At 35.3% G+C, this 72,089-nt stretch overlaps 2 protein-coding genes and 1 long non-coding RNA gene across 4 annotated transcripts; 1 reads left to right on the top strand and 2 right to left on the bottom strand.

The window, feature by feature from the left end:
* Nucleotides 1–16,394: 16,394 nt before the first annotated feature.
* LOC104648736 (uncharacterized) lies at nucleotides 16,395–22,016 on the top strand. The gene is made up of 5 exons (XR_003247717.2): nucleotides 16,395–16,454; nucleotides 17,527–17,587; nucleotides 20,311–20,514; nucleotides 20,774–20,809; nucleotides 21,780–22,016. It is a non-coding gene; the product is annotated as an uncharacterized lncRNA (long non-coding RNA).
* A 686-nt stretch (nucleotides 22,017–22,702) lies between these two features.
* On the bottom strand, nucleotides 22,703–43,103 carry LOC101264844 (PX domain-containing protein EREL2). Of its 2 annotated transcripts, none has more exons than XM_004244903.5 (10): nucleotides 42,740–43,103; nucleotides 40,632–40,742; nucleotides 31,994–32,092; nucleotides 31,754–31,840; nucleotides 31,279–31,387; nucleotides 30,326–31,134; nucleotides 27,140–27,304; nucleotides 26,802–27,041; nucleotides 26,191–26,409; nucleotides 22,703–23,110 (listed from the first exon to the last, which is right to left on the bottom strand). In XM_004244903.5, exons 1-10 carry the CDS (start codon nucleotides 42,827–42,829, stop codon nucleotides 22,874–22,876), a joined length of 2,166 nt encoding a protein of 721 aa, XP_004244951.1. In that variant the 5' UTR covers nucleotides 42,830–43,103; the 3' UTR covers nucleotides 22,703–22,873. The 2 variants fall into 2 exon arrangements, with proteins under 2 accessions (XP_004244951.1, XP_025888149.1); XM_026032364.2 differs by having other exon boundaries at nucleotides 31,994–32,084; nucleotides 42,740–43,089.
* Nucleotides 43,104–52,534: 9,431 nt separating this feature from the next.
* Nucleotides 52,535–53,348, bottom strand: LOC138337875 (uncharacterized). The gene is made up of 3 exons (XM_069288312.1): nucleotides 53,138–53,348; nucleotides 52,886–53,035; nucleotides 52,535–52,785 (listed from the first exon to the last, which is right to left on the bottom strand). Exons 1-3 carry the CDS (start codon nucleotides 53,346–53,348, stop codon nucleotides 52,535–52,537), a joined length of 612 nt encoding a protein of 203 aa, XP_069144413.1.
* Between the last annotated feature and the right edge of the window lie 18,741 nt (nucleotides 53,349–72,089).

The raw sequence follows: 72,089 nt of genomic DNA, 5'->3' as shown, positions 1-72,089 counted from the left end.
ATATATATTATAATTTTATCGTACTTATTTTTTTTTCAAGTATATTCTTTGAGCCAAAATGAATATGGAAATAATTAATTCATGATAATTTTTATATAAAAGGTAGACATTTTTTATAAGCATAATGAATAGAAAAATTATTAATAATTAAATTAAAATAGTAGTAAAATAGTGCAATAATAATTAGACATCGCAATAACTCACAAAAGAAAAGAAGGTGAAGTAATAACAAAATAAGTTAATGGTAATAACAATAACATAAGATGTTTCTAGAACTTTTAATTTTTTTTGTTATCATTCTTGATAGATTTTTGTTAGCATGAAATTACATTTTTGCCCTTGATCATTATTCACTTCATATATAGAAAGATGTTTCCAGAATTATTAGTTATCTTCTTAATAGATTTTTGTTAGTGTGAAATTATATTTTTGTCCTTGGTCGTCCTCCCATTTCACTCTTCTATATAATAGAAATTTTTGTTTGTTTCCATTTGTTGTTCCATTTTTATTATTGAATTACTGCTTCCACTTTGTTATTCCATTTCTATTGTTGAATTACTGCTTCCAATTTGTTTCTACCCTTATAGTTATTAGTTGTTGTTCTGGGTTACGTTGGCTTACCTACTGGAGGGTTATATAGGTGTTACCATTACTCGAGAAATAGGGTCATTACAAATATAGTAGTGATAATCTATCCCAAAATAATTTCAAATTAAAATGATAATTTTTATTTTTTTCGATTAGCTTAGTTTTCATTTTCTTTTTATTGGGGGTTTACAGAGCTTGTAGCAGATCATATATAGATAGACAAGAACATATGTAATTTTATAGTGGAATAAATTTTGATTATAAATGATAAAGGGTACTTTTTTGTTAAGAAGATAATATTATTATTTCTTATTTTGTTGTACATGAGTTACAAGTTGTACTTTATATAATTCATGTCAAATAAAAAACATCACCTAAATTGAGAGGAAAAAAATATTTTATTTTGTCATTGTTATAAGTTTCATAAATTCATACAAACACTAGGGGAAAAAAAATCAAGGGTTCATGCTTCAAATCATCCTTGTCCCTTAAAAGCTAAGGAATTTTTTTTAAAAGTCATAAACTGCATATCATACTTATCCAATTTAAACTATGAAGATTGTTCTATTTATGCTATCTGAAAGTGATAATAAATACATAGTTTTTTCCAATTTACATATGAAAGGAAAATCTTATTTACATTTGTAGAAAAAAGTTGATGTGCTACATATTCTCTCTCATTTCTCATTTATCTTCAATAAGAAAAAAACACACCTCCTCTTAATCACTTTGTTTCATTCTATATTTGTGTATGAACTTTTTATCAATTTTTATTATTGCAACGACCTGATCCGTCGTTATTAAAAAGGAGCCTTATTTGGTTTGGAGTCTCAAAAATTCTTGAAATTTAGTGCATATATAAAAATTGGGTTATATAATGAAAATTAAAGAATTTGAAATGATATAGGCTGGCATTAGTGTGCCATAATGGAAAGTCTCCTGCTATGGCAACATCACAATACAGTCACATGGATTCTATAGTAGGGCTGATAATACCAGACCCTAGAAAATACTATGTATATTATATTTCCTCCCACTTCTCATTGAGAAAATAGAAAAGGGTTTCTCCAATAATTCTCCTAAGCTAGTCTAAGCTCAGGCACAATGGAGGGGAGGGACTTCAGCGAAAAGAAGGTTAAAACCGATGGATTCTAGATCGATATCCATTAAGGTTTACCCCATTAAGCTAGTAGTTCATGTTTAGAATTATTTAGTAGTTGATAATGATGAATTACACCTCATACAATAATAGGTGTAGACTATCTTAATCTGGTATAATTCCAACAAAAAGTTGGGGTCGATCCCACAGGGAGTGATACAAAATGGAATTTTATTAAGAAGTAAGGAGTGTTATAATCGGTTATAGAAGAAGACATTATTGAAACAAAGTAAAGTAAATTGTAAGGTTTGACAATGAATGTTATATGGGGGTTTTAAGAGTGTCAATTAACAACTACAAAAGTTACGAAAATATTGGAGTAGATAAGTAGAGAGGGATTCTGGGGGATTTGATCGATTAAAGGCTAATTTTGCTATTATGGGCAGTTCAAGTTTACTAAAAATTGTTGAATATCCATGGGTAGGCTAGAGTATGGATGCAATATCTTTTTCTCAAACAACTATTAATATTCAAGAGTGTTTTCTCGAACCTGGACAAGCATAACACTATAAACAACCCAAAAATATCAGACGTCAAGGCCGTCACATAATCAGAAGCACCCTGAATCTACTCACAAGCCTCTACCATCATACTAAGAGCATCTATAGCAAATCTGTGGGCATCTATATATCCTGCGTGCTCTCTCAACTCAGCCTAATTGGGGCTAAGGCAGTAGTAATCGCCAACTCAATCAACCTAGGCACAACGACCTCTACTAGGAAGGCACAAACAACATGTGACTAAGACAAATAGACCATCTTGTACAACACGACCTGGTTGATAATGGGTCGGGAAGAAAAAGCAACAACACTAGCACTAGAAGGGGAACAACAGTCGAACTATGAGGGGCAGAAGTAGAAATTCCAGGAATACATGTAGGCTCACAAGCCTAAGGGGGAAGTATTACCTCTATCGGCAACCTCTCAACATAAAATACCAAGGACATCTCCATTATTGAATCTCTCCTTTGATTAGCCTCATACCTCATATATCCGCTGGATATCAGCAGAGGAAGTAGGAGTCACTTGCACATCCATCTTTGTAATTAGTGGAAAACGAGACTACCTCCACAACTCAGTAATCAACACGGGGAAGGAGACAGATTTCTAACTCTGTTTGTCCCTCATGGCCATCTCTTGCTTAAAGATCATCCCATGATTAAGATCGTTCATGTCAATGATGCAGCCCAACGGTGCAACTTTTTGGATGCCTTAGTATTGATTCGTTTTCTGATGGCATCAATGCGTTACTGATAAATCCGAACAAATATTTGACAACCACATTCATGTCCTTCTTTTTTGTTGGATCTCCTGCCTCAATCCACCATGGTGTGATGTCGGATAACAAATGTTCTAACCAACCCTTAAAGTCATCAAGGGTCTTCTTCTATATTTGGTCCACTAAGTAGTGGAATGTATTATTCATGCACCCCAGAACCTCATTGATATTAGTGCTTCCACATTTGACCTTCTTTCCCCGAACTACCACATAGTCAACTGGCTTAAAAGCCCTGGCCTTTTTCTTTCCCTTAGGCACCATCTACCCGTATGCTGAGTATAACTCCCAGACCCAAGTAGGAATATAAGATACTCGGGAATAGTAAATATGTCAAACTTGTTGAACTTAATTGTGTTCCACACTTCTAGTTACTGGTCTACCACACCTTCAATAGATAAACAGTTCTTTTTAAGAATGGTCCTCAAACCCTTAACCCTTAATCTATTTAGTGACGGGGTGGAAGAGCCTGTACTAGTGAAGGATCCTTCTCTACTATCTGAGATGAAATGCAAAAGGCATATCTAGGATGCACCGACATATAATAGTCTTGGAGCATAGCTCCTCTCTCCTATCCTAAAGAAGTTGATCGTCCTCCAACTCAAATACGTAGACCGGAAAACTGTCCCTTAAATAGCCCTAAATTTCACAGGGTTTGATGTCTATGGAGTAAATTCCCTCACTATCGAAGTTCACCTCCGCATGTGTTGGCACTACGGGTTTCCCTTGCACTTTCTCCCTTTTGGAGGAAGTTTGGATACTGTAGCCCGAGAGCTTAAGCCCTCCTTGTTGATGACTATGCATCTTGCCCGCTTTCGGGGTAGTTGATTCCTATTGGAAACTTTTGGTATATCCATTCTTGACAAAGCAAAACCACACACGTTAGATGAATTTAAGAAAATTTTCAAAGTAACTGTGCAGGGAAGACTCACCAAACCGATCAACGATTCATTGAACCCATTCAACGAACTAAGTCGGGCTCACCAAATGTTCCAGAATAAAATTTTCCAAAAATTAGCACAGGTAAGCGATGTACAGGGTATTTTGTCAAATCACCTACACCATTCGGAAACTAGAAGTAGCTCACCAAAAGTAACTTTAAATAATTTCAGATAATTTAGGGGTCAAAAGGGCAATCAAAAGAGATTTTCAGCGAGTCACCGAGTGACTTAGAGAGCTTATGCATATTTTCGAATGTTACAAAAGTCAGATCACAAAAATGCTGGATAAAAGGGAGATCAAAGGGTCTTTAGGCAAACCGATTATCCACTCAGGGGTCTCAACCTAGCTCTCTGAATAGTCCAACCTTACATATTTTTACCCCACCTTCAAAATCTGCCCCGCATCCCATGCAAAAAAAATTAACCGACTATTCTATGCAACTGAGCCCAAACCCATATTACCCTTGGCCTCAGAGGTACTAAAACTTCCCTCTATTTGGACAAAATTGGCAATCGACCCTTAAGAATGACATCATTCTCTCTATCATTGGGTAAAATTAGATGATCATCGCAATTGAGGTTACTCATATTTCACCCTAGTAGACCCACAAAATCAACACAACCCAACAAATTTCATCAACCTACCTCACGAGATTTAACAATTTAAGGCCAATTAACACAAAATAAAACAATATACGATCATAATTATCAATGAACAATTAAACAATTAATAGTTTGCAATAAAAACAACTAATAAATTATCAGCATATAAATTTACCAAAATATAATGACTAGGTTCAAATAGCCAACCTTAGAAGTAGATGATTGAAAAGCTTGGCTGGAAGAGTATCTTAAACTCCTAGCCCTAGTAGTCAATCCACACAAAAAGAACGAAAAATTAGTGTGGGAATATAATAATATGCGGTTGTGAAAGTATATAAGTCAAAAAGTATAAAATCAAGGAAATCTATGAATTTAAACATGGTTTGGCCTTTTCGACCCTTTAGTTTGCAAGCTAGTCGGTGGCGTTTACTAATTTTTCCGACCCACTCGGTGATGGAGCGAGTAGAACTTTAGCCCCACCAGGTTTATATAACCTATAGCAAGCTAGTTGGTTCAAATGATGACCGAAGTCGGGCTAGCTCGACCTGTTAGGCGAGTCACTGACTAGACAATTGGCTCACCTAATTTCTCTTCTTCTCAAAATTTCAAATTTTCAACCTGCACATTCAACACTCATTATTCAAACAACAACATTGAAAACACCAAAAAATTCGTTACCTCCCATGAAGCGCCGTATTTAATGTTGGGTCACGACAAAGATACCCATTCAAGATTCATTCTTGGGATTGTCCATGGTGTCACTCGGTAATCCTCTTTTTGGACTTGAATTAAAATGAGTCGAGATCAGACCCATTTGTGTCTCCTGCTTCTTAATGGTTACCGACTGAGAAGTGATTGTCTAATTGAGAATTGAAACATCATATTTCATTTCTTTTAGCACCTTGTCTGACCCATCCACTTTATTGAGAATGTTTGAAAGGAAATTCTCCGGGTGAACCCTTTGCTCCTTATGATTTTGACACTTATGGGGAGGTACATATCTATATTTGTCCCCATGCCTCTTAATTTAGTTAGTTCCACGATCACACCATTCCCTATCATTGTCTCTTCAACCTTCATTAAGCTCTCTATTCTAACCTTGATTGCTGCCCAACCTTGGATAGTTTGAAAGGAAACCTCCTACTTGATTTGCAAGAAAACTCACTTACTTATTATATAGAGCCTCAAAGTGTGAATCATCGGGGTTCAACCTGCTACCACCACCAACATTTACAACTGTACGACCACTATCGTGACATGTTTTGACAACAAATTGATTTAGGTCATCATATTGGCCATATTTTTACCTTATTGTTGGTCATTTTAAATTTATTCCTTTGTCATCCTAGGTTAAATAAGAAACTTGATTGTTTCTCATATTTCAAGGACGATTGATATTGGTCATGCCATCAAGCAAAGTGGATGCAATTTAAAATGGTTGCTGCATAATACCCCCTCAGGCGAGTTGGTCAGCCACGCCTTTGTTTACCAAATCTAGACACTGATAGAAATGTTGTAATAAGACATTGTTTAGGAGTCTATATGTCTAACATTGGAGTAGCTATTTTTGGAACCGTAGCCAAGTCTCGTGGATTGTCTCACCATCAAAGAATTTAAAACCTTTAATATTATCTCTCAATAATATCATCCTTGAAAAGGGAAAGAACCTAAAGTAGAAAACCTCAGTAAGTTCATCCCAAGTGGTAGTGGATTCCCTTGGTATCTAGGTTAACCACTCAATTGTCTCCCCCATCAGTGAAACAGGGAATAATCAAAGTCCGACAGATTCTTGGGAGATGTTCCTGAAATAAAATAGACCACAAATGTTCACAAAATTCTGGATATGGTCATGGAGATCCTCATGAGCCAAGACTTTGAATAACACTTTCATTTGCCATAGTTGCAACATCATGCTTGTCACGTGGAAAACCGAATTTCCCTCGACCGGAGGCAACCATATAGCACTTACACCGCCCAAATTTACATCCTTCACATCATTCAAGTTTCTGATGTCATCATTTTGTCCCAGCTGGTTGGCATTGCTTCCGTTGACACTCATTTCGTCACTTTCTCAAAGGCAACAAACAACAAATATAGGTAAATAGGTTCAACAACAACACAATAAGTTCACACAAAAACATTCAATAAGATAATTCTAAACAACACTCCCCGGCGCCATTATTGATAACACTCAACTACACCTCATCCAATACTAGGTGTAGGCAATCGTAATTTAGTATAAAACCAACAAAGAGTTGGGGTCGATTCCAAAGGGAGTGATATAAAATGGAATTTAATTAAGAAATAAAGAGTGTGTTCTAATCGGTTATAAAATTAGACATTATCAAAACCAAGTAAAGTAAATTGTAAGGTTTTACAAAAATTGTTAGATGGGGGGCTTAGAAGTGTCAATTAACAACTACAACAGTTACAAAAATAGGTGAGTAGATAAGTATAAAGGGATTCTAGGGGATGTGATCGATTAAAGAATAATTTTGCTATATGGGTAATTGTAATTTTCTAAGAATTGTTGAATCTCAGTGGGTAGGCTAGATTATAGATGCAATTTCATTCTCTGGAACAACTATTATAATTCAAGCGAGTTCTCTTGAACCTTGACAAGTATAACACTATAAACATCTCAACACCTCAATTTATCTACTCTCTTGAGCTAGATAGGTAGGATTAGATTAAGATTCACTCTCTCGAGCTTAACCCAAAACAATTCAATAACTACAATCATCAATTGATAACCTTAATTTTAAAACCTCTTTCTCAAGCAAGCCAGAACACTAAGTTAGAATTGCATTTACAAATACAATTCATGAGTTAATACACAATTATCAATCAAAACCTCTTCAAAACATCATTTAATCACTAAAAAACTATACCTATAAGCTAATTAGAAAAAATAATCACATGATCACACTCAAAGAATGGGATTTTTAGCCACACATCATAAAAGAAAGAAACAATTACCAATTATATCATCCATGAACATGGTAATGATTTCCAAGCCTTTCAATTAAACAAAAATTCAAAAACCACTTGAAAACTCTACTAAAAAACTTCAAAACTTGTTAGGAATCAATAACTCAAGGTAAGAGCTCTCACAACACTTGTTTAGAAACTAGGAATTTCGAAACTCGTCAATAACTTTTGAAATTGTGCATTTATACTCTTTGAAATCTTCAGCTTGTGGAAAGTTTTGCAAAATAAGTTGAGCATTGCTGACCAGGTTGGTGATGCGCCAAGTGTCGCTATCCATTGTCGTCTTGCATTGGCTCTTAGACCTTCGGCTTCTATAAATTTAGGTGATTAGAAGCTGAGTCGCTGATCAATTCGGCAGTTTGGTGACTGTCCATTACCATCACCAAGTTGTCTTTTCCCAAGGGCTGGAACACCAGAACATTGGGGAGCTGAGGAACCACTCTTCGGTTCGCCGAGTAGTTCTGACAATCACTAGGATTGCCTTTCTTCCACTTCTTCAGTGTTTTATCTACTTTTTGCCCTGTATTGTCCTTGCCTTGCTCATGTATCTTCATTGCTGCAAATCAACACTTTAACATTAGTTTAGAGAATAAATTACGCATTGAGGACAAAAAATCTATGAAACCTAAGATCAAATGAGTCGAAATCTCAGACTCATTAGTAGTTTCTTGGTGTCTAGATTGGCTAGGTTTTCATCATACTTAAGTAGTTTGACCTCTCTTTATTGATATAATATCTTGTAATGTATAGGCCTTCCGACACAGTATATATGGTGGAATTTGTGTGTTGTTGTTGTTTAGGTTAATGATTTACTTACTTGGTTTATATTGACCTTATGATGAATGATGGGTGTTATCCTATAATAGGTGACTGTGGTTAATTAGATCATGAAAGGATAATCATTCGGGAAATGGTCTTTTTGGGTAGGTGATGGTTGTTTATTTTTTTGTTTATATGAGATATGCTTGTCAAATAATTCATTAGTATTGCGAGCATGGTATATGATTTTAAAAAATGAATGAACATAATATGATCGATAAACTTTATCAAACGCATAAAATGAATATGATTAATTTTGTGTACAAGTGACTTTTTTTATTCATTGTGATTGTGATGTATGATTGATGACTGGCTCGAGTACCACTCCTGGTACAGAATATTCCCACAGTTCACTTAGATACTATGCTTTATATCTACTAACAGTTGGCTCCGGTACCATCAAAATTATGGGATATCCATATGTTATTGGCTTCAGTACCACGTTGGTACATACCTGTGACATGGGTGTCACGCCTGGTGAACTAATAGTATGTGGGAAAGAACCAAGTATAATTCTTAATTGTGTTATTGATAAACGTTGGGTTTGTGATTGGAACAAGTTTACTTAATTATGTTATATTTATCGTATGTTTGTCCTTTAGTGGTTGGGTGGGTGTATATAATGCTTTGGTAGTTATTTTATAGACTGAGGTGATAATGATGTTTGAGGGATCTTTGGAGGTTTGGATTATTTGAAGGGTGTGATGATTCACATACCACTCTTTGTAGATTTTTGGATTATGTGAATGGCGAATGTTAAGTCTTGGTGACGAGTAGGAGTCATGGTTATGGTTCTAATAGTGATTATAATTGTATGTTGTCTGTTTGATTAAATTTTTTAAGGGACTAGGTGCTGGCATGATATCTTAAGGGAGAATAGTAGTCCAGTTGACAACATTAGTAGGGACCTTATGTTGAGGAAATTTCTATTTTATAGAAGGGGTTATGTTATAATTTAATACGATGGTGGAATGACCTAGATGATGGAGTTGGAAGTGGAAGGAGTTGGATGACTCGAGATAGAGTGCTTCCATTTCAAGCTAATGCTACTTGTAGTGAGAATGGTGATTGATTGGGTCGGCGACAATCTATACTTAGAATTATCCCATGGAGCAAAACCTAGAAAAAGTAGATTGTAGTCTACCTCGTAGTCGATCACATGCTCTCTCAATAGACAGAACTTAAGCTTTTCCTCCTTAAGGAAATTATTTCCCTTAAGTACCTGAGGTTAATGGTAAACATCCTCCATGAATAGAATGGTCTTAATCATTGATGTATTGGTACCTAAAAACACAGTGTGAGCTAAGAAGACAACAACTGTAAAGAAAACTAGAATTTATTTATCAAGAAGAAGAAGTAGTTCTGAAGTTCTGAAAATTCAATTTGAAAAATGTTAGAAATCTCTTTATTTATATATACAAAATCTAGTATGTACAAATATATATTGTAACTAATCGTATCCCTTTGGGCCTGACACATATTAAAAAAAGAAATAGTCAATTGTATGATGAGAATACATTTAACTTGTGATAGATCTAAATGTAGTAGCACTTTTAACAATTTCTGTAAATTGAGAAGTATTAAAATTGATTTTCCCCTAAATTCTTAATGTGTTTAGAAAGAAATATAAAATTACTATGAATTTTGTTTAGCACTAATCAAATGAATCTTCAGAGATGCATGATCACATATCGAAACACATCATTTTTGTACAGATCTAAGCTTTTATATTTTCTCTTTGTCTAATGATTTGTTTTAATACTTTAAGAATGAAAATTCTAATAAAGGAGATTAATCATCTTAGGTCCGACCACTAAAAGAGAAATAATTTTAGCTATGGGTGAAAATTTAATATAATTTGTGATAAAGTTAAAACTTTTATCACTTATCTAATGAATTTAGTGAATCATCTGAGATGCCTAACCACACCAATAATTGATTTTGTTACATAATACATACGATTGATGGAGAAGGATCTTTAACTTTGACTTTATTTTTCGTATTCTAATTTCTAGAAATTTGATGAAGGTTTTAAGATGTTACATCACACATGAATAATAATAACTAGCGAGCTAGCAATTTTCATCTTTTTTGGAAACCTTCTCTATTTCTTCACAAAATATTTCTGTCTTTCAAAATATTTAACAAAGTATTTCTTCTTTTCTACTAGAATATGGATAACCAACACAAAGTTCATGGTGATGAAGATGCACATTTAATGGATGTGCCCATATCTTTTGTCACACCTCAAAAAGCAAATGTTGAGGATTCCATGGTAAGCTTTAATTTTAAAAAATTCCTCTAATTATACGGTGGCTAGTATTATTCCTTATAAGGCATGTACAAATATTTTTATGGAACTTGAACTTCGTCCTTTTGATCTTAATTATGTTACTAAAGAATTTTTCATGCCCCGAGGTACCCCCTGGATGCGAATATGTGACCTAGGATCACGAGTGTCCCCAAGATAAGCCTACTAGCATATCATAAGCATTCATAAAGAATAAATGAATTTACAAAGTACTGTGCTAAAGGTTAAATTATTATAAAACTGAAATGATGGGGAATACCCTTTAATTTCTCAATGAATAAAATGTGAGTTAATGACAATTGAATTATAAAACTCAAAAACTGAAACTGAATTTAACTATGTTTGAAATTAAGTCTCTAACTGACTAGGGATATTGGGCATGACTAGAGATGTTGGGACATGCCCTAGCTAAATCTAGCCAAACAGAAAACTAAAGGCTGAAAGGGAAAGATATAATCATGTTAATTGTCCTAAAAGAATGAGGACTCATCACTGATACTGCTAAAATGGAGATGGGGAACCGATCTATGCATGTTCTGAAAGATGAGTACCTAATCCTACATCATGAAAGTATGTGTCTATACTTGAAAGGTACTGAATATGAAAGATAGAATAAACTTGAACAATATACATAATTGAACAAAGCATATAACCGAGAAATGATACGAGATGATCATATCATACTATACTGAAAATATTGTACATAAACTAATTGAATGCAATGACCAAGTTTATAACATGCTGAAATGGAATACTGTACGATGGTCAATGCACAATAAACTAACTGTGGGAGCTACTAATAACTGACATAAAAATACATGAGCTAAATATGGAGTCCGATGTATACGCCTCATTGAGAGGACCCAATAAACATTGCCAGAGGTATATAGACATGACTGACTTGATCACTAAACTGATGCCCACAAAGAGGACTTATAACCTATGAGAGAACGTAGTTTTGGGACTTGAGGGTGCCTGACCCTAGTCAAACTAGGTATATAGCCTACTCCTAAATAAATATATGAAATTTATAGCATAACTGAAGTAAACTAGATAGCTCAATAATCTTAAATGCAACATATACATTTGATAGTGAAACATTTGAAAACTGAGGCATGTATGTGTGTTTATCTATCCTAGATAATGTAATTCATGAAATAAAAGAACTACATAACTAGGGTTTTGAGATTATGCATGAATCTAGGAATAAACAATACTAGTGCATGATAATCTAGTTAGGAACATTAAAATAACTAATTCATAATAATCAGCTGAAATTCAAGAAATCCCGGGTCTAGATAAAATGGAGGGAATCAAGAATCTGACTAAATTCTACGGACCTAATGTTTTGAAGGAACCCACTAGTGAAATCTCACATACTTGGTGACAAAATTCAGGGTGAAATCTTTCAATTTCGAGGCTGGAATTGATGAAAACCTTGTTGTGTTCTTGAACTAGGGCTGCTTGACTTTTCCCTCTTGTTTTTCTCTAAGTTTGATAAAATTTTGGTGAACGATTGATTAGGTTAGGTTCTAATTAGTTTCTAGACTAAATCTAACTAAAACTGCATAGCTTAGGCGTATAACGCATAGGAAAAAAAAAACTAAAATGACCCTTCTTAAAAATATGAGGCAGCTGACCACGACCCCTATGACGGACCGTCAAAAGGACCACGGCTCTGGAGATGGTCGTGGTCCTGTTCCAGTAGCTGCTGGTTCTGGGATAGCCTTTCATGGGTGCCACCACAGTTTATCGTTAGGACCACGACCCTTGAAGGGTCCCATGGTCTTACATCTGGGCCAAGTGGTCTCTGTGAGGTAACCACAAGTGTCAGTACAGTCTGTGAGGTGGTCCACAGCCCGTGAAGGGTCTTGTGGTTCACCACCTCTAGGCTGGTACTGAGTCCATGGGTAGAACAACGGATCGTGGTATGTGTCACGGTCTGTGAACCATTTCGTGGTTCACTAGTTCAGGTGATTTTTGCTGCACTTTTCTAAGTTTTGGTCCCATGTTGTTACAAAATCTATATAAATAAAGAGAGAGAAAGATTTATAAAAGAGTGAAAGTTTACATTCTCCCAAAAAACTGTTAGGTCATTCTGGAAATTTTCATCCATATGATATTATTCATTGTTATAGATTTAACGGAAGAGAATGAAGTTTTTCAAGAATTAACACGTAAATTTGTTATTCCACATCCAAATCATCCAGGACTCTGAGATTTACTATGATATCACCTTGCTAGAAAATCAAGTAATGAAAAATCCCAAACCATTACCCTGAGTGATCACATCTATCTCACTTGGAACATTACCAATATGTGTACCTATAGATAACTTGAGTGATCACATTTGATGAAAAGTTGGTGCTAGTGCAACAATCTGCTAAACTGGTGCCACTTCTTTCTTTTCATGTATGTCTATCTTTAGTTTCATATTACCTGGAAAATGTATCTATACTATATTGTATCAAACTACTGTGTATGCAACATTGATCTAATTTAGGCTTTATTTTTTAGATTTTGTAATTGAGTAGATGTAACGTATAATTCATGCTTATTAAGTATATATTTTTAAATAATAGAAATGTAAATACATGTATGTACTGTATGTATTTTAATAAGCGGTAAATTTACATCTTTTTGGAAACATTCTTCATCACTTCATATAAGTTTTTAATTTACAAAAGATCTATTTATTGTTTTTTTTTTCATATTTGCTACTTGACTATGCATAAACAGTACAAAGTTGATGGTGATGAAGATTCGACAACATTAGTGGATGTTCCCATATCCTTAATGATATTCCAGGAATTAGAAGTTGATAGTCATTGAGGTAAGCTTCTGTAAAATTCCTCTTGATGAGGTGCTTTCTTGAATAATTTTTTGTATAATTTTCTCCTTTTTTAGATTAAGTCTTACATTGATGCCAAACATGAGAGGTCTTTCAAAATAAATTTTGTCTATATTTTATTACTAACTATTACAAAATTGATGGTTATAATGAATGAGGAGAGATTTTAATTTTAAAAATAAACTAAAAGTAACAAATATGCCTCATATTTGTTTTAAGATTATACAAAAGACGTCTAAATATGATTGTGTATATAAATGATAAAATGTGCATTATATTAAGATGACTTATTAAAATTTGAACACTAAATTAGACTACTTATTATCGAACATACAAATATGTAAGAAGTCTCATTAATTTAAAATATTATAAATATGAAGTTTAGGAAAAAAGGATAAATGATACTAAACTATGACCGAATTTCTAGCATCACACTTAGACTCTCTGGAGGACCTAGTATCCCCTTGAATATTTTTTTAAAATCTTCCTTTTGACATTTATCCAGTGTGACACAAGCCCAAACTTCATTACGAAAGAATATAATGATTCATGAGGCTGAATTTCAATTGAAGTGTGAAAGAAGGGTTTCTATTTTTACTTTGTTGGAAGTAGTTTTTTAAAAAGAGGGGGCGTGAGGCGAGGTATTTTATGCAGTTATGGGCGAGGCATAAGCTCCAGACACATGACGTAAGTCTAAGGGATTTATGGGGCATATATCATGTATATTCATTTTTATAATTTTATTACTAAGAAAATAAGAAGAAGTAAAACTATCAATAATTACACAAATTAATTTTAATAAATAACCTATACTATATAGAAAACAATATTATGATTTTGAATTGAGATATATATTAATTACAAACAATAAAAAAGTATAATAATTACTATTTGAGAAATATCATTACACCAATAACGAAAAAATATGATTCAAAACAAAAAAGTTCTTAACGCCTAGGTCATACGTTTTCACGTTCAGGGTTTACGGTTTTATTCTTGGAGCTTACTCACCAAATTCTAAGACTTAAGCCCTACATATCTATGCCTTCGATTAACGCCCATAGTGTTTTTGGTAGGCTCCGCCCCGAGACTTGCCCTAGGACTTGCCCCAAAAATAAAAGTATCATAATTACTATTTGAGAAATATCATTACACCAAAAACGAAAAAATATTATTCAAAGAAAAAAAGTTCTAACAAAAAAAATAATGCCAAGGTCATACGTTTTTACATTTAGGCTTACGCTTTTATTCTTGGAGCTTACTCACCGAATTTAAGACTTACATCCTACATATCTATGCCTTCAATTAACGCCCATAGCATTAAGTAAAACTAAAGACTAAATTAAAGCGATAAAAATAAACATGTCTCTAGGTCTCGGAGAATGAAGGAGGACTTACCACTAATATTTTTGATTTGAAGACCGGGAATTGATCTAATTATTATCTAGAATGCTGAGAACCTAGACCTACACCATGGGAAGATGTAGCGCATCGTATGGGTTAGTACTTGAAAAGTACTGAGCATGCAGGATAAGATAAAGCTAAAGTAATACATTACTGAACAAACACAAAAGTTAGTGTAATATTCTGAATATGATATAGATACTGAATACTAATCTAACTAGATGCAAGCACCACATTTATAGCATGCCGACTGAATAATTAATGAACTCTAAATATGGTCATTTGAATAGAGTCTGAATGAATTGTGGGAGCTATTAATAACCGACAGTAAAATCAGATGAGCTAAATGTAGAGTTCGATATATATTTCCCAGCGAGAGGACCTAATACACCCGAACCAAGGTGTAGAGGCATCATGGCGTGATCACTAAAATGATACCCATGGAGGGGGCTTACAACCTATGTGGTTAGTAGTTCTAGGACTATTTGGATACGCCGAAACCTAGTCCGATTTGGTATTTTGCTACTCCAAATGAAATAAGTGGTTAACATATTATGATGGAATTTCTGTAGTATTGGATAGCTTGAAACTAAACATGCAAATGCTGAATGCAACAATTAATCTGATAATGATACATTAATAATTGAGGCATGTATAGCAGAATAATTTAATATCTAACGTAGAGTGTGTAATTCAAGAACTAAAGAAATACAAAGTTAGGATTCTGAAATTCATTCAATAAACTGATTAATGACATAATAATATGATTTGGATCATTCTAACAATTAAAACCTAACAATCCTAACATTCAAGAAACCCTAGGTCTAGATGATTTTGAAGGAATAAAGAATCTGACTGAAAACTAGGGACCGGATTGGCAAAAGGAACCCACTAGTGATACCCACATACCTGGTGATTAATTTCACGGAAAAATCTTTTGATTTTTGGGATGGAACTGATCACTACAAAAAAAGAGTGATTAGCAACGGATATTAGCGACGAAACTAATTACGTCACTATATAACTATAAATTAGCAACAAAGTAGTCATTTCGTTGCAAAATTTACAAATATTTTTTTGAGTTAAAATACACCACCAGATTGGCGACGGAATATGTATTTTGTCGCCAAATAATAGCGGGAAACTTTGGCGCCTTAAATTTTGCTACAGATTTCGCAACAAAGTAAGTTTAATAAATTTAATAATATATTGTGACGAAATTAGTGACGGACAAGCGTTGCTAGAATGTAAAATATATTTTTATAGACTTTAAATTATGTATTGATGGAAATTTCTATCTCTAAAAATTAATGTAAATAATTATTTTATTTATAGCGAAGGGTATCAGAATCCATCGCTAAGTTCGTTGTAATATTTTTTTACACAAAAAGGAAACAAAATTACAATCCCCTAAAAATTAGGTTTTATATCTCTGTGAAAAGTTCCAAGAGATCCGCAACAGTTGAGTTAAGAATTCTCTGGTCTCCTTCACCTTCCACCGGTCTCCTTGAGGTAAGAAATCAATTTCTCCGGTCTCCTTCTCCTTTCGATTGCTCTCGTCTCTCTTTTCTTTCGATTGTTACCGTCTCAGATTCATAGTGAAATTGCTCTTGTTTCCTTCATCCTCAGGTAAAAGGTGAGAGAAACCTTGGGTAATTTCTCTTTTTTCATATGTTCGGTGAGTTTCTAGTGCGGTGAAGAGGAAGATTTCGACTTCTATTTGGTCAAAAATAATTTGGGAAACGGGATGGGGTTATCAGGGAAGAACATGAGTCTTCTTTAAATTTTCTTGGATACGTGATGTTAGGCATATTGTAAACCACATTGTCTACTAAACTCACTCTAGCACAACAAAAAATCGCCGGTAAAATCACTTCAGATGGTAGTTCTTCTTCTGCTTCACCACCTAAAACTTGTAAGCAATGTTTCAAAAATAAAACGATACTTGCTAATTATGTACACATTATAAGATACTTGTAATTATTTATTGTATGTTCTTTTTAAGCTTTGCAGGTAGCTTAACAAATCTTACAGATATAACTTTCTCAAAGTTGTTAGAAAAAGAGAATCCAAAAAAGATAAATAGGTATTTACATGATTTAGCAACTAGATTTTAATGATGATTACATATCTCAATGATTTTTAAGATAAGAGTGTGTGCTCTATCTACTTTAGCATTCACAGTGAGATATGAGAGGAGAATGAGGTGTTTTAATGGCCTAAATTAGCTTCTACGTTCATTACCATAAGAAGAGATTTTCTATTGTTCTTAGTCTCTTCTTATTAAATTGTTAGTAGAAGCTTCAAACTAGGTTTTTGGCTTCTTTTCTAAAGATCTTATGTGTTAGATATACACTTTTATCATGATTTCGATGAAATGTATGTGTTTTCCTTGTGTCTTTCCTTTTAGTGTTGAAAGGATTGAGTTAACTATTGTTTTTAATATTTTACTTTCTTTCGTTACTGTTGTTTGCTTGTACTTTTCTCTAATTTCTGATTTTGAAAAAAATTTAGATTTTTTTTTACTCTAACCTTGCTTGCTTCTACTTTGCTTGATGAAATTCTTGATATCTCGAAATAACAGTGACAAGAAGTCTCCAAGCTTTTCACTGTCTAGTCACTACCTTGACACTGCTTGGAGAAAGGTAATGTTTCCTCCGTAATCTTCTCCTCGTCTTCTTCTATTCATGATATTCCTCTTCTTCTATTCATGATATGCCTCGCTAGCCTGTTGTTGTTGTTGTTGTATCACTGTTGTTTGTAGATGATAATTGATGAATTTAATTTGCTACACATGGGTTCTTAATGGATTTTGTTGATTCATATTAATGTGAAAGTTGGCTTTTATCGTTTAGCATTTAGTATTGACGCTTATTTGTTTCTTTTTGTTTGAATCTATTTTAGGTGACTAATCTTCGCTATATCGTAGAATCTCTGTTCTTCATTTTTATTGTTTGTAAGCCTATTTTTTACATTCAGTTTTGCTAGTGTTAATGATGATTTCTTTTCAACTCTAATTCTTAAATACCTTTTGTTTCTCATCAATTTTGTGGGACTAAGTCTGCCTAGTGAATAACTATCGAAATTATTTTTGTTTTTTCCTAAATGCATGTTTTGTTATTATTTGATGAATGTGAATGAGATTACCTTCCGGTCCACAATATGTATTTGTTATTGATTTTTTATTCTTGTAAATTTAAACTTTATTAGGAACATGAATAATCTACAGCGTGCTTGGATGTATGATAGGTTGGATGGTCGAGGGGCTATAAATTCTAGTTTTGTGATTGGAGTGGATAAATTTATCCAATTTGCATGTTTGCAACAGAATTGCATGAGTGGCAATAAAGTTAGATGTCTATGTAAGACATGTCACAACTTTATGTTCATGGATGTTGAAACGATTAAGCATCACCTTTATAAATCTGGATTTGTTGATAACTATTTTATCTGGAAACATCAAGGAGAAAGAAATATGATTGGTGATATTTCTTGTGATCAAGATTTGAATGGTGGTGCTACACCTGAATTAGGATATGATAATCCATACCGTCAAATGATTTTAGATGAAGATGGTCCTAACTTTCCCCAAGGTTCAAGTTGGCAATCTTTTGGCAATACTGAAGACGAGTCGTCTCATCCTTGTGAACCTTCAATGGAGGAAGATCCTAATCCCGAGTCTAAAAAATTATATGATTTGCTACAAGCAGCTAATGCAAAATTATATCCCGATTCTTTCCTCTCTCAACTTGCTATTGTCTCCCGAATGTTAAATATTAAAATGGAGAACAACATGTCACAGAGAGGTTATAACCAAATAATGCAATTGTTGAAACAGGCTTTACCTGAAGATAACATAGTGCTTGATAGCTACTATCAGACCAAGAAGCTAGTTCGTAGCTTGGGTTTGCTAGTTAAAAAGATTGATTGTGGTGAATCAGGATGTATGTTGTATTGGTGTGATGATGAACATCTTACATCTTATACATTTTGTGGACATGATAGATACAAGCGTCGTGTTGGCTCTCGTAAGAGGAAATTGATCCCTTACAAGAAAATGTATTATTTTCCTTTGATTCCTAGATTGAAAAGATTGTATGCATCTCATGCTACAACTGCTGACATGAGATGGCATTACGAGCATACAAAAGAATATGGTGTAATGTGTCATCCATCAGACTATGTGGATTGGAAACAGTTCAATGACACTTATCCTTTTTTTTTTTGCTAATGAACCAAGAAATGTAAGGTTGGGATTATGTACTGATGGTTTCCAACCATTTATCCAGTCTGGGAGCAGATACTCTTCATGGCCAGTGATTGTCACACCTTATAATTTACCTCCAGGAATATGTATGAAAGAGGCTTATATATTCTTAACAGTCATTGTTCCAGGGTCAAACAATCTCAAACATAAAATAGATGTTTATTTGCAGCCTCTAATAAAAGAATTGACTTTGTTGTGGGAGACAGGCGTGCAAGTATTTGACATCTCAAAAAAGCAAACTTTCAACTATGGGCAACTTTGATGTGGACAATCAGTGACTTTCCAGCATATTCTATGTTATCATGATGGAGTACTGCAGGTAAGTTTGCATGTCCATATTGTATGGAGGAAACAACCTCTTTTAGATTGACCCATGGTCAGAAAAACATCTTGGTTTGACAGTCATCGGATGTTTTTTGACCAACATCACCCATTTATGAGAAATCGTAAGAACTTTCTTAAAAGCAAGATTGTGCAATGACCTCCGCCCTATAGAACAGGAGAGGAAATACTGAATCAAATTTGTGATTTGGACATAAGAAAAGTAAGGGAGTTAGATGCAGAAAAAGTCAATCGAAGAGTGTGTAAGTCTTGCGGATGGAAAAAGAGAAGAATATTTTGGGATTTGCCTTATTGGAGATTAATTAAAAGAATGAACCCATTGATGATGGACTTTTGCAAGAGAATCATGAAATTCACATAGTATCCACGGAAAAAGAGTATGAAACTGATGAGGATGAGGATGAGGATGAGGATGAGGAAGATGAAGAGGAAGAGAAAGAGTTTGAAGAAGACAGTGACTAGTGCTCGATCATTTGCTATTGTATTTTCATTATATTCTATTTGTTTTTGATTTTCAATAGAGGATAATCTGTAGTAGTTTCTGCTTTTCAGTTTGGGAGACTTATTGTAATGTAAATTTTTTTATCATTTCTTTGAATTGAATGACATTCCTTGACAATGATTGTGTAACAATCAATTTCTGGAGCCTTATTAGAAGCACATGATAGATTTTATATCAACAAGATCATACAGAAATAGTTTTCATATTTCATTTTTGTTCCAAATTATCTAACAACACTGTTTTTTTTTTTGTTATAGGTATTGATGGAGACAAAGGTCGTGGAAAATCCTTAGGTAGGAGTAAACCTGATGTTAGTGTAAGCATGCCAAATATTCCCAAGCCCACTAGATTTTCTCCTCAAGAAGGTGGTACCCCAACCAATATTGTAACGTCAACTCAGAGTATTAGCCCAATCATCTCTAAGACACCTCCAGTTACATCAAACGAGAGTAACCGAACAGGTTAGGGTATTCCTACCCACAACAATGTTCTGGAGCCTTATCACAAATTCATTCTTAGTGTAAAGCTTCTGATATAAGTTCATGAACCCTTCACTTTTGTTACTATTGTTTTAGATAGTTACTCTTGTTACCCTTGTATCTCCAAGTACTAATTTTTTTACTTGATTAACAAGCTCTTAGTTACAGAGACAATTTTCATATTTCAGCATTATTGTTCCATGTAATCTCATTATCGAACAACAATGTTATTTTTTTATAGGTATTGTTGGAGGCGAAGGTCGTGGAAAATCCTCAGGTAAGAATAATTCTGCTATTCGTGTAAACATGCAAACTATTACCAAGTCCGCTACAGTTTCTCCTCAAAAGGTGGTACACCGATCATATTGAAATCTCAACTCAAAGTACTAGACCAACCATCTCCGAGACACCTCCAGCTACACTAAATGACAGTAACCTAATAGGTCAAGGTATTTTTACTCATAGCAATGTTCCAACAGGTCATAAAAATATAGTTGTTGAAGGCGAATCCAATAGTAGCCATCCACGGACCCTTGTCTTTCTAAGTTCTGTAGGGTTAGTCTATTCTTTTGATTTTATTCCTACTTGTTGTGTTGATGACACTTGCTATCTTTGAATTAAGATTTATGATAGCCCTCCTAATAACCTCTTCTAATTTATAAAGACTGGAACCTTCTCAAATATGTTGTAGTTTCATATTCAAATCTTTCAAAAGTGAGGTTGATCCCAATGGAATCAATTGGAAAGGTATTTCAAATGATGTAAGAAATGTTTATTTTGGAGAATTTAAGGTATAAGTTTTCATCGTAAGTGATTTTAGCAAGTATATTCCCATATATAGATTAGACATTAATGTACTTTCAAAACTTGTTATAGAAAAAGTTCTGCTGGGATGTTTCCATTAGTGAAAACGAAGTCAAAATACAATGGATGGTTAAGGCATCATTGAACTATAGGAATTTCATTTCTAAAATAAAAAAAAGGAGGAGTTAGGAGAGGTTACGTACCAGAAGATGTATGGGAAAGATGGATGAAGCATTGGGGAAGTGTAGAGTCGATTAGGAAATAAGAAATTAATTTGCAAAATCATCGTGGCGATCGTGAAACTGATGTTGGGACTCACACTGGTGACTCCATTTTATCGGAGAACATCGCAAGAAACTTGTTAGTATATATATATATTTTACAAACTCTATAACAAACATCTTCTCTTATATGACATATATAACGTGATTTATTTTGTATAGGCTATTGAAAAAGGTCGAGATACCACGCCAAGTGAGTTACATCTGCATGTTCATACACATGGACATGATGGAAAAACAATTGATATCCATGTAGTCTAAAACTTGGAGGTGTTTCGGTTCTTTCCTACTACATTTCATGGTGCATTTTTTTACTGTTTCAAAGTGTATTTGTTGCTGCTGTTTGGTACAGTTCTAATGATGTTTTGAGACTTTATGATGCAATTCTAGTATCATTTTAGAAAGAAACTACAGACACTTTTTTGATGCTTTTCTGGTGCAAATTTTCCAATTTTTTTTGGTGTGATTCTACTGTTGTTTTATAGTGACTCTAGCTTCAAAAAGTGTTATTGTCTGTGTGGTACTGTAATAAGATATAACTCTCTTGACATGATCTTCTCTTGGGGTGGATGCTGTTAGCAATTACTTGGATACCCATTGTCATTGTCTATGTGGTACTGTAATAAGAGATAACTCTCTTGACATGATATTCTCTTGGGGTGGATGTTGTTAGCAATTACTTGGATACCCATTGTTTATTACCACGGACAAAACAACTGCTACACTAGATAGAGGTATTGACACATGATGGTTCCTTCAGTTGTACTGATTGACTTCTACTATAATGATGTTATCTACAGTTAAGATATTATTATTTACTTAAAAGAGAAAAAGAAGAATGTATACTCGAGCTATGGGACGAGAAATTAAATGCTAATCTTTATCATCCTCTCTTCCTATTTTGAAATTTCAGAATCATGTCCTCACAGGAACACTAGTCACCTGGTTGGGAACATCATTCAAAAAAGATATGGAACATTCACTGGGTTATCTTCAAGTGTCAAAATTTGTACTGCATATTAGATATTTTGCTGTAATGAGATGCTATCAAGCAATTATATCAATGTTCTACAATGCATATCCAATTCTTGTGAAGTTACGACATTTTGCATACTACTTATAGAGCTGTATACATAAGGATGCCTTGATATTACAATACCAACAGTCATGTTGGATGTCAAGTCTAGATTATTTTCATGGGAGTACGGGTTCAGATATACTAGATATGACAAAATTTTACAATATTTACCCCCACTTCAGCTATCTAAATGCTTGCTTGTTTTGTACATTTCACTCTCTCCAGGAGATGACATTTTCTTTTTCACAGCATAACGGATGACTGAGTTCACCTTTTTCCGCAACTTACCATTATCAACAAGGATATTAGTCAACAAGTTTCTCAACTTTTTATCTACAGTCCAGGAGTCGCTATCTACTTCATTCATTTTCTCAGCAGCAGCAGAAGAGGAATCTGTTCCTTCATCTGTCTTCACCTGATAAAAAGAAGTCACCACTACTCGTGTCATAGAGTGAACAAATACCAACATGCATAAACTCATACAAGCAAAAACTTCAGGTAAAGCTGAGGCAACAAGTTGACAAATTATAACAAACCAGAGCAACACAAAACAAGATGTTGTAGCCTCTAAATACAAAATCAAGACCTAGATCACTTGTACATGTAAATATATGACTTGAGTTTGTGAACCTTCGTTTAACCCAAGTGATCCCACCACCATATTTTTCTCTGACTCATGAAAAAATTAACTAAATATCATTTACCAACCAGCCGTGTTCTAAATTAATGTGTGCCTACCAAAGAGAACATCTAGCACCTATGTTGCTTAGACTGTGGGTGTGTATCATCCTCCCAAAGTAGTGCATTTTTGGAGGATCCAACACACTGCAACAATATTTTTTGAGATTCCGAGCAACATAATCTAGGACTTAAGGAGCAGCCAAGTTTCCAATTTTTTTTCTGGCTTAACTTCAAAATTTGATTTGTATTAGTGATTCAACTTATTTTTATTTATTTGAGGATGGTGGTCTCCGGGCAAAATTTTGATTTGGCATCAGATTGAGGTTCTTGCAAGTATTTTGAAGTGCAAAGAGAAACACTGCCAACAATTTACCTATAGGCATTCCTTTGGTTCCAAGCACAAAGCAGAAAAAAATTGGGATGTCATCATTGAGAAAACAAAGAAAAAATGATCTTGGACATCCCAATATCTATGTTTGGTAGGAAGAGTTGCACTAATTCACTCAGTCTTGGACTCTTTACCCACTTAACTGATGTCCTTCATTCCTATTCCTAGTGAACTATTAAAGGTTTTGGATTCACTTAGAAGAAATTTTCTTTGGCAAGAGAAAAAGATAGAAAAAGGCTTCAATCGTGTTACGTTCCCTGTAGTACAACAAATTAGTAAAAGTGGAGGATTAGGAGTGAGAAACTTAAAGGAATATAACAAGAGCATACTTTCAAAATGGTTGTGGAGATATAATCAGGAGGACCACGCTCTGTAGAAAGAGACAATACATCGCAAATTTGGTCAACAGGATCTCCGGTCCACTAGTGAAGTCACTGAAAATTACAGTGTTGGGGTGTGGAGGACCATCAGAAACTTCTTGGTGAGTCTCAAGAACTCAAAAATAGTGATAGGCAGAGGGGAGAAAAAGTTCTTGCCAGATGATTGGTGTAGAAATAGGACTCCATGGGACCTATTCCCTAGTCTTTTTTTAATATACACAAATCCTGATAGCAGGATAGAGGAGAAGTGGTCTCCACAAGGTTGGAATCTAGTATTTAGAAGGATTCTTAATGACTGGGATATTGATATAGTGGTGGGGCTCTTGAGCCTGACTGGTGGATTTCGGGTTCTATCCTAGAGCCAGACAAACTGGCATGGGGACATCACAAAGATGGGAGATTTTCTGTGAACAGACTATACAATTGGGGCTCAGAGGAAGTGCAGGAAGATCCACTGGACTTTGGAGCACAATGTGGAAAAGTGTGGCCCTAAAGAAGGTGTGCTTCACTTGGCTGGTTGCTGGGAAGAGTTGTCTCGACTCATGAGGCTATGCAGAAGACAGGCATCATCATAGTATCTAGATGTCTCCTCTGTACAGAAGCTCTGAGGACTAATAAGCACCTTTTCATGCATTGCAGAGGTGGGGCTCTGTATACTAGCATAGATAATGAACATTGGATTATGCAAGAGCACAGTTCTGACCTCCTAAGTTGTTGGATCAAAAGAGGAGGCACCTAGAGTCGGAAGAGATAGTGGAGTACAGTTCCAGCATGTATTTGGTGGATTACATGGAAAGAAAGGAATCAAAGAATTTTTCAAGGAAATGAATATACAATACAGAGGATCAAATGGAAAGTAATTCCTACTCTAGGTTTTTGGTGTATAGAACAGGATATAGAAGAGGAGATCCAATTAGTGGACTTCAAAGGCCCTTTGTAGGTATTTTTCCTTTTCCTGTAATTTTGGAGGTGGCCAGCATAGACCTCAATGCTGAGGAACACAAAAGTTAGCAGTTACAAAAGAACTATATGAATATCCATATTATTATCTGTTGATTAATCCATTTTTATCAGTGTCAAATATGCGCGGATCGGATATTTTATCCTTTTTGTTTAACCCATTTTTGATCTGCCCATATCGGATCCAACCTTATCCAGCAACAAATCCATTTTATTCGTGCTAAATACAGGCAAATCCGGATATTTTATCCATTTTGTTTAACCCATTTCGGACCCGACCATGTTCGGCCCGACGCGTCTGTTTGACACTCCTAGTTATGTACGAGACAATCATTAACATATATAAATAAGGCAAAGGGATAAAGAGACCAACCTGACAAAACCAATGTTCTTTACATCAAATAACATTCAATTTTCTTTTGATTTTGTTTTTGGATAACAAGGTTTAAATAATTTATAATAGAATTTGTCTTGAAATAACTTATGAAGAAATATTTAAGTGAATATCTTTATTATTTCGAGTGAAGCATACGCTTCAGTTTTTTGTTTTTTAATCGAAAAAGTACTTTTAATTTTCAGAAAAACGTTTATTTGGAAAAACATGATCAAGAGAATATTTGAAATCAAAGAAAAGAATTATCGATATATTTAGTTTCTCAAAATGTTTTAAAAGTGGGGTTATGACTTATGATTTAGCCCATCTTGACCCAACCCATCTTATCTCAAACAAACTTTGGGACGGATCGGGCATTGACCCATCTATTGGTTCCGGCCACTTGACCCGCCCAACTTCAGCCCAAACAACTTTTCAAGTGTATAGAGTTGGGAATACAAGATTTCGAGTTCCACATTAATTTGTCTATCATAATTTATATTTTATCTTCCCCTGTTAGGTCTGTCGTACTTACCGACATGATAAAATGAAAAAGTCATATAAGAGGATGAAATGCATAAAGCTTTACATGCCATTTCCACTGCATAAACAGCTATCACAAAATTGCAACTCATAAGTCATTTGGCAGAAAAATCTCAATAGAAAGTGGCAACTGTTTTCAAATGTAAAAATGAAAATTGCAGCTTCCATACCTCTGCAAGGAGAAAGTTGATTTGGTTGTCATAGGTTGTGAGGAGATCCAAGGCATCTGAGCATGAGACATGATCCATGACAAGGTCATCTTTGTTTTCGTTGACGAAATTAATGTTGCACTCCTCAAAGCGCTGTCGAAGAACTTGGCATTCATGTAGCAGCTTCAAGAATGAAGCCCTTGCTTGTTCATTGGCTAGCCTCTCCTCTTCATAGAGTCTCTGCATATATGCAAGAGAAATTTCAGTAACAAGAAATATATAATACAGACGAGGATATGCAGATCTGCTAATACATGAATACAGTTTATCCTTTTAAAACTAAAAGAGATCTCTATAATTGAACAAATTATACTGAAAGGTCTCAATTTTTCTCGTACTACTATACTACCCTTTCCTTCCACATAGAAAGTTTAGTATTGTAAATTAATTAACAGACGGGACTGAAAGGAATTATGTCAGAATGTGATTTATACAGCATATATTAACATATATTGAATCATAATCAACATATAGCAAGAGAGGCTAAAGAGTAGTTCACACCATGACAAAGTTATTGATTATTCTAGGAGGGAACTTAATGTGAACAACAGCAATGGAGTAGCAAGGTATACCTCAGCCTCCAATTTTTCTTCAAGAGAATGATTTAGCTGCTTCTTCAAATCTGCTTGTGAGCCTCGAAGTGATTTTACTTCTTTAATGAGTACTTTAACATCAGCTTTTGATTTTACTTCAAGTTCTTGATGTTGTTTCTGCAACTCATTAAGTTTCTGTTTTGTGGCATCCAACTCTTGCAAGACTGTGTCTTTCTCCTGACTGGCATAGTCTTCCATTGAAGCATTGCCCAGTTTACCCTAACAATGTTTGACAAATAAACGGTCTGATGTTAACATACAGACTGAGGGAAAATCATCATAAACCAGAGGATAATCAAGTGAAATGGTGGAATAACCTTATGTGAGTTCAATTGCAGTTCCATTTCCAATGACTTCCGCCGAAGCTCTTCCATATCCCACTGCATCTGGGTGACCCTTTCCCTTTCAATCAAGATTGCTTGCTCAAGGTTTTCTTTGCTTTTCTGTTTAGTAGCCTCGAGCTCCACTTCCAAATCCTTAACCTGGTATTATTACTATTATCTCAGAACAGAAGAGCATCACAGAACACCCATTTATGACCTCTAATTAGGGCTTTCCAGAAAAGCTATTTTCTAACAAACAAAACAATTTATTCCTGACTATAACATAATTGACATTCTTCTGTTTTTTAATAACATGGTGTCCGGGCAACCTTGCACGCACATCAACTAATCTATTGGGCGGGCCTGTGGCTGCTACTTCCACCAACACGTATTGGGTAACTCACCAACCAAGGTTTACACAAATTGAAAGTATTCACAGTGTTGCCTCCGCTAGAGTAGAGCCTTGGTTCCCAAGGTTGTCACTCCATCCCTTAGACCACTAAAGTGTACCCCCTTGGGGCCGACATTATCTCTATTCTCAATGCATATTAGCATGATGTTCATAGCATAGATCTTTCTTTTAGCTATTACCTCTATAGTTAAAACAAAATTAGAAGCAAGAAGATGAGAAACTTGCCAGATTCATAAGTTTCTTTCTTTAGTGCACAACTCTTTCACATTCTTCACATATATAATAAGAAAAGGTCCTACTTGATCAGTATTACAATGTAACCCAGCAAGGAATAACACGTTAACTATTGGTTTGCCTGGTTATCTGATCCTCAAGATGTCTAAGAAACAGTTTAACAAAAATTCTTTGCTTAAATGATGACAAATGAGCCTTCCCAATTATGATATCTTACAGTACATCAAGAATTATAGACTTCAGCACAAGCACTCACTCAGGTTTCCCACTGTCTAATATTTATGCACTCACCTCTCATAAACTGAACGAATGAAGGAAATACAAACTCATGTTTTCCTACTTTAATCTACTTGATATTCAATTAATCAATATAAATAACACCCCCCTCAACTACACGTGAAATCCAAGCGACACACCTTAACTATACATGAGTCCTTTTACCCCTAATTATTTTGAAGGGTAATAAACGCATCCTTCCATGCTGAGGTGGCACAGAGAGTTTGTTCACTCTCTTAGAGGCATGTGAGATACGAAAAAAAAAGGTATTAAAATCTGATTAATATGGAGATGTGTTCATTTTTAATTGGATATTTTTATAGTTACTTAGTAGAGATAATTAATTAAAATAAAAACTTAAATTGATATCTTTTTAATTAAATTTCTTTTTTTTTTTATGAAACAGAGTCAAATTTTATCATTTTGTTAACATATTTAAATTGTCGGAGAATTCTTTTCAGTGTTTTTCATTAATTTGTGTAGTATCGAGAGAATGTTTTTTCCTTTTTCATTTTTACTCAAATACATAACTTGAAATTCACTAATGAGGAAAAAATTGCATAGTAGGAATATAATTTAGGCAACATATAAAAATAAAATAAAATATATATATATATATATATATATATATATATATATAAATGATTAATTACCCTCCCCCTCCTCAATTATCCACGTCATACCCCTATACTCTACCCCTACCCCAGCCCTCACCCCCACCCCCCGCTACAGTTCTCCAATAATATGACATCCCACCCCCACCCCTACCCCAACTCCATGCCGCTTCAGTTCTCATCAATAACCCCCCCCCCCCCACAACAAACTCCCTTCGCACTTCAATCGGCCTTTTATCTTAACCCAAATTCAATCAGAAAAAAATGACCATAATTTTGAATTCTTCTCGGATTGAAGTTCAAAAGATTAGAGTTCAAAATAGAGGTAGTTTCTTCAATCGAGATTTTGGAGCATATTTTATGAAATTTATTTGGGTTGACAGAAAAATGAAATTGATAGTAGATACTAGATATTGAATCTGGTGGTAGTGAAGGGATGAATTTGGTGGCGGGTTATAATTTTCATGGTGATGCTATGAGTTTTAATGGTCAAAATAAGTGGGTTCAGTGGTTAGAGAATGGGTGTTGATAATGAAGAAGAAGGAATCAAATGACATGGAATTGTATATATCTTTTTAGATTTTGATAATTTATTAATGTGGCGCTAACATAATGAGGACTTGGAGGCAAGTGTAAAACACCTCCCATCATGTGACTGGCTATATAGATTTTAGGCTGTGTTTATTACAGTTTAACACAATCAAGGGGGTTACATGTATAGTTAAGCCGTATCGCTGGAATTTCGTGTATAGTTGAGGGGGTACTGGTGCCTTCTGATAAAAAACTTAAATCAACTCATACTTCCACATTGTTTCATCTTTCATCTCTGTACTTCTTTCTCTTGTTATTTTTTCTGGGGTTGGGTTCATGTGTTATAGCCTTAAAGGTATCACAATAAATTCCTCGTCTCTACTTCATGAAGGACCAATTTGTAAAAGGCTTTTCAACAACCGTAATGAACATAGAACCATCATTCGTGATCTATATCACTACTTGGGGGTTAGTATTAGGAACACTTTCTCAGCATTATCTGGGAATTTATGGTCATTAACCCATGATCCGAGAAGTTCAAGTAACAACACATAAAATATGTTTACTCTCAAAAATCCTTGGCAGCACAGCTATACCAAGAACATATGTTTCTATCGCCGAAGATAGATTTCATCCAATATCCCTATAAAAACAAGCAGGAACAATTTATTTTATTCTTTTATTTGGTAAGGAAGCTTTAATTACCAAAATTTTAAGTACTATTGAGGACCAAGAGTCTCATAGCTTTTTTATAAATACACAAAAAAGTTTCATATCCTATATACTTGGTACAAGGAAGTTACAAAAGCAGTAAAAGAAAAAAAACAGTAACTAGCTATGTGCAGGAAAATCGCCCAAAAACACAGAAAATATCAGTATTTTAGTCTGTTGAAAGATACAGTGTTGTGAAAGGTGGGTTTTCTTTGCTTCTTAGTGGTCCATGAATCATCCGGTAATTTTGGGGTATGGCACTGGCAGACCTACAATGCAACTCCCAGCTATACAGTGTTGTCATAGATAGCTTGCAACTTGGGAAGTTCTTATATATTATCCTTAGCTTCATACTTATATATAAATAGTCTTCTTTTTCAGAGAAAATTAGAAAAGCAATACCTTAGTTGTGAGGTAGTCTTTCACAGCAATTTCCTGATTTAATCTCGAGATAAGATCCTCCATATCAGTTTTTGCTGTTATTAGTCTCCTTTGCATGGTTGCAAGCACCCTGTTCATTTTTTGGCGGTGATCTGAAGGAAGTAATAACTGCATATCATTTGGAAGCAGTAAGTCAGTATTTTCAATGTTTGCTGACGTGTCGCCCATTCTGGGGAATTCAACCAGCCCTTGTCCATATAAATTGGGAACTGCTGAACCTGACAATTCACTGCCCCTTTGGGAACTTGTATCGCTTCCAATGCTCTCTGTTGATAACTTCCGACCATGACGGATGACTTTGGTGTTCTCCTGCTTCAAAGAGAGTCTGTTCATACCATCAGTACCAACAGAAAGATCAGAAAAATTGGAAGCATTTCCATTAGCTTTATTGTTCTCTTCAAATTTATTGTTCTCTCTGTTGTGCAACCTATGTCTAGGATAATTTCCAAGTTGTTCTAGAATAGCCTGACCCATGAACAAGCCTTCATCAATATTGGACATCCCATACTTCACAAACTTATCTATTGGACTTGTTACATCTTCATCCAAAGAGAGATCATCTGTCCCAAAATCAGAGTTATTATCCCTTCCAAGGCGTGGAGTGCCAACATCAGATATCTCATAAGCTGTGTCACTACCATAATCTGATGTGAGTGATGAACTCGCAGCTATTCCAGACAAGCTTCCATTAGGATGAATTTGAAGAGAAGAAACAGAACTATTCACAGAAGGATTTGATTCTGAAGCATGTTGGGTTTCATCTGCAAAGGCTGAAAAAATTATAGTACTAATTACTAAATGTTAACTCTTAGACATAACAAAAAGATAAACTAAAAAGCAATTTAGCCACATGTCCAATCTTTTTTCAGGGAAATGAATGTTAAAGGACAATAATATTGTAGCAACAGACATACAAGATCTAGCAGCAGCTTCCAGTTCAAGAAAAGATGCCACTGGAACACTTCTTGAGACATCAATATCAGATAGTACTTTGGTCATCCACTCCTCCAAGGAGGACCGTCTCTGGAAACATACAAGTGCATGAAAATTGGAATTATCATATAGAACTGCAGATGCAAGCATCACTTGGAAAGAAATCTTTGTAGTTTAACCCAACATTTCCATTATTTCTAAAATGTAATAAGACAAAACTTACATTTTTAACATTTGACGCTTTCCAAATAACATCCTACCGTTTTTTGCAGTTATTGTTTCACTAGAACCATTTGTTATGAGAATAAGTACAGAAGAAATCTTCAAATTCCACAAAATAAAAACTAACGTACAGAAATTTGGCTCTAATTTTACGATGGATGTGATTCTGCTTCAACTTAAACTTTTAGTTATGAAAAAACATCTTACATGATGTAACAAGAGTATAATGCTTACCTCTTCTAGGAGGGGTCTAGTTTTCATCCGCAAGAAACCCTTGGGTGGCGCAGGAGGAATATTCTTCCTTGGAAATATTCTTTTCAGCTGTGACACAGAATCAACACGCTATTAAGTACCCTTTGATTATTAAGGAGACAACTGTCAATTTTGATTATGGCCAAGAACTTTATCATGTCCTTTTAACATAAAAGTTTAGAAAAAGAAAAACATATCTAAAAGGAGTGTATGCAAACTTACAGCAGCAAGAAACTTCAAGAAATCATTGAACCTTCTTAATACGACCCGTGTAGTTGTATTCCCTTCTGGTGATTGTAAACCAACCAAAACCCTGTAAAACTGTCTTTTAACATTGTTAAGTTCAAACTTCAATAAATTCTAACACATAAGAACCAAATATTGACAAAGCAAAAATATGCATCAGATTATAAGTTTACTAGGAAAGGTCCCCTGGACCGAGGGGTCCAAGTTTGGGATGTAAAAATTAGTTCCACATGGGCATTTCAAAATTCGAATTCAACTTAGCTATAAATGATAAGAAAACAACTCGAGATATGCCAGCTTCTGACAAGAAATTATATTTGAAAAACAAAAAGGAAAACTTAAGCAACTTCTTTTGCAGCTGAAAATGATCAAACCTTCTTGACTTTGTCAAAAGAATGATAATATATTTTCCTGTTTAAAAAGTTCACTTATACACTTCGAGAACCTATCATACGTCAACTACTCATCTCATCAAAGTAGAATTTCCCTAGCTAGAAGCAGCGAGAAAACTCAATCCAACAGCACCTGCTACTTCAACTATTGGAAGTTTGAAAGCGCATAGAGAATCTCTAGTCTCATCATATCAAGGAAATGACCACAAGATAAATGATATGCAAACATTCTATTTTACACTCTTGAGTTACACCAGTATTTTGTTAGAAAATGATAAACTCGTGATATATAACTATTCCATCTTTTGCTTCAGAATCAGCTTTATCACAAAAAATAAGGTAACGAACGCATGGGAAAACACCACAAAAACCACTATACATTGCGAACATCCTCAAACCTGGAAACTGACTTATGCTAGGACCTACTATGCTAAAGGAACTCTTTGTACTTGTAAAACATATGACACCTAGGCCTAACTCAGCCCCAAAAGCTAGCTTATGAGGGGAGGATTGTTCAATTCAATATAAGCAGACCACCGTCCATTCCCCAACAAACATGGGGCTTTCACCCACTCTAACAGTACTATTGAACAATAGTTTCAAAATATAGCCGGACACTGCAAAAGATGAATCTGCAGATACATTCGCAGCAAAATGCAGAAGAAATCGCTGCTTGCTGCTACTCATTTCTTAAATTTGGGGTATGCAATGAATTTTCTACGTTCAGCAAAGGATGCATGGATGGGACCACCCCACTAGCCTTCATGTGGATCTTTGGAAAAGAAACATAAGAAAGTTCTTGACAAGTTAGAAAATTTGATTGTAGATTTGGGAAAAAACTCATGCTTTTAGTTAAGTTTTGTGCACCAGAGATGAGCACAAACTGTGGTTGGCTTAGAAGACCTCGCGATTTCAGGGGAATACAGATTTTCGAATCATACTCCATTTCAACCTCCAGCCCTTTGTACAGAACTTTTCATGAGGCTGCAAGTATCGGATGCTGGCTGGGGTCAAAAAGTCTCTCTTCGTCGGATGACTCTTATCCTTTATCTCAAAGCCTCATCGGCATGTTCAATGATCCTTTCCATCACAGACTCAATACAGAGACTATTCACAAATGGTTTCAGTCCAGATTGAAGGTTACAGCAGGCTTCAAAGTGATCCCCCTGGACCACAACAAGTTCATCTTTGAACTCCCATCCAGACAAGAGGTAATGAGGGTAAAGGCAGGTGACTGGTTCTGGAGTGAGAGGCATCTAAATCTCTCTTGGTGGTCGCCGGAGGTGCGTTCTCAAGCAGTCTCACAGGAAAATGTATGGATTAAGGTTTTAAGAGTTCCCTTAAACACATGGACCTCAGAATCTTTTAATCGCATCACAGACTTATGATGAGGTTTTAGAGGAGTTGACAAAGACAGCAAACACACGACCTACTCCTAAATCTCCTTGCAACTCCACTTCTCTTCTCAATACGGATTCAATTCCCCCAGCAACTCAGAATTAGACATATTTACTATCTCGCAACAATTATCTCCCTCTTCCATGGCAATATAAGCACAAAATTGACATCCCTGTAGGTTTGGAGACATCAAGATGATCAAAGATGGCAATGTTAAAAACATGCAAACTACTAGGGGTGGATGTAGCAGGATTTGAGAACGAAATCCTAGATATTATCCTAATGATAGAGTTGAAATGAAAGCTTCAGGAGCAAGAACAAAGAACAGAAACAAAAAACAGGGACTGTAGGAGAAGGGAAGAACAAAGCAGATACAGAACTCAAAATGCTGGCATGGGGCTTCAAGAAGGCAGTGGAGGGAAGAATAGGAGCAGGTCTCAAAGAGCTCTTTCCAGATGAGAGTCAAAACTTTTAGGACTCTATTTCTCAACATAACAAAGACAAGTTGGACTATGTCAGAGCATACTGCAGATCTGCTTAGCTGCTGGACGAAAAGAGGAGGCAGCAAAATAAAAGAAGTGGTGGAGGATCATCCCACAATGCATCTGATGGACAGTTTGGAGAGAGGGAAATGGGAGGTGTTACGAAGATTCAATTCCATCCAGAAAGTTAAATGGAATTGTATAATATCTTTCTACTTTTGGTGTAAAGAAGTAGGTTTAGAGGATATAGATCAGTTTGTACATTTATTAAGATCTCTAAAGTATCTTCTTTTCTAATTTTTTTTTCATCTAACATTTTTTTAAGGTGTCCAGCATGCCATTAATGCTGAGAAATACACATTTACCAGTTTCAAAAGAAATAGGCAGGATGGAGAACACTATACCTATCTCCGCGAGGGAGATTGACCCTCATACAACTCAGTTCTTAATGTTACGCCAACATACATGATGTTATTGTTCCCTGTTCCAGCGCGGATCATCAAAAGTTCAGAAGAGATGAGGAGGAGGTTATTGTGGCAAGGACACAAAGAGAAGAAAGGCTTTCATTTAATAAAATGGAAATTTGTGGCAACTGGGAAAAAGAATGGAGGACTGGGAATAAAGAACGTGAAGCTTCAAAGCAAAGCACTCGCAATGAAGTGTTTGTGGAAGTATTCAGATGAAGATCATACAGGTGCCAAATATGAAGCTGAAGATAGCTGGAGCCTGGATGATCAAGGATATGACTTTACCTTGTAGGGTCAGCTTATGGAGATCCGTAAGAGCTCCATGGGAGGAAGTCAAACTCAACTCGAAGGTGAAGTGGGGCAATGGGAATAAGACGAAATTCTAGAAGGAAAAATGTTGAGATGGTTAATCAGGAACATCTTTTTCCCTGACATGTACAATCTAGTTCTTTCTCGACAAAAGATCATAGCAGAGATGTGGACAACACAGGGATGGAACTTCAACTTCAAAAGACAACTTAATGACTGGGAAGTGATGAGGGTGGCAGAATTTCTCAACATTGTTGGAAATTTTAATGGACACTAAAGAAATGAGGATGTGTTAACGTGGAAAGGTGACAGCAGAAGCATATTTAAAGTAGGGGCATCTTACAAGTTGATCATTAAATAAGTCTTGGCCTAAACATATATATTTGTACTTTTTCTCCCTTTGTGCCTTTTTTAATTGAAGTTCACATTTTTTGGCACTTTGCACTTAAAGCCCCAACCAGCCTTAGAGCTTTTCTGCACTTTTCTTTTGATAACACTGAGTCCTGCAATGCCTTTTTCATTGCACTCACACCAAAGAAGAAAGGGCCAATAGATCTAAGGAATTTCAAACCACTAAGTGTGATAGGTAGTGTCTACAAATTGGTGGAAAAAGTTTTAGCTTAAAGGCTGAAAAAGTGGAAATCGAAATTGGTTTCTGGGCAACAAAGTTCCTTCATGAAGAATAGACAGTTCACTGATGCCTCACTGATTGCAAATGGGGTACTTGACTGGAAACAAAGAAGTGGGTAAACAGGCCTTCTTGGGAAGTTGGATATCAATGTTGCTCGGACTCTTCAAAAATGTCTACGGGTGCATGTTGGATAATGGATATAGAAAAGGTTTTTGATCAACTGCACTGGACTTATAATTGAACTGCTGAAGAAGATGGGCTTTGGTAACAGGTGCTTAAGGTGGATATTATTTTGTATCTCCATAGTCAAGTTCTCATTCTAGCAAACAGAAGTCCAAATGGGTTCTTCTCTCCTCAAAAAGGCCTCAGGCAAAGAAGACCAACTCTCCCCTTTTCTATTTATTCTGGGTATGGTGGAGCTCACTCAACTGCTGGATAGGGCCAAAGAGCTCTAATGTATACAAGGTTCAGGTGGCTGGAAATTCCAACACCTCTGGCACTGCTTCTCATCTGCTTTATGCATATGAAACTCATATTTTTTTGGGGCAGACGGCCATCAAGTGAACCACCTCAATATGACCTTGATGGTCTGTGAATCAACTTTTCGTTTACACATCAACATGCGCAAAAGTAAAATTTACCAAGCTAATCAAGCCCCCGACCTAGAAGTTCTAGCAGAGATCTTAAGTTGCAAAACTGATTCTCTCACTGCTCTACTTATTTGGGCCTACTACCACTGGGAGCTAAGTTCAAGTCTACTGAATGTAGAATGAAGTCATTGACAGATCAGTACCTCTCTCTAGGAGGCAGTCGTACCCTCATTAAAAGTAAATAGACAACATTCCCACCTATATCATGTCACTCTTTCCTATGCCAAGCTCAGTAACAAAGCAGATTAATAGACTTAGACAAAATTCTACCCGAAGAGAAAAGCAAAACTCATAATTTCTCTGGTCAAATGGCAAAAAGTGATTCTTCCTAAGTCATGAGAGGTTTAGGAATCGCCGAATCGGAGATTTGAAGTTACTCTGGAGGATTACTTATAAAGTGGTTATGGAGATATGGGCAACCTGAGACTGGATACTGGAAAGACATCATTTTAGCCAAATATGGTGCCCAGAATCGCTGGAGCTCCAACAGAAGTACAGAATCCCATGGTGTTGAGGTCTGGAAACACATCAGCAGCTTACAAGAAGATTTTCTGCCTAAAGGAATGGTTTCCACATTAAATTCTGGGAAGATTTATGGCTTGGGATATCACTCTTAAGAATGCCTACCCAAGGCTCTACCAAATAGCAAGCAACAAAGATGCTTCCATTGCACAAAATAGGGAAGGCAATAACAGGACCTATTTTGTGGAGAAACCACCAAGACTGAGAAATAAATGACATCCGTATTTTGGTTGTTCTAGAGAATCACAATCCATCTGAGATTCCAGGCAAACTTCACTAGAGAAAGTCAAAAAAAGGGGAGTAAAATACAAAAGAATGCTACAAGATTGGTTGTTCTGAGAATGGTATGCTTGAGAAATGGCGTTGGAAACATGTATGGAGGACTAGGCAGCCTCTAAAAGTCAGTTGTTTCACCTGGACAGCTTTAAAGGGAGCCTGCCTGACACAAGATAACTCAGAAGAAAAGGCATCATTCTTATCAACAAATGCGACCAGTGTCAACAGACAAACGAGACACTAAATCACCTCTTTTTGCACTGCCCAGCGACAGCTGCTATTTGGCATTTTTCTTCACAATGTTTGGTCCCATATGGGTCTGCCTTTCTCTATCAAAGATGCCTTCTATAAGAGGGATACTATGGAGAGTTGACAAATCCATCAAAAGAAACTGCAACAAGTACTCAGCAGCCATCTTTTGGAGTACTTGGAAGATAAAGAAATTGTGAGAAATATGGGAGAAAAAATATTATTGAATTATGTATCTGAGACCATGTTTATAGACACTATATTACAATCCTTTTCTAAGTGAAATTCTATAGGCTATTCATGTTCTTATTCGTATTCCAACACTCCCCCTCAAGCTGGTGCATATAAGTTGTGTGTTCAAAGCTTGATACAAATATAATTAATACGAGGACTGGTGAGGGACTTCGTGTAGATATCTGCAACCTGATCACTGGACTTCACAAATTTTGTAACAATACCTTCTGAGAGTTTTTTTTTCCTCTAACAAAGTGACAGCTAAACTCAATGTGCTAAGTTCGGGTGTGCGAAAACGGATTTAACCAATAAATCGAGCAGACAAGAACACTCTTGGTTTATTTTTTTCTTCTTTATCTCTTTCTCCTTGCTAAAAGGCTGTCTATGAGCAATATTTTTTTGCTTTCCGGTTTTACGACTTTTGTTAATGGTTAAACCGATAACCCAATAAGATTATATTAAAATTACTATTTTACTCTTTATTATATAACAATGACTTCAACATTTAACGAATCCTATTTATTGTATTTTAGTATTACTTTTGGTCATAGGGAACACAAACTAGAATCACTCCCTCTCTATTGCGATACCTTCTCTATTCTCGACATAAACTAGTATTACCTTCTCTCTTCTCAGTTTTAGATTTGATTGTGACAAACAAAAACAATTAATGTTGTTTCCTCAATTAATGAGTTAGTCTTTAAGAGGAATTTGAACAATTATATGTCAAAAGTGATCAGTGTAAAATTTGAATTGGACTTCTATTCTCGCTACTAATTCTATTTTTATGACCATTGTGTATACATCATCATATGACAATTTTATTATCGGTTAAACTAAAAGCTGAACCGTTAAGAAACATAAACAGATTAACAGAAAACCGATAAAAAGTATTGTATTGGTTTAGTTATCGATTTAGCATGTCCACAAACTGAAAACCAATAAACCAAACCGACTTATGCACACCCCTAGACTGCTAAGCACTATAATTAAATACTGTACCCAAAAATATCAACCCCAAAGTCATCTTGTGAAATCAAAATTTTGTAGCCGAAAAACAAGTAATATGTTGTAGGTTTCCAGAGAAAATCAAACTGCTAGGTAAGTGGCCAGAAAACTTCCCACAGGTAGACGCGTGGGCGTAACTCGCCCACCGATGTAGGACCTCTGATAGGAACGTGAAGTCACATGGGAGGCTGTTTATGGAGCGACTGACTGGGGTTTTGTTGCCTGAACCTGATCTACATTGTGATGGTGTCAAATTCTATATAATACTACTATATAGAGATTGCGATGCGAGCAACCAACGGAAAAACTATGTGCGGTGGTGATCCCGGAACTTCGCTGAAATATTCATAGCTGATATTTCCTTAGTAATGATCCGATATCATGTGAGAAATATAGAAGAATTATTACACATAGACCCTATTTATAGACACTATATTAAAATTGTTTTCCAAGTAGGATTTTATATGCTATTACTGTTCCTATTTCTATTCTAAATTTCTAACAGAAACTACAGATGCTTTGATAGGGACTCAACTCTTACCAGCTCTTTGAAGGGTATATGCTTGGTTAACCTGTATAGTTAATAATATTTTGTACTTTGTTAGTTCCTTGGCTCTCACTTACCAGAGCTTTTTCAAGGCAACACAGATTTTTGACTAGCTATACAGGTTTTTGCTCATCACTCTAGCTTCACGTAGCTATGTCCTAAAACATTTACGACTCTCTTTGTAATCTTGCATCTGCTTGATGCCTTTCTAATGCAATTTACTTACTTTACCAAAAAAATAAAACAGTGAATAAGAGATGTGCATGATTGCCCGAACACCACAGTAATAAAAAAAATAAGAAAAATAATATGATAACCGAAGCCAAGGAAACAGCATAGCTCGTAAGCAGGAACATTTCTCAGGTTAATAAAATTATTTACCTTATTAATAATAATGAAAAAAAATGTATGAGCAATGTAAGGAGAAAAACTATACATCATAACAATATTATGGAGAGCAAAATTGTAAAAGTTGAAATTAAGTGTTTTGAGAACGGAAGTTGCAATTAAGCGAAATACAGAAAAGCAAAATCATCTTAATCAAGATATTTCATTTTTGCTAAAGCATCTTAATCAAACTTTAAAACATTTTAAATTTTTGCTTCTCATACAAAAATAAAGTTCTAAATTTTTAATTCAATTTTACTAACTAGTAATCTTATGGAGTTCTAAATTTCTGATTTCTTATCCATATTAACTAGCATATTCTTTTGACAAACATAACAATTAATATTAATTATTTTATCCAGATGAATATTTGTTCACCCCATTCCTTTAACAATTGATATATTCATGCACCATATTCATTGTCTATTTCTATAGAGGCAGATTTAGGATTTTAAGTTTATAAGTTCTAAATTCCAAGACAGGATACCTTTTTGGGTTCAAGATAAGATTATTTATACATACAAGTGAATTTTTCAGCACAAATACAAGAGTTAGGCAAAAGTTGTCAGGCTAAGGCCAAAGTTACTCTGCCAAACCTGTAACTAACGATGTAGATCCGACGCCCCTAGTTCTTCCTTCTTTTTTTCTTTTTTCTCTCTTTTTTTTCGGGGGAGGGGGGGAGATGTAAATATATCTAGTGCTATCCTTCAAAGGAAAAGCCATTGATTTGTTAAGGCACACAAAATATCTTAACCCTTTGATGCCTGCAATGAAATGCCACCCAAGCTTGGTGAAACATCCTGCATTGCACTAGGTTTTAGGGCTCAAACACCTTCAACAAGAAAGATTTGTCAACTTTCGATGGTGACAGAAATTCTATCTGAAGATCAAAAGCATCCTCTATTTACAAAATATAGATTATGAGATCATTATCTTCAGGTCTTTAGCATTTCAGATCTTTAATAATCCTTAACAGTTATTTGTTTGAAAGATGTACTAGTATTACATTAACTCTATGGTATAATGAAATGAACATTTAACTGCATTGATAAAAGGTTGTACCACTATGGGGTCTGAATTTGTTGTTTTTGCCAGGACAACCCACGAAGGAATTGTAACACAGTAGCTCCAGCCCGTTTGAGGATCGTGAGGCCAAACAGTTTCTCGCCCAGCCTGGAGAGCATATTAAGCATAAGTAAGTGTTTTTCCAGGACAAAAACAAATAAAATATCTGGCAGGGAGTCTGGAAGGTACACCTGTTTTTGACAAAGCAATTATGCTTCAGTACAAGTTAAATGAGTTCAATGTTCCATCTCTTTGAGAGAAAGTGATTTTAAGAGAACGTCATTTGGCAAGAGAAATTTAATCAAGAGTTATACCTCGATTAGGTCATAAAAATATATTAATTACCAAAGTAAAAGAAAGATTTGATATAAGCAATCCTTATTCCATTCAAATTCTACAGCGTCATGTAATTCTCATGAACTAATTGAGTTAAGGAAGAATGCCTTGGTTCACAGACCTGGAATGCCTACGCATTTGGCTGCTTGGCCAAACATCATGAATGCTAGATTAAAGTTCTCATAGATCACACAAGCAAAGTTAACAAACTAAAGCTTATTAAATCAAACTGCCAAATGGAGAACAATGATGATATGAACAACCTAATTCAGTGTCATCAAGCATGCTATGTAGCAATAGCTAGCCTACAATGATACGATAAATCACTTGATCTAGCTTTCTTGATTACTTGTTAATGAAATCAAGCTAATATCAACTACTGTCACAAAAGAAATCATCCAATTCTTTTCTGACCAAAGATATTTTCTAAACACATATAAATATTTTAACAGTGATGAAATTTCTTATGTTACCAATTTCTACAAAAAGAATTACAGTGATGCAAATTTCTGATTAAGTGCTTCTTCATGATCAGCACCCACTTCTCTTCATCATGCGTTGTGTGTGCCATAAGAAAGTCAACATCAAAGTTTATTTAACTTAAACATTATTAGAACAGGGTAGCAACAATAAGCAACTAGCACCGGGAAGTCAACTACGACTACCGTCGATCTATAATCAAGGATACTCGGGTTTTTATGCACTACATAATAGTTTGAATGGACCATAACATTCACTTTGAAACTTATGAAGACTGGCCAAATTAAAAAATTGATATATTTAAGTTTCCTTCTTACCACTTATGTAGGTTCTATGTGTTCTCCACAATAACACTCAGGTTTTTATGCACTACATGATAGTTTGAATGGACCATAACATTCACTTTGGAACTTACGAGAACTGGCCAAATTAAAAAAATTGACATATTTAAGTTTCCTTCTTACCACTTATATATATGTTCTATGTGTTCTCCACAATAACATTTAAACTGAACTGAAATACAAGGATATATATGTGTAACATTCTAAGATATTTTTGAATCTCCTCATATAAATTCCTGGCCCCACCAGGATACCTTTAATATTGGTACCGAGTAATTTACTTATTGCCGGTTACTTGAAAATCTCTATGTATAGTGTATGTTTATGCTCAACTCTTCCAACAGTCTTTACGATGTTGATTAATCAGCTAGGAGATAAGCAGCAAGATAACTCGACATATTAGCAAAAGTCACAGGTCTTGTCTGTGAATACTAACAGGACATATTGTCTAAAACTAGCATGTACCGGACTGAGATACATGCAATGTTCTGCTAATTTCTAATATCTGCATGGAGCCCCAAACTCACGTCACATCCATTGGACATCAGGCACATTAAGATAAATGAGGAACCCCTTATCACAGGTACAAGGCAATTTGCCTATCATCAATTATTGTAAAACATTAACTTGAAAGGCTAATTGTGTTGATAAATCAGCAGGTAGAAATACTAACAGTTAAGTTAACCAAACATATTGATTACATTCACATGTTCTTATTAATAAAGCTGATTCATTTCCGTCCATTAACTGATCAGAAATCTAACTCTATTATTCCCTATCCCAATTCAATATTCAGCACACTTCCGCACTAAATTCAATGTGATCAATCAATGCCCAGAAATTACCGTTCAGTTAATCCAATCATTCTAAGGCGATGGATCAATTGCGTATAATAGATGGATCAAAACTTGTAAATTGCAATAGGAAGTGATAAAGAAGATGACTAACCCAATTTTTGGGGGGAGGACTCCAATCCATACCCAAGGGCAAAGGCGAAGTTCCATCATGTCTATGCTTCGGCGAGATTTGCCTCTGCATAGCTGACTCACAAGTCAAATCAATCAATTGATCCCTCTTTCTCTCTTTAGGTACAATAACAAACCAAACTTTAAAAAAAAAAAATCAATCAGTTGGTGGACTCGGCAAATTTGATATTATGTTTTCTCTCTCTAAAGCATACTGAGTATTTTGAGAGAAAAAGTATTGCAGTTTCAAAGGAGAAGACGATGAACAACAGTGGAAAGTGGAGAGTTTGGAGAAACAACAATCTTGATTTGTTTTGTATGTAAAATGTGTATTGATCTCTAAGCCAAGCGCATGATAACAAATTTAAGTTGGACTTTTCTAAAATGTGCCATTTTTTGGATTCCTTTTTTCTCCGCCCGAGACAAGCGCGTGCGCCACGCCAGAATTTGCCCCGTTACCAAAAAAAATATTTGCTTTTGTAATCTTAAAAAATGGCTATATTTGTCGAATGTCAATTGCTATATTTGTTTCATCTAATTTTAGGCATGCATTTGCCCTTTGATCATGAAGCCTTATAATATCTCCACTTTTATTTTCGGCATGATCCTTAACTTGGTTGTCAACGAATAATTATGTCCTTTTACTTTAAATGTGCACAATGAGGCACTTAAATTATTATGAAGTTGAAAAAGTATCCTACATGACATAATACACATAGGATGTCATGTAGGATGCAAAATTTTCATGTAAAGTGTCATGTACGACGAATGTATCGATTTGCTCGATTTTATACAAGTTTAAGGTCTCATTTGTTTTAATTAAGAGTAAGAGGTCTAAATCTCAATACACATCCAAATATTAAGATTTGCATTAAGATCGTGGTATTTTGAATACCCATCTGAATATTATGATGTGCTGTCTAAATTTGAACACTAAATAGTTAATGTTGTTTGTTTTTAATATCTGAATGTACAAGTAAAATTGAATATTATATTAATAAAATATTATAAAATTTTCATTTCAACAAAATATATAACTTTTGGTTAAAAAAATAGTTTTAAAAGTTTTAATAATCATGATTTGGAGTACTATTTTTTCATTCAAATGCCTTGATAAACAACAATACACCAAAAATATCATTGCAACCAGTGTTCTTAACACGCGTCAATACAAGGAAATTATTAATATAAAAAAGAAATATTTGAACGGAATTATGAAAACTTACCAGTTCAAGTGAGAAAAATGGTGTTTGATTGAGAAAAGAGAAAAAAAAAGTTTTTAGTTATGAGATAAAAAGGCACACCCAAAACAGAGAAGTGATGATTTATTATTTGATAACTTCTCAAATGAGTTTGAATGTTGTTAAGAGTCTCCTACATATCTAATTTGTTCAGACCTCTTCACACCCATTAAGATGTTTTTTTAAAAAAAATAAAACAAATGAACTTAATGGGTTGAATCTGAATGATTCAGATTCAGACTTAAAAATCAAACGTAGTTAATAGGTTGAATCTGAACGATTAAGATTCATACTTCCATTAAGTGTAAACAAATGAGGCCTAAGTGTCTACTTGTGCACACCTTCAGTTAAACACCATAGTTGTCAATTGACTCTAAGTTAAGGGTCAGGTATATCTATTATGTATTTATTTTTCTACATGAAACCTCAGTGGCATACCTACATGGATATGTATATTTATTTCACTTAAATTTTCATTCATACCAAGAAATTTAATGTTATACTCACTCATTTAACTCATAAAATCCAAGTCTTAATTTCGTTACCGCTTCAAGTCAAGTATATGTGAAACTTCAAGTCCTTTTTACTCTGCAATCATTGCCTTAAGTTACCCCACTTAAGAGCAATTCTTCCATCATTTTAAGCACAAGAATAACAATTTTCAGGCACTAGCCTATAGTTAACTGACATAATGATTGTCATACAAATTATAATAAGAGGCGACAAAGTGTCATAAATAGCAGTATTGAAGAAAGAGCATAAAAATTTTCACCATGGAAGAAATTTATAATAGATACAACATCAAGAGTCACATGCTTCCAAGTTCAATTATACTTAGTGAAGCTTTATCCTTAAATAGAGGTGAAAATTGAGAAATCGTACAATTTGAAGTGACAAAAATCATGAAATAACACTAAAATTTCTCCTCTTGTCTTCACATTTTCTTTCGAGAAAAGTACATCTTGAACAAAGATATTCCATGAGAATATGAAAAATATAGTACAAATAACGCTAAAGAGAATGTTTAAGGGTAAGAGTCTTAACTTTGTGCACAACTTCTTCGTCACAACCCAAAGTACACCCTAGAAGTGACATAGCATATAAGACCTCGAGTAATAGAGAAAAGTAAGAAATTTCATAAGATGTAAAAAGTTTGATAGTTATGCAAGAGTTTATCAAACTTTTAATAAGTCATTTGTTACATCAAAAGGAGTGATTGAGATGTAACTTGTTCACCACGTACAATATACAAAATATAAAAGACATAAGAAAGCAAAAAAGACGACATCATCCTTGGAGTATAAGACTCACAAAATCTTCAAATCGCTAGAGAGATCAACTAGGCACGAATGGAGGGAAATGATTCGTCATGCCCTACATTAATGAAATAATGTAGGCAGAAGTACACATTAGTAAATGAAATGTACTAAGTACGAGGGGAATGCAATAAAACGTGAAATATGATCATAAGAGGACATAGTCGAAAATATTATATGCATGACCAAGCTAACATAGTAAAACCTTTTAAAGAGAATCATAATCATAAACATGGTCAATGCATCTAGAAATCATAAGAATAGATTCATAAAACATTTTGAAAGTAACTTGGATCATTTTGTGGGATATTTACTATTAATCGATATAGATCATGTGAGCTACAACATTAAATTCATTGTCTTTCTCCCACAATGAAAAGAGATGTTCTTGCTTGCCAAGGAAAAGACCTGAAACTTCTAACTTAGATGGATCCACTAGCTATGCGAAACCTACGGGGGCACGTAGTTAGGGAAAATGAGATTTTTACTAGAGTAACGTTTTTTACTAACAGGAGAGACTCCATGTCAATACCTCTTGGTTCTAAGTAAAAATCCCCACGGAATAGTCATAAACATAATCTTATCATCATCCATGGAAAAATACAATTAAGTTACTAATCCAAATAGAAACATCATAGAGTAACTCCTTAAACCATGTGTAAGAAAACCATTCACCATTCTCAATTTTCTAAGTATATGAGAAAATTTTCATAATTCATGTATATGTGAGAAAACCTTTCACCATGTTTACACCTCTCGGTGATAAGTGAGAATCCCAACAGAATAGTTATAAACATAATATTATCATCATCCATGAAAAAATGCAATTAAGTTACAAATCCAAGCTACAAACATCATAGGGTAACTCCTTAAACCATGTATGAGAAAACCTTTCACCATTCTTGATATTCTAAGTGTATGAGAAAACCTTTCAGAATTTTATCGATGCTTATATTAAAGTTTTCACGACTAGGTTGCATTCCCTAGACGTAACCATCGTCTTTGTCCTCGAAGAGGCCTTAGACTATCCCTTAGTATACATCATTGCATATCATAGGTAAAAAAAATACGGAAAAATTAAAACTTTACATATGAAGTATACTTAGACTTCTCATTTATGCTTATATGAAGTTTACATAAACTTCTTGTTTAGTAACATAGTCAAATTCATTAAAGTAGTCTAATATTGTCTCACACATAACCATCTATTATAAAAGTAAAGATTTGGGCATAGCCCTTACACTATTACAACATGCCTCATATAGGACTCACAACAAAGTCTCAAAAGATAAGAAATGAACATTGCCTTAGACATAGTCAAATAGTAAAGCTAGAACAGTTGCATCATCCTCGGACTTGAGAACTCACCAACAACTTGGGAACTTATCCAAGTCTTCCTTGAAAATGGCCTTGAAGCTCTTCAATAACCCGAACCTACATTATTCTAGAAATAGAAAGAATATGGGTTAGTACAAACCACATGTACTAAGTATGGAAACATATGCAATTAAAACCTTTGAAGACATGCACAAAGGGACATTTTCTTTAAAAACATGCTAAGTCACTTTGAAAGCCTTTATGAACACACAAGAGCATATACAAATCAATAGTCACAACATCATTAAGTCATGTTCATATTCATATGCAAGAATAACGTCATCATAAAGTCATATAAATATTTCATGTTCTATATTTCATATCATCAAAGCATATAAAACTCTTACTCACAATCCCAACTGAAGCCTATATGTGCAATACTAATGTGAAGCCCCATAACCCCAAATAAACCAAGTAAACTAGTAAAGAGACCATAAGTAATGTTTTTTCCTCATATAACATCATATCATATGTAGACATAAAAAACATAGCAATTTAGACCAATATCATGTTCATCAAATTAAACCAACATCATATAAGAGCAACAGTAGATAGGACCAACATATATGTATTTCATTTATAACATAAGTGCATAATAATTCCTCTTAATACTCTACTCAAGGCCAACTTATGAAATGCATAGGTAAAGTCTCATTCCCTTACCTACACTAAGTAGTACCCCTTAGTCACCCTAGTTAGTGTCCATCTTGATTACTTTCATTCATTCATCCAAGAATCTCCTTAAAGATTCCACCCTCAATTTCACCAAATTCATCCAATAATCTAATCACTATTATCATATAATAGTAAAATAAGCAATAACACATCCAATTATAACATCCCTAATCATCTATCAACCAAATTCATAGTTAGGGTTAAGAAAAAGAGGTCATTCATGGATCTTTTAGAGAAACTAAGTCAAAGACTAAGGAATTACAACGTTCCACCAATAAATAATCATAATCTATCAATATGAATCAATTCAATATCATATTAAACCAATTTGAAAGATAACCCACGAAATTTGATAAAAATCATAGTTTTAGACAACTTTGAAATCAAACTTTAAAGAACCTCTTGGGGAAAGGATTCCCACGAGTAAATAGCTTTCATACCTTGTTAATTCTTATAGAATTGTATAGAAAGCCTTGATATTAAAGCCCTAGTGAAGCTTGACCTTGTTTTTCAATGGGACAATGAGAGAAAGTAGAGAGAAGTGGGAGTGATTTGGGTTTAGGGAATTATGAAGTGTTAGGTTAGTTTAATGAGGTATAACCCTTTTATAGTCCTCAACTAACTAATTTAACCTCCTCTTAATCATTAATTAACTAACTTACTAACTAACTAACTAAACTTCCCTAACTTATTCGACTTAAGACAGTGAACCAGGGGCCAAACAACGAAACCTTATCCACGGAGCGTCGACAGACTACAGACCGTACTGGTCAAACGTGGTTTGGTTTAGAGACCTGTTTTTGAGAGACTTTGGGGATTTGGATAAGTGTGGACAAACAAGACCCAATGATGGAGCATTGTTCAAACGACAGCTAGTCTTATGCCCTCGTGGTTGAACACTGCCATTTGATAGTTTTTGGGGTCAAATGTTGGGTCCTCCTCAAGGACCCTCAGGGTGGTCCTAGGGGAGTCCTACCTGTATGTTTCGACCCTAAACACACTCTAATATGTATTCTAAACCTTTCCACCAAATTTGAATTTTATACGACTCTTAAAAACCCTTGAAACACACCAAGGCACACTAGGTCATTTTTCACAAATCTCTAGACATAATGGTTGTCTCTTGACGTTTAGGGTCTAATACTTACTAATTAAGTTCATTACCTTTGTTTAAGCTTAGAAACACTTTTTTAAGGAATAATTCATCAAGTGAGGCTCTAGACTAGGTCATGGAACTTCCAGAGTGTTACATTATCCCCCCTTTAGGAACATTCATTCCCTAATGACACCTAAATCTTTTTATAGAGAGAGAAAGAGACTCAATACTAGCAGCCCAACCAACAACAACAACAACTTGCATAAGATCATCATGAGTTAAAACTCATAGGAGTACTTCTCAACTCCATTCAACAAATAATCATGACATTACACATAGCAACTCAATTCACAATTCACCACATATAAGATCTCAACATTTCATATCACATAATGAGGAACTTACCTTCTCAATTTCAATATGAGCTCAACATGAACATCAAGAGTTACCATGCAATTCTTCTTTTAAGCAACATTAAACATGCTCACTACAATTCTCATGAAGGCAAATATACACATTACATATGAGTGCAAGTGAAACATAAGAGCATTTTTCTAAAACCTCATTTTTAGCATGAACCTTTACAAAGATATGACATACTTGGAAAAACAAGCCAAGTTCACAGTATTCATAGTTTTATTTCCAATAGGTACTACTAACCTCCCTTTGACTAGGAGTACGAGGAAAGAGATGAGGGTAGCGGTAATGTCGGCCTCACCCTCCCATATTGCACCCTCAACTAGATGGTTTCTCCATAGAACTTTTACGGAGGCAACCTCTTTGTTCCTCAACCTTTTGACTTGACGATCTAGGATTTCAACCAGAACCTCTTCATAAGAAAGGTTCTCCTTCACCTCTTAACCCTTCAATCAGGAGAATAGACATTGGGTCACCTATACATTTCTTGAGCATAAAGACATGAAATTCTGGATGAACTAGGGCTAATTCACTTGGTAATTTCATCTCATAAGCAACTTTCCCGACCCGTTTCAAAATTTCATAAGGACCACATAACGGGGACTAAGCTTCCCCTTTTTACCAAATATCACTCCTTTCATGGGTGAAATGTTCTAGTAGACCCAATCACCTATTTCAAACTCAAGGTCTATTCTATTGTCGACATAACATATTTGCCAACTATAGGCTGTTTTCAACCTATCTTTTATCATTGGATCTTTTTCCATAGCCTTATAGACTATATCAGGATCAAGAAGTGAAAACTCACCTACCTCAAACCACCCAACCTGAGACCTATATCTCCTACCATAGGATGCTTCAGAAAGTTCCATAGAAATACTCGACCGGTAGCTACTATTGTAGGAAAACTCTATCAACAGTAGGTGATCGTCCCAATTACCCTTGAAGTCAATGACACAAGCACTCAATATATCTTATATGATTTGGATGGTGCGTTCCACTTGGCCATCCATTTGAGGATGAAAAGTTGTACCAAGTTTCACTTGAGTACCTAGCCCCTATTGTAAAGACCTCCAAAAACGAGAAGTGATCCCCTATCCAAGATGATGGACAAAGGAATCTCATGCAAATTCACAGTCTCATTAAGGTATAACCTAGCATATTCCTCCGCTGAATAGGTAGATTTGACGGGGAGAAAGTGTAAACATTTCGTAATCTATCAAAAATAACCCATATGGAATCATTTTTCCTTCGTTTACGGGCATACCTACAATGAAGTCCATGTTGATATCTTCCCACTTCTAAGTAGGAACATCCATCACTTGAGTTAACCCTTTTGGTCTTCGATGTTTGGTCTTGGCATATAGGCAATCAGGACATTTAGCCACAAACTCTGCTATATCCCTCTTCAAACCATCCCACCAATATACCTCTTGAAGATCACGATATATTTTAGTGGCATCCGAATGAATGGAATATTGAACCATGAGCTTCTTCTAAAATTTGTCTTTTTAAGTCATCAACATCCGGTACACACAATCTACCTTGGTACCTCAGTACCCCATCCCCCCTTGGGACTCATTGAGCTTGCTAAGAACTGATTCCTTCAACTCCATCAACTAAGGATTGAAATGTTGCTTAGACTTCACCTGAAACACTAAAGACGACTCGGAATTATCATGAACCATGAAACCCACTTTTGGAGAATCTTCTAAACAAACACCCAACCGGACCAATCTATGAACATCTTTCACTAGATCTTTATTACCTTCTTCAACATGAGCCATACTATTCATAGTCATTCGACTCAAAGCATCCACAACAATATTTGCTTTTCCAGGATGGTTTAGGACATTGATGTCATAATCTTTCAAATGTTTTACCCACATTATTTGTCGGAGATTCAACTCCTTTTGAGTGAAAACATATTGAAGACTCTTGTGGTGGGTAAATACATCCACATGTAAACCATATAGGTAATGCCTCCATATTTTCAAAGCAAACACTACGACCGCTAATTCAAGGTCATGAGTTTTGGATAATTTCTTCTAATGCACCTTGAGTTGTCTAGAGGCGTGTGCTATCACCTTACCATGCTGCATGAGTACGTAACCTAAACCTACTGGAGAAGCGTCAAATTACACTATAAACCTTTTGGAACGCTCCGGTAAGGTCAACATCAGAGCGGAGGTAAGCTTATCTTTCAAATTTTGGAAGTCTCTTTCACAAGCTTCCGACCACTCAAACTTGACTTTTTTTAGGTTAAGGTTATCAAAGGAGAAGCGATAGATGCAAACATATTGACAAATCTCCTAAAATACCCGACTAAACCTAAGAAACTTCGAATATCGGTTTGAGTCAAAGGTCTAGGTAAATTCTTTACCGCTTCTGTTTTCTTCGAATCGACCTTTATACCCTCTTGAATCAATGTGACTAAGGAAAACAACCGATCTCAACCAAAATTCACACTTATTATATTTAGAAAAGAGTAGATGTTCCTTAAGAACTTGATATAACCTCAAATGACCCATATGCTCGTCCTTACTCTTAGAATATACCATGATATCATAAATGAAGACAATTACAAAAGAATCAAGATAATTTTGGAACACACGATTCATAGGGTCCATAAAAGCTACCGGGGCATTAGTAGACCAAAATACATAAATAGGAACTCATAATGACCATACCTAGTTCGGAGAGCCATTTTAGGAATATCTTCACCTATTACCCTAAGTTGGTGATATCCCGACCTCAAATCAATTTTGAAAAGTAATTCAGTCCTTGGAGTTGATCAAACAAATCATCAATCCTATGGAGAGGATAACTATTCTTTATGGTGACCTTGTTCAATTGTCGAGAGTCAGTTCACATTATAAGATACCCATCTTTATTTTTCACAAATAATACTGAAGCGCCTATGGAAAATGCTTGGTTGTATAAAATCCTTTTCAAGCAAATCCTTAAGTTGAGCCTTCAATTCTTTCAACTCGACCGGAGCCATCTGATAAGGAGGAATTGATATGGGTTTCGTATTCGGTAACAAATGTATGCCAAAATCTATTTCCCATTCGGGAGGAATTCTAGGTAAGTCATTGAGATAGACTTCTGGAAAATCCTTCACTACGGGGATCGAATCTAAAGAAAGAGTCTCAGATTCAATATCTTTGACCCTTACTACATGACAGTGACATCCCTTGGAAATCATCTTACAAGATTTTATACATGAAATGATTCGACCTCTTTGGATTGAGTTTTCCCCCCTTCCATTCTAAGACGGGTTCATTAGGAAATTGGAAATTAACTACCCTTGTTCTACAATCAATAAAAGCAAAACAAAAATGTAACAAACACATCCCAATATGACATCAAAGTCCAACATATCAAGTTCTACCAAATCGACCAATGTAACTCTATTAGACATTAGTATGGGGAAACTCCTAAAACTCTTTTAGAAAGCAACGGAGTCTCCCACTGGGGTAGTAACCGAAAAAGGTTCAATTAAGATATCAGGTAATACATCAAACTTCATGACCACTAAAGGAGTTACAAATGATAAAGTGGCATTGGGATATAGTAAAGCATAAACATTAACAAAAAAACACGTGTAACATACCAGTGACAACATCGGGAGAATACTTTTGATCACCCCTAGATCAGAGAGCATAGAAGCGCTTTTTCTTAGGAGCATTGGAGCTAGGACCGCATGCTTGTGCTTGATTACTCCCCTTTCCTTGACCCCTTACTAGATGACAATCTGTCACCTTATGACTACTCTTTCCACAACCAAAAGAATAATCCGTCCCAACTATACATTCACCCATCTGTTTCTTACCATATTTGACACAAGTAGGTTTCTCACTTGGTGAATCACCACCTCTTCCCCTTGGGGATCTAGGGCTAGAAACTATCATTACAAGCCTTGGGGAAATTAGAAGGAACTTTATTGGTGAATATCTTCTTGAAATTAGGCTTGTATTGAATGTCCAACTTACCCTTATAAGTACCTCCCTTATAGGACCTTGCTCTTCGCATCCCTATTTTCCTCTTAAGCCTACTCTCCTCAACTTGTTGAGCATGTACCATCAAACGAGAAATGTCCATGTTGTCATGAATCATCACCGAACAACACTCTTCCACAATATCATTGAACACACCTGACACAAAATGATTCATTTCATCTCTAGGATTGGACACGAAAGAAGAGGCATATTCAAACAAGTTAATGAATTTCAAAGAGTATTCTAGCACACTCATACCTCTTTGACGAAGGTTGATTAATTCTTCCGCTTTTTCCTCTCTTTTCTCCTTTGGGAAGAAACTATCAAGAAATGCCCTCCTAAAGACTTCCCAACTTATGGGACCCGCTCTCAAAGTCCTATTGTCCCTCCATTGAGTATACCAAGTTTGAGCCACATGCTTGAGTTGATAAGCGACTAGCTCGACCTTCTCATTTGAACTCACCCCCATAGCATACAAGATATAGACCTCATCAAGAAAGTCTTGGGGGGTCTTCATTCACCTTAGAACCAAATAACATGAGAGGGTTTATCCTAGTGAAATCTCTCAAGTAAGAAGCCATGGTGCTAATATTTTGGTTCACACAGGGTGCAACTTCCCGGTTTGCTTGAGCCGTCATAGCTTGAACTTGAGTTGTTATGGATTGGGCTTGAGTAGTCATGGCTTGAGCCAGACTTAGGAAAGCCAACCTTATTTATTCATCCATCATAGTCTAAGGATTAATCAGAGCTTGGTCACCTTGATGATCTTGTCCTTGAGGAGGAGCCTGGTTGCCTTGTGGAGGAGCTTGGTTGCCTTAGAGAGGAGCTTGGTTGCCTTTGGGAGGAGCTCCCGCATTAGCAATCTCCTCTTCAAATCTTATTGTGTTTGCCCTTCTAGTAGTCATACCCTATAACAACAACAAATGGGTTAGAAGAAAAGAACACATAGAGTTAAGACTCTTGAGGCACCATAGCTATACCAAGAAGATGAGAATTTCCTAAGCATCACATAGACTCTTATTCATAAGTGTGATATGCTTCACAATTATTAACAAGGCTCTATGTAGACATGGTTAGTGAGACTTCAATCCTAAGATTACTCAAACTCATTCTCAGATTCCAAGTTTGTCATGACCGGGGAGCACCCCCTAGATGTAACCAGCGTCTTCGTCCTCGAAAAAGCCTTAGACTAGCCCTTAGCATACATCATTGCATATAATAGGTAGAGAATGTGGAAAATTTAAAACTTTTCATATGAAGTATACTTATAATTCTCATTTATTCTTATTTGAAGTTTACATAGACTTCTTGTTCAGCAACATAGTCAAATTTATTAAAGTAGTCTAATATTGTTTCACACATAACCATCTATTATAGAAGTATAAAATTGTGGCATAACCCTTACACAATTACAATATGCCTCATATAGGACTTACAACAAAGTCTCAAAAGATAAGAAATGAACCTTATCGTACTACTCAAATAGTAAAGCTAGAATAGTGGCATCATCCTCGGACTTGAGGACCCACCCAACAACTTGGGACTTATCCAAGTCTTCCTTGAAAATGGCCTTGAAGCTCTTCAATATCCCAAACCTACATTATTCTAGAAATAGAAAGAATATGGGTTACTACAAATCACATGTACAAAGTATGGAAACATATGCAATCAAAACCTTTGAAGACATGCAGAAAGGGAAGTTTTCTTTAATTCATGTATATGTGAGAAAACCTTTCACCACGTTTATACCTCTCGGTGATAAGCGAGAATCCCAACAGAATAGTTATAAACATAATATTATCATCATCCATGAAAAAATGCAATTAAGTTACAAATCCAAGCTAGAAACATCATAGGGTAACTCCTTAAACAATGTGTGAGAAAACCTTTCACCATTTTTGATTTTCTAAGTATATGAGAAAACCTTTCAGAATTTTATCGATGCATATCTTAAAGTTTTCACGACCAGGTTGCATTCCCTAGACGTAACCATCGTCTTTGTCCTCGAAGAGGCCTTAGACTATCCCTTTGTATACATCATTCCATATCATAGGTAGAAAAAATGTGGAAAAATTAAAACTTTACATATGAAGTATACTTAGACTTCTCATTAATGCGTATATGAATTAAAGTAGTCTAATATTGTCTCACACATAACCATCTATTATAAAAGTAAAGATTTGGGCATAGCCCTTACACTATTACAACATGCCTCATATAGGACTTACAACAAAGTCTCAAAAGATAAGAAATGAACATTGCCTTAGACATAGTCAAATAGTAAAGCTAGAACAGTTGCATCATCCTTGGACTTGAGAACTCACCAACAACTTGGGAACTTATCCAAGTCTTCCTTGAAAATGGCCTTGAAGCTCTTCAATAACCCGAACCTACATTATTGTAGAAATAGAAAGAATATGGGTTAGTACAAACCACATGTACTAAGTATGGAACATATGCAATTAAAACCTTTGAAGACATGCACAAAGGGACATTTTCTTTAAAAACATGCTAAGTCACTTTGGAAGCCTTTATTCACACACATGAGCATGTACAAATCAATAATCATAACATCATTAAGGCATGTTCATATTCATATGCAAGAATAACATCATCATAAAGTCATATAAATATTTCATGTTCTAGAGTTCATATCATCAAGCATATAAGACTCTTACTCACAATCCCAACTGAAGTCTACATGTGCAATACTCATGTGAAGCCCCATCACCCTAAATAAACCAAGTAAACTAGTAAAGAGACCATAAGTTACTGACATTTTCGTCCTCGAAGAAGCCTTAGACAAGTCCTTAGCATACATCATTGCATTTCATAGGTAAAAATAAAAATACAGAAGAATTAAAACTTCACATTAGAAGTTCAGATGGACTTCTCATACATCGAAAATAGTATACAATGGTCTCACACAACCATCTAACATAGAGTACAAGATTTGGGACATATCCCTTACAACATTTCAATGTGTCTCGAATACGAATTACAATAAAGTCTTTGGAATAGAAAATATGAAAATTAGAGTTAAGCTTCTTCATCCTCGGACTTGAGGACTCACAAAATTGGGGTTATCAATCCAAGTTCTTCAAGAAGGAGTTGAAGTTTTTCAATAAAGTGATTCTGCACTTTGTGTAGAAAATATAAGATATAATGGGTTAGTAGAAACCACATGTACTCAGCATGAGTATATGAAAGTAAACCATTTGAAGACATGCACAAAGGGAAATTTAAGTATGAACATGCCAAGTTCTCATTGAAAGCCTTTTATTCACATAACAAGAACCTATACAAGTCCATACCAAAGCAACAATTCATGTTCAAGAGTAACATCATAACAAAGACATAATCAACATTTCATATTTTTGTAAGTCCATTTCATTAATACATCAAAAAACCTCACTCTTAACCGCAATCCAAGTCTACTAGTGCAATGCATATGTGAATCCTTATAACCCCACATAAACCAAGTAAACTAGCAAATAAATCATAAGCATTTCTTTTATCTCATATAACATCACAAAAAGTCTATTAAACATCATACGTAACAATTTAGACCAATATCATATATATCAAGTGAAAGCAACATCATATGAGACCAAAATAATATATATATATATATATATATATATATGTATATATATATATATATATAAATATATATATAAATAATGTTCATCTTCTTACTTTCATAGTTAGTGTTCATCTTCTTACTTTCATTCATTTGTTTTAACTTTTCAGAAACTTCACCATAACCCACATTAGAACATGTAAGCTAAATATGGAATCCGGTGTCAACCCCTCACACTGAAATGAGGGCATCCTACTTCCCAAGGTAGGACATATACGTGATAATAGCATCTAAGTGGATCCACTACCTAGGTTTCCTAAGGGGGCACATACTTAAGGAACTACTAGGTTGTTACTTAAAACTCTCTTTATGCTAATTAGCATTGTTGTTTCCACCTCATGAAAGAACATAGTTTGAACCTCTCTTCCTTTGTGAAGGAACACCTCTCATTGTCAAGTTCACTCGGTGCTAAGCTAAATTCTCTTTTTGAAGTATCTTTAAGTCTTTTTAACATTAATTCATAGCTTAGGTGTTAGGAGTTTAACCCCTCATATAAAATTTTCATAGCTCATGACAAAGTCCTTCATCACAATCTGACATCAAGTGAGAATAATACTTCACAACGTAGTCCTAAGATGCACATAGGAATTAACTTCAACTCCTCATAATAGGACACCTATCATTATCTCACAACCATGACATTCTTAGCATGATCATACATTCATACTTCAATTGACCAACATTACCAAAATATAAGGCAACATCATCACAACAAAAAGGTTCATGACCTTGGAGGTCTTTCCAATGGACTCCATGAGATCTATTCGAGACTAAATTCCAAATAAATGATATATACCCATCAACCCATTATCCTCATTATACAATTACCTCTAATACAAGAAACCCTTAATTTCATTATCTCTAGCCATCAATTTACATAATCCAAAAGTTAAGGTTGGGGTTAGGGTTAGGGGGAGAGAGACATCCATGGATTCTTCAAGAAATAGATCAAAACCCAACAATAAATGACAATAGGTAGTACATAAATGTAATAACATAATTAACACAAGTCTAACAATTGATACATTCATAACTTCTAACAAATTCATAAGCATGATCCAAGATTATGGAATTTGGGGAAAGAACATATATCAAGGGGATATTCAAGTGAAACACAAAAATTAACACCCATTATATACTCAAACAATCCTAAGTAATCATAATGCATTATAATTGATCCACAATTTCAGTTTTAGAAGAAACCCTATTTGTAGAGAAAACCCTTGAATTTGGGTGATTTTGAAATCATCTCTGAATGGAACTCTTGGGGAAAGGAATCCAAAGAGTGAAAGAATTCATATATTATGAAGACTTTAGCCACTAATTTGAGTAAAAAAACGTGGAGGATTGGTCTTCTTCTTGAAGCTATAATGGAGGTCTATAATGGAGGTTGAGTAGAGATAGAATTTTGGAGAGATGTGAGAGTGATTTGGATTTTAGGTTGGGTGGATAAATGTGGTATAAAACTGACTTAAAATCAATATATACCCCTCCCTTAAAATACCCGAAATACCCCTAACTTAATTAGACCTTTTTGTGAAGTCAAACTTGACTTCAAATTTCAGATGTTTCATTGAGGAACAAGTCTGCATCGTGTTCCCACAAGATTTCCAAAATTAATTTTTTGAGACAGTAGAGTCCGTGACGTGTCCACGACATGGACTGGTTTCATGTTAGTGCAATTTCCTGCTGCCTTGGGCAGCTTGTTGGCCAATAGGTGGGTCCTCCTCAAGGACCCCTAGGGTTAACCTTCACAAGATCTAAGGACATTTACTAGTTCAATTTTAGTAGTTTCCGGATGACATGGTCGTCCCTTGATATTTAGGCTCTAATAGTTCTAAATCAAGTTTATTATACTAGTTTAGGTCTGGAAAACATCATTTTAAACATTATTCAATAGGTGAGGCTCTAGTCTAGGTCAGTGGATTTCAGAGGTATAACAATAAACCCCTCATGGGAACATTCGTCCTCGAATGACTCTTTAACATCTTTCTTTGGATTTTATGACTCAAGACTAGCAGCCCAACCGGTACACACATATAATAAAAACACCAGTTATGAGATAGAAATCATGACAACTACCAATTATGCACAATTTTCACAATTTCACATTTTACACGCAGAAACGTCCTTCTCCTTTCCATATGGCTCCACATATTCAAAAGAATCCCCATAATTTTCATAACTTCACACTTAAGAAATTTCACAAGAAATAACACATAACTCAACTATACCAGCCATATAATCAAGTATCGTCAAGTATGAAGAACATATAATTCAAGGTACACATGTAATATGGATTTTTCACAAAAACATGTATAATGAAGGGAAACCATAGAAGTTCAAAAGCAATTAAGACTCTTCATAAATCAAAACTAGGAGAAAACCTTGAATAGAAGGGGAAGGAAAAATATGAGGATATCGGTACATCATGTTGGCCTCGGCCTTCCAAGTAGCATTTTAACTAGTTGGTTCTTCCACTGAACTTTTACAGAAGCTACTTCTTTATTGCTCAACTTCTTCACTTGCCGGTCTAAGATCTGAACTGGGACCTCTTCATAGGAAAGGTTAGCGTTGATTTCTAAACCTTCTAGAAGAAGGATAGATACCATATCACCTATGCACTTTTTGAGCATTCACACATGGAAAACCGGATGCACCAGAGCTAACTCAATAGGTAATTTCAACTCATGAGAAGAAACACTACCGATGCATTTTACAACCTCATATGGCCCCACATACTGGGGATTAAGTTTCCTATTTTCACCAAACCCGTCATCCCTTTTATAACTGATATCTTCAAATAGACCAAGTCACCTACCATAAACTCAATGTGCCTTTTTCTATTTTCAGCATAAGATTTTTGAAGACTTTGGGCTGTCTTCAATCTCTCTGTTATGAGTCAAAATTTCTCCACAGCCTGATAGATTGCTTCGAGAACTATTAGAGCAAACTCACCTACCTCAAACCACTCAATTGGAGATCTACATTTCCTCATATAAAGGGCCTCAAGGGGTGCAATGACGATACTTGAATGGTAGCTATTATTGTAGGCAAATTTAATCAATGGTAGATGGTTATCCCAATTACCCTTGAAGTCATCATATGCCCTCAACATGTCCTCAAAGGTTTGGATAGCTTGTTTTGCCAAACCATCCGTTTGTGGATGAAATGCGGTACTAAGTTTCACCTTAGTACCTAACCCACTTTGGAATGCCTTCCAAAATCTAGAGGTTAATTGGGGACCTCTATCCGAGATTATACACAAGGAAACCCTATGAAAACTCACAATCTAATTAAGGTACAACCTAGCATAGTCCTCCGCCGAATAAGTAACTTTGACGGGGTAATATAGGCAGATTTTGTTAACCTATTCACAATAACCTACATTGAATCATTTTGCCTTTGTGTATGAGGCAAACCTACAACGAAATCCATATTGATATCTTCCCATTTCCAAGTAGGTATAGCTATATCTTGAGTTAACCCTCCCGGTTTGATGTTCATCCTTGACTTGTTGACAATTTGGACATTTGGCCACAAACTCCACAATATCTTCTTCAAACCACTCCATCAATAGATCTCTTGTAGATCATGAACATTTTGGTGGCACCCGAATGAATGAAATATCTGGAACCATGAGCCTCTTCCAAAATTCTTCCTCTTAATTCATACACATCTGATATACACAACCTACCTTGGTACCTAAGTATACCATCTCCCCCTTGGGAGAATGACTCATTGAGCTTACTAAGAACTGATTGCTTCAACTGCAGCAACAAAGGATCAAGATGTTGCTTAGACTTTACCTCAGCCACTCAAGACGACTCAAAGTTATGATGGACCATGAAACCCCCTTTTGGAGAATCTTCAAGTCGAACACCCAACCAGTCCAATCTATGCAAATCTTTCACTAACTCTTTCTTACCATAATCAACATGACATCCACTACCCATAGACATTTGACTCAACACATCCGCAACCACATTGGATTTTTCGGGGTGGTAACGGGCATTCATGTGGTAATATTTGAAAATTTCTAGAAGCGTCACAATACCGAACAAACCCTTCGGTACCCTTTGGTAAAGTCAAAACCGGACCGGAGGTAAGCTTATCTTTCAACATTTGGAAACCGCTTTCACAAGCTCCCAACCACTCAAACTTTACTTTTTTTTGGATTAAAGTTGTCAAAGGAGAAGTTATAGATGCAAACCCTTCAACAATCTCGTATAATAATGGCTAAACCAAGAAATTTTGAATATCGGTTGGATTCAAAGGTCTAGGCCGATTTTTAATCACCTTCATTTTCTTCGGATCAACCTCTATTCTCTCACTTAAAACAATGCGACCAAGAAAAGCAACTGATCTCAACCAAAATTAACATTTACTATATTTAGCAAAGAGTTGATGTTCCTTGAGGACTTGCAATACTACCCTCAAATGACCCATGTGTTCATCCTCACTCTTAGAACCAAGATATTATTAATAAAGACAATTACAAATGAATCAAGATAATTTTGAAACACCCTATTCATAAGGTCCATAAAAGTCATCCAACATTAGTTAGACAAAAAGTCATGACAAGGAAATTATAATGACCATACCTATTTCCGTAAGTTGTTTTAGGTATGTCAACTCCTCTAACTATTAGTTGGTAATACCCCGAACTCAAATCAATTTTCGAAAAGTAACTCGCACATTGAAGTTGATCAAACAAATAATCAATTCTAGGGAGAGGATACTTATTCTTTATAGTGACCTTGTTCAATTGTGGGTAATCATTATACATTTTAAGCGACACATCCTTCTTTTTCACAAATAATACCGGAGCACCTCTTGGAGATATGCTTGGTTGTATAAAATCATTGCCTATCAAATCCTTGAGTTGATCCTTCAACTCTTTCAACTCGGTCGGAGATCCATCTGGTAAGGGGAAATTGATATGGGTTTAGTATTCGACATTAAATTTTTTCCAAAATCTATTTCCCATTAAGGTGGAATTTCAGGTAAATCATTCGAGAAGACTTCTCTCATGACTCGAAAGTACCCCTTTGAAGATAGGGAAACCCTTAGGTCGGACACTCGCGTACTTGACCTTTCGAAGGTCATGTACTAGCCTCTTCGCTATAATTCAATACATAAGACATGAAAAATAGTGTGGAATTAAAACTTTTCACGATAAATAATAATAAGGAAAACTTTGTTTATAAATACTACAGATAATCTTATCGTCACAAGCCAACAATAAAAACACGACATAAACAACTTAGATACATGACCCTTTACATTGAAAGAAAATACATAATAAGTTTTATATAAAATTTAAAGAAGAACAAAGGAAATAAAGACTATGCCCTTGAATATATGAAGAGATACTTAGTCTTGAGAGATTTGATTCCCAATCTTGACTTCAAAATATCTACTTGCTTCCAACCTATACTTATTGAGTGTAGAAAAATATGGGGTTAGTACAAGACAATGTACTAAGTATCACATATGCAAAAACATGCAAAACCGAACGTTTTAGTAAAACAAGCTTTCATGCCAAATGAGTAAAACCTTCATGAATATAGAATTAAGTTAATATAATAATCATTATTTATCACATAAAATAGAACTCTCATAATTTAAGAACCAATACCTAACTTTATAGTAAATTCAATAACATTACAGTGAACACAATGACATAACAGTGAGCACCTTCATACAAAGCAAAGTGAACTCATTCCTTTAAGGTTACCCTAACCAAGTCATCCTAAGACTCACTAAGGTAACACATGAAGGAACCACCCATGCACCCCCTTTGATACATACCTAAGTGATCATTAAGACTACCAACCATAGGCTTACCACGCACGGGAAACAAGTCCACACTCTAGGATAGACATTAGAAGAACATTCATACATTAAGGACTTAATGTAAGTGCCCTACTCCAATGGGATTTGTAAGTTACACTAAGTGCAATGTGGGAGTAGTATCCCATACTACTACTCCCACTTAATGCTCCTTGAGGATTCCCTTGGATCAAGCACACTACATTAGTCATTCGTAACTTCATTATATAAAACTTAACTTTAACATGCTTCATTAGCATTAGACCTTAAGTCATCTAGCTTCATTTACATCACATGATATATCATTCATACACTTCATATAAAACACACCAAGACACCCCTTTCGGAATGTCTACTTAGTGCAATGGATAGATTGTGCCCCATACCACCACCTAACCTAACTAGTACATTCTTTTAGTAGACTTAGTTCATTCATTCCTTTGTAGGGTCTAGCTTAAAAAACATAGACCATGAGAGCTAGACATGGAATCCTGATATTAGCCCTTATTGGATGAGGGATCCCTACCTACCTAGTAGGGTCATTCTCTTAAATTTTACATGGCTTTCCCTACAACTACACCTATGCAGGCGCATAGATAAGGGATAAGGAGATTACTGCTAAGTAACTCATTCTTTACTAACGAGAAGTACTCATCTCAAGAGGTACATTGGAATACAACATCTAGACTCACGAAGTGTAACCACCCCTTCTACATATCCTCTCAGTGCTAAGCATAACTTTCCCACGGAGTCTCAACATTATATACTATAGGTTAAGGATAATTAGTGGACACCACATCTCAAATCACGAAGGTCATTCATTATCCAACCTATCTTAGAAAGCTCTTGGAAGATAGTGAGGTTGCTACTAAACACTTCATCTCAACTCAAGAAGAGTGTTCACCCTAAAACTCCCCTTAATCACATGTACTAACTTATTCATTCATTCAAGTGTGAGTGTGTGAGTTTATATGTGAGCACACCTTTCAACTAATCACTATTTCATCAATATTTAATTCTAAACATGCATAAACCTTCATTTATCATATTATACACTTAAACATGCTTCACACAAACATATAGTTCATTTAAAAATAATCTCTAACATACTTCACATAAAATGCTTCATAAAGCACATAAAAAAGAACAACATCATTATTATCATATTTCAAATAATGTGCCTTGATGGCCTTATTCACAATACAAAAGTAGATTCACATTCATATATTACAAGTAAACACCGCCACCAAAGGTGGACCATACCACTCAAGAGCATTTCATAATAAGAATTAAATAATAAGACCAACTTACCCTTCATCCAAGCTTTCAACACCTATTCACAATTTACTCAACAATTCATCATCAAATATCCCTTAGGGAAGTAATTAAACCATGATATCATCATGAAGAATCCAAATCTCAAACATTACACAATCATGTTCATTTAACCCATTTCTTAAGTTAGAAGTGAAAATATGCATAAGCATGGGTTCATTAGGGTTTTGAGGTTAAAATCACCAACTAACACTAAAAAAATACATTTGAATCATTAAAACATTTTTATATGAAGACCCATTCTTAGAGTCAAAGATAGAAGAATATAGAGTTTGAAAACCCTTTTTGAAATCTTTTAGAAATTACTCCTTGAATGGAAAAGAGTTCAAGGATTACTACGATACCTTAATATGAAGAAACCTGCAAAATTTGGTGAAGAAACTTGATGGATTTGGTCTTCTTCCTTGGAGATTGAAGCTTATTGAAAATGGAGGTTCTTGGACAAATTTGATTTGAGCTTTAGGGTTTGAATTTGTGGGTCAAATGAGGTTTAAAATGACCTAAATCAGTCCACAGATGATTTCCAAAGTTCGGAAAAGATCCCTACACCATTTGGACCCTTTTCCAAATTCTAGTTTGACTTAAAAAACGACGCGGCCAAATCTAGGACTTGGCTGTGCGTCGCAGAGGGAGCTACTTATTCTTGATTTCAACATTTTGAGGCATTGCGCCTCGTGCGACTCGCACGATGCACAAGCCACTTCAGTGCCAGGCGCGCGACACGAGGCAGGCTTCATTTCTTGGCCTTGTACATTGCCTTATAAGCTCCCTTGCCCAACGTTTGGATCCTCATTGGGGGCCCTTAGGGTGGTCCCCGAGGAGTCGTTCTCAAACTTTTTGACTCTTGGTACATCCCTCTAGGTACTAGGGTCATCCCCACTGGTTTTAGAAACCAAAAGCTACCTAAAAGCATGCACCAAATTCAAGGACACACTAGCACATACCAAGGCACATTTTTCAAAAATCATAAATGTTCTTGGACGTTTGACTTCCAAACTTCACTAACTTAATTCTAATGCTAAAATACATCATCTTTAATCAGTATTAACTTATGAAACACATGCGAAACTTTAGTTCAACCTACTTTAATTCGAATGTGTAACAATACTCCCTCACTTGGGAATATTCTTCCTCGAATGACACTTAAACACTTTCAAAAGCATCAAGGACTCAAATAGCAGCATAAAAATCATCACATAAAGTTCAAAACTTTCTTAGCTATTGCTACAACTTAGCAAGGAACACGACTTCACATTGGGAAGCTTTTGCTAGGAACATAGTGTTACACCCTAAAAATTAACTAAGATATCTAGAGACTCAAATGTTCCTAAAAAGATTAATAACATATTAATAAAGTGTCTTACATCTTGATAATTGATTTGAAGAGGTTTGGAAGTCAAACATTCAAGAATATCCTAGACGTTCAGAAGTTGGTCTTTAGACATGCTATGTGTCCTTGAATGTTTGTCTTGTTTTTATGTGTTGTTTGAAGTCCAAAAATAGTGAATTTTACTCTAGTATCATAATAGACATGTCAAGAGAAAAAACATCTGGGTACGACTCCATGGGGACCATCCTAAGGGCCCCAAGGAGGACCCAAACATTGGACAAAGAGGCTGCCCAAGGCAGCGTGCAACAACAAAGATTGAGGAGCCAGCCTCGCATCGTGGTCCTGGTACTATGTGTGCCTGTGCGACTCATTTCCAACATGCAGCCTACTGCCTAACACGATTTCAGATCCGGTTGCGTCATTTTAAAAGCCAATTTTGACATATCTAAAAGTCCCAATAAGTATGGGGGTGTTTTTGTAACTTAGGGAGACGGTTATAAACTATTTTTAGGAACTCTTTAAACTCCTTATGAAGACAAAACTAACAAACCCATTAAGAAATCAAAATCCCCAAAACTCTCTCTTCTTCCAAAAACCCCAAACCTCCATTGAAGACCAAGCTCAAGAACAAGCTATGGAGATGGATTCTTGGAGCTTTCTTCTTAGATTTTTGTGTTCTTTCTAATGTAGAAGGTATGTTCATCCCCTATATAACTATTCATCTATGGAGTCCTTTCAAAGATTTTTCTAAACATGATTCTAAGAGAAAAATCCTATCTTTCAATCTAGCCATGGGTTCATTCTCAAATTGATTTCAAAAGCATTCTAATGATGAATATATGTTTAGCTACTGATTTTATGGTGAATTTATATCCAATTTTATGAATAACCCATGATTTACTTACCCTCTCAAATTATGTTATGTTATGGGTCTTGTGATCTCGACTAGATTGTGATTCAATTATTACTAGATTGTAGTATATTGATTAATCCTAGTCTTATCTATATCAATTGATTATGAATTGTTTGTAACTGATCAAGATGATCATTATCTTTGAGATTAGGAAGTTGAACTATTTCCTCTAATTTTATTATAATGTATATTGAATTCTGTTGATTGGTATGATCCACTTATGGTGGCATTATTTATATTCTTGTACATGTTTATGTGTTATGATTATGGTATTTAAGGCATTAGATGCAAGATGAATTTATATAATGATTCCATGTTTAGAAAGTTGAAGGATTTAACCTTGATTCTAATATCATGTTTCAATTCATGTTATGTAAAGTTACATGTATAGACTTCCGCACTAGTTTTATAGCTAGGTGCGGGGATGATGTTATATGAATATGGGTGATGATCATGTTAGGGCTAGGTTTGGTCTATATGGCTAATGATGAAAGATATTCTTGTATCATGACACTTATCTATATGGACCCTATATGAATGTGTAATCAAAGTATGCTAGGAGTCTTCTATTCTATTATTGAATATGTACTTGCCTCCTATAATATAATATGAGTTTGTTTAGTCTATAGTCTTAAATACTCTATACGTGTTTGAATCAAGAATTTAAGAATGTTGTACATGTGTTGTGACCTTTAGAGGGTGGCTTTCTCAATACTATGTGATCATGTTGACCAATGTACACAAACACACTTCATGCATGACTATGAATATGATGGATTCATGATGACTAAGGAGGATAGTTTTCCTATGCATCATTACATATTTTATGCATGTAAGTATATGAGTAATGAAGTTATGAAAATGTGTGATTAGAGGTATTATGTGAAGGTAGTTCTCATATTGTATGCACACACACATGATGTATGATTGTATAAGTATGTGATTAGGACATTCTCACATGAAGTGGGGTCTATGATGAAAGGACATTCTCATCTTAGGATCCTTTGAGATATATGTTGTATGAAGGAGCAAGCTCCTAAGCCTTTATTATGAACTAATTCATTAAAGCTTAAATATATATAAAAAGGGAGTTAGAGCCTAGCACCAAGTGAACACGATAAATGAGAGTGGGAGCTTCACTTTAGTAAGTCCAGCTTCCCCAAAAGAGAATCTTCACCTTTAGCAAGTCCGGGTTCCCAATCTAGATGTTGTCTCATGAAATGGAAACCTCCACGTTAGAAAGTCAAGGTTTCTATAAGCAATCTCTTTGTTCCATAACTACATGCCCCCGTAGGTTTTAGCTTAGTGGATCCACTAGAATAGTTATTTTGTTTGAAGGTCCACCTTGGCAAGTAGTACCCTCTCTTTTCGGTGTGGGAGTAGAATACTAAATTCCATGTAGCTCACATGGTCTATGTCGATTATGACTGTGTATCCCGAAGGTTAATAAATTAATTAAAATAAGAATATGAATTCTAATCTAAATTCCTAAGAAGTGTACCTAGCATAGGTGGGACTATGGACCCTATCTATGCATTGCATTAGATGACTTCAAGAAAGGATATGATTGGAGACTCTAATGAAGTAAAGTCTTATGTTATGTATGATTTTTATGAACGCATGTTAAGTGACCTTGTTATTTCAAGACATGAATTATGACTGTGCATATGATTTACATTTATGATTTCTTAATGAGTTTACTAAGTATATATTGGGCTATGGAACTCCATATGTACATTGCACAAGTAAACTTGTGAAGGGGTTGTGAGGGTGATTTATTTATTATATTAACTAAGTGAGTTTATTACTAAAGTGTAGGAAGTGTGATGAGTTTCATATGATGTTATGAAGTATGATGAGTCCTTATATGATACTATGAAGTATGTGGCCTTATATCCAGTTACAAATAAAAGTTTTATGACTTGTTAAGTATGTTATACCTTGTCTAGGGTGACTTCTTAGGTACACTTGGTGAAAGTAGTATTATGGGATGCTACCTACACAATGTGCTAGTTTGACTTAGAAGTTGTCTTAGGTGATGGTTCTTATGTGATGTTGATGTGTATGATGTGCTTATGACTTGTGAATATATGTGGTTGTGTTTTCTGAAGTATATATATGAAATACTATTGTAAGGCGATACATTGTACTCAGTACACTTGAGGGTTACTTAACGAATGGAGTAAGATAAAATAAAGTAATGTATTATATGTATTGATTATGTCCCGAAGTATGATAAATGGCTTTATGTGCTATTCTGAGTAGTATCCATGACTATATGATATATGTGAACAATATTGAGCTTATATGTGCCTATGTTCATGAAGTTTACTCATAAGGCATGTTGCATGATTTCAAATAAAATGTCCTCTTTAAATGCATGTTTTTGCATGGTTGCCATACTTTGTGCATTGTTGTACTAATACCATTCTTCTTCATACTTTTACACAAAGTGTAGGTGGTGATTTATAGAGGATGTCTCCTAAATGAAGAGCTTGGATAGATATCCCATGTTCAAGTGTAGGGACCCTTATGATTCAAGGGTTGCCTATGTGAAGATGTACTTAAATTTAATGTAATAACTTGGACTCATATTTTATGTTGTTAAGGGTTGTGACCCTATTATATTCTATTGAGTTGTATCTTAAGATGGCAAAGGGACTCAAGATGTATAAGGGATTGTCTTAGACCTCCGAGAGGTCGACGACGTCGTGTGACGACTCAAGAGTGCTCCTTTCTCGGAGGGTGTACTTGCGGGTCGTAACACATAGACAAACTTTTTGCAACAATTTTACAATTCAAAACACACCCTCATTTCTTAATTTATGGAGGAACTAACTTTTTCAACATTAGGCATGCTCAAACACATCATTTCAACACATAATGGAACTACAATTCATGAAAATACAATTTAGCCAAAATTTTGAAATTTCGTTCCGTGAACAACAATTCCTTCACAGTGAAGCATGCATAATTTTTCAATAGTTCATATTTTAAGAAATCTAATATGAAGGCATGTCAATGTGAAAAGAAAGACTATATAAACTCATCTTACAACAAAAACATAACAACCACAAAGGATTAAGACTTACCATGACTATCAAATATGGATAAGTTCTCCCTCCTAACACCCATCCCATATGGAGAGTTATCCTTTGGAGCATTAGGATCTAGACCACCTGTTGATTGACCTCTTTCCATTTTTCCTTGATGTTAGGGCAGTCCCTAATCTTGTGATTCTTACTAGCACATGAAAAGCAACCATCCGTTCCGGCAAGACACTTACCGAAATGTTGCTTCCCACAAGTAGCACACATAGGCCTCTCAAAAGTATGGCCACCTCCTTGGGAATTTTGGTTGGGAGCCCTTTCCTTGTTTCCCATTGAAGACTCGTGGTGATAGAACCTCTTCTTATGTTTGGGTTAGCCTTGTTCATCCGACCTAGGCCTCTTACCCTCTTGCCTTATGTCCCTAATTTGAATTTCTTAATTTGTTGTGCATACACCAAGAGTCTAAAGATATCCATATCATTAAGGAGCATTGATGTACGACACTCTTTCTCCACCAAGCTAGACACTCCTATCACAATTTTGTTCATCATAACCCTAGGGTTGGCTATTATAGTAGGGGCATACTTAGAGAGTTGGGTGAATTTGAGAGAGTACTATTTCACACTCATTCCCCCTTGACGAAGATGAATGAATTCCACCATATTTTTCTCCCTCAACTCTAAGGGAAAGAACTTATCAAGAAAAACCTCTTTGAACATTTCTTAATCTACTGGACCATCCCTTAAGGGTCTCCCATCCCTTCATTGATCAAACCACACTTGAGACACATCTTTGAGTTGATAAGCAGCTAACTCTGCTCTCTGCCTAGGGGTTACATTCATAGAATCCACCACCTTTAATATTTCATCTATGAAGCTTTGTGGATCTTCATCCACCTTTGTGCGATGAAAAGTAGGAGGGTTCATCCTCATGAAATCCCAAATTCTAGAAGTGGGAGTACTCACATTAGGTTGAGTTCCACCTCTTTGGTTAACTTGGGCAACAAAATGATTAGTGACGACTTGAGCTTGAGCCGTCATGAGTTGAGTCAAATTTATTAGGGCAGCTCTTATGCATATCCGCTTCAACAAAGGGATCTTGAGAAGCTTGATTCATAGGGGTCATATGAGGTCCTTGGTGTCCTTGAGGTTCCTGCGGGGGTAGCCACCTCATTCACATTCTCTAGGCCAACTATATGGACTTGGTCAACACGGGGAGGGATCCTCTCATTAGCTACACCTTCCTCCTTCCTTATAGGCGATTGGTCTCCTCGTATTCATATCCTATAAACACAAAGAGAAGAGGTTGAGAAAAGACATCTTATAGCAGTCAAATCTAAGGCATGACATTAGAATAATGAATAAAATGAAACTTTTATCATATTATAGTCTCTCACTCATGGATGTGTCGCGAGTCACGCTGATAAACAAGACACTACTAGATGTGGCTGGTGAGATTTTAGACCCTAATCTATTTTCCATAAATTTATGCTCTATACCAAGTTTGTCACGACCAAAAGGTACCCCCTAGAAGATAGAGCAATCCTTAGGTCAGAATATTGCATACCTAACCTTTCGAAGGTCTTGTATTAGCCTCTTAGCTATCATTCATTACATAATACATGAAAAGTAGTGCGGAATTAAAACTTTTCACGATAAATAATAATAAGGAAAACTTCTTTTATAAATACTAAGATAATCTCATCGTCACAAAAAACTTAAATACACGACATAAATATCTTAAGGACACGAGCCTTTACATTGAAAGAAAATACATAATAAGTCTTATACAAAACTTAAAGAAGAACTAATAAAATAAAGAATATGCCCTCGAATATATGAGGACATACTTAGCCTTGAGAGAGTCGATTCCCAAGCTTGACTTCAAAACATCCACTTGATTCCAACCTATACTTATAGAGTATAGAAAGTATAGGGTTAGTACAAGACAATGTACTTAGTATAGCATATGCAAAAATATGCAAAAACGGACGTTTTAGTAAAATATTCTTTCATGCAAAATGAGTAAAACCTTCATGAATATAGAATTAATTAATATAAGAATCATCATTTATCACATAAAATAGAACTCACATAATTTTAGAACCAAGACATAACTTTATAGGAAACTCAATAACATTATTGTGAACAAAGTGACATTACAGTGAGCACCTTCATCCCAAGCACACTGAACACATTTCCTTTGAGGTTTCCCTAAACAAGTTATCCTAAGACTCACTTACGTAAGACATGAAGGAACCACCTATACAACCCATTCAATACACACCTAAGTGATCCTTAAGACTACCAACCATAGGCTTATCACGCACAGGAAACAAGTCCACACTCTAGGCTAGACATCAGAAGAACATTCATACATTAAGGACTTCATGTAAGTTCCCTACTCCAATGGTACTTATAAGTTACACTAAGTGCAATGTGAGAGTAGTATCCCATACTACTACTCCCACTTAATGCTCCTTGAGGATTCCCTTGGATCAAGCACACTACATTAGTCATTCATAACTTCATTATATAAAACTTAACTTTAACATGCTTCCTTAACATTAGAACTTAAGTCATCTAACTTCATTTACATCACATGATATCTCATTCATACACTTCATATAAAACACACAAAGACAACCCATTCGGAATGTCTACTTAGTGCAATGGATAGATTGCATCCCATACCACCACCTAACCTAAATAGTACATTATTTTAGGAGACTTAGTTCATTCATTCTTTTGTGGGGGCTAGCTTAACCAACATAGACCATGATATCTAGACATGAAATCCCGATATTAGACCTTATCAGATGAGGGATCCCCACTTAACTAGTAGGGTCATTCTCTTAAATTTTACATGGCTTTCCCAATAGCTACACCTATGTGGGCGCATAGTTAAGGGATAATGAGATTACTGCTAAGTAACTCGCTCTCTACTAACGAGGAGTTCATCTCAACAGGTACATTGAAATGTAACATCTCGACACACGAAGTTTAACCACCCCTTCTACATGTCCTCTCTATGCTAAGCATAATTTCCCCACGGAGTCTCAACATTATATACTATAGGTTAAGGATAATTAGTGGACACCACAT

This window comes from Solanum lycopersicum, chromosome 8 (assembly GCF_036512215.1).
Source record: "Solanum lycopersicum chromosome 8, SLM_r2.1".
NCBI lineage: Eukaryota > Viridiplantae > Streptophyta > Magnoliopsida > Solanales > Solanaceae > Solanum > Solanum lycopersicum.
This window is presented reverse-complemented; position numbering and strand designations above follow the sequence as displayed.

Coding starts and splice junctions, on each gene's coding strand:
- LOC138337875 (XM_069288312.1), bottom strand. CDS start 53,348: ATGGGGGTGAGTTCAAATGAGAAGGTCGAGCTAGTCGCTTATCAACTC. Junction 53,036..53,137: donor AATCAACCTTCGTCAAAGAG/GTATGAGTGTGC, acceptor ATTTTGTGTCAG/GTGTGTTCAATGATATTGTG. Junction 52,786..52,885: donor AGCAAGGTCCTATAAGGGAG/GTACTTATAAGG, acceptor TTGTAATGATAG/TTTCTAGCCCTAGATCCCCA.
- LOC101264844 (XM_004244903.5), bottom strand. CDS start 42,829: ATGCAGAGGCAAATCTCGCCGAAGCATAGACATGATGGAACTTCGCCT. Junction 40,743..42,739: donor GTCCTCCCCCCAAAAATTGG/GTTAGTCATCTT, acceptor TATGCTCTCCAG/GCTGGGCGAGAAACTGTTTG. Junction 23,111..26,190: donor TCAACTTTCTCCTTGCAGAG/GTATGGAAGCTG, acceptor TCTTTTTATCAG/GTGAAGACAGATGAAGGAAC.